The sequence below is a fragment of the Lactuca virosa genome, chromosome 5 (genome assembly GCF_052849685.1).
Source record: "Lactuca virosa cultivar CGN04683 chromosome 5, Lactuca_virosa_CGN04683_v6, whole genome shotgun sequence".
Taxonomy (NCBI): domain Eukaryota; kingdom Viridiplantae; phylum Streptophyta; class Magnoliopsida; order Asterales; family Asteraceae; genus Lactuca; species Lactuca virosa.
Window position 1 is genome coordinate 5,119,117 of NC_136430.1, and position 72,089 is coordinate 5,191,205.

Sequence of the window (72,089 nt, forward strand, 5' to 3'; positions counted from 1 at the left end):
TAAATCACAATAACCTTACTCTCAAAAGTCCATCCTATCAAATTGCACTGGTGAAGGCAACCCAATAGGACCATGCTACAATCGGGTCAAGTACATATTGGTTATAGTTATGGGCTTAGACACCAATTCCAACACCAACCCCGATGAATTAGGGTTTCCTCTCACAGCGCCAACTCGCCGAGTTGGTCTCTCCGACTCGTCGAGTTTTTCATAAAACCCACGTGGTCAATCCGCCTCTACTCGACGAGTTGGGGTATCCAACTCGTCGAGTTACTCAAACAACACATAAATAAATATATAAATATTATACATGGGAGTCAGGATGTGACAATTCTCCCCCACTAGAATCAGACTTCGCCCTCGAATTCATGCTCCGGAAACAACTCTGGGTATTGCTCGTGCATCTCGGATTTCGGCTCCCAAGTCCACTCGGATCTCGTGCGGTTCTCCCACTGCACCTTTACCAGTCGCACCTCCTTGTTCCTCAGGGTCTTAACTTTTCTATCCAAAATTGCTATCGGTCTCTCAATCTAATTCAGGCTAGCATCTACCTGAGTGTCCTCTAAGGGTACCACTGCTGTCTCATCGGCTACACACTTCCTTAACTGAGACACGTGGAAGGTGTTATGAATCTGGCTCAACTCTATAGGTAGCTCCAACTGATAAGCTACCTTCCCCACTCCGGCAGTCACTCTGAAAGGACTGATATAAGAGCTCAAAGGGAGGCATGCTATTACTGGAATGATGGTTGGTGTTATAAGAAAACTCATCCAAGGGAAAATAGGTGTCCCAACTTCCTCCGAAGTCCATAACACATGCCCGCAGCATGTCCTCAAGCGTCTGAATCGTCCGCTCACTCTGCCCGTCACTCTGTAGGTGGTATGCGGTACTGAAGTGCAATCGGGTACCCAACTCCTCATGAAACTTCTTCCAGAACCTGGAAGTAAAACGCACATCCAGATCTGACACTATCGATATCGGCACTCCATGTCGTGCCACCACCTCTCTCACATAAATCTCGGCCAATTTCTCTGCAGAAGAGATCTCACTGATAGCAAGGAAGTGAGCACTCTTCGTTAGCCGGTCCACAATCACCCATATCGTGTCGACACCTCGCGCAGTTCTCGATAATTTGGTGATAAAACCATGTGGACGTTGTTGCTCCACCTTAACCCGACAACAGGTTAAGCACCTCTCGACTACCCATGCCATATCCCTCTTCATACAGGGCCACCAGTATTTTCTCTTCAGATCCAAATACATCTTAGTGGCTCTTGGATGGATCAAGAATCTCGATCTATGTGCCTCCTCCATCAGTCTGCGCCGAGCTCCACCTGTATAGGGCACCCAAATCCGCCCACGGAAAGTCATAAGCCCCCGACTATCCGTCTCAAAATCGGAAACCTGTCTGATCACTCGCTCCCTCTTGAGGTTCTTTGGCCTCACAGCCTCCACCTGAGCCTCTCGGATGGTATCTAGGACTGGAGTCATCACCATCATCCTCATACACACGTCTCAGATCGGAGCACTCTCTGATCTACGGCTCAAGGCATCGGCTACCACATTAGTCTTGCTTGGGTGATATAAGATCTCGCAGTCGTAGTCTTTCACTACATCCAACCACCTCCTCTGTCTCATATTGAAGTTGGGCTGATCCATGAGGTATTTCAGGCTCTTATGGTTCGTGTATATGGTGCATCGGACTCCATATAGATAGTGGCGCCAGATCTTGAGGGCGAACACCACCGCCCCCAGCTCCAAATCATGGGTGGGATACCTCGTCTCATGAGGCTTCAACTGCCTCGATGCGTATGCTATCACATGCCCCCTCTGCATCAACACCACACCCAACCCTGATATATATGCGTCACAGTAGACTACAAAGTCCTCCACTCCCTCGGGAAGGGCTAACACCGGAGCTTCGCACAATCTCTAGCGAAGAGTCTCGAATGAGACCTACTGCTCGGGCCCCCATGAAAAAGTAACACCCTTCCAAGTCAATCTGGTAAGAGGAACAACAATCTTGGATAAATCTCTGATATATCTCCGATAGTAGCCGGCCAAACCCAGAAAACTCCTGATCTCGGACGGGGATCTCGGCACCTCCCACCTCATAATTGCCTCAATCTTGGCCGGGTCGACCAATATCCCATTCTGAATAACGAGATGTCCCAGGAACTGGACCTCTCGTAACCAGAAATCACACTTGGAGAATTTGGCATAAAGCCTATCAGCCCTCAATACTCCAAGAATCTCTCAAAGATGCTCCTCATGCTGCTCTCTGGAGCTCGAGTACACTAGAATATCGTCGACGAACACGATCACTGATCGATCCAACATGGTCATGCACACCCGGTTCATGAGATCCATAAACGTTGTCGGTGCGTTGGTGAGCCCGAAAGGTATCACCACAAACTCATAATGCCCATAATGAGTTCTGAAGGCCGTCTTCTGGATATCCTCCTCGCAAACTCTCATCTGTTGATATCCAGATCTCAAATCAATCTTGGAAAACCAAGATGCTCCTTGCAACTGATCGAATAAATCGTCGATCCTCGGAAGTGGATAACGGTTCTTGACCGTCAGCTTGTTCAACTCCCGGTAATCGATGCACATTCGGTGTAAACCATCCTTTTTCTTGACAAAAAGGATCGGTTCTCCCCACGGTGAGCTACTCGGTCTGATAAAGCCTTTCCCCAGCAGCTCCTAGAGCTGTGAGGATAACTCCTGCATCTCAGGCAGCGCAAGGCGATAAGGTGCCTTGGAAATGGGCACCGCAACCGGAACCAAATCAAACCGGAACTCCACCTGCCTCTCGGGAGGCACACCCGAAAACTCCTCGGGAAAAACATCCGGAAACTAACACACTATCGGAACCTCGGAGATAGAACTCAGCCTCTCTGTAGCAACCCGCGTATCCATCACGTACGCCAAAAAGCCCACACAACCCTGTTGTAGACTCTGTCTCGCCCTGGCAGCAGAGCAGAAAGTTGATCCAGGTCTGGTACCCTCGCCATACACTGGAAGCACTCCTCCACTAGGGTCTCGTATGGTCACCATCTGACGCTCACAGTCGATCACGGCTCCAAAATGACTCAACCAATCCATGCCCACTATGATACAGACATCACCCATCGTGATCGGTACCAGGTATATCGGGAACTCAACACCAAAAATATCTAGTACACATCCTCGGAATACATCAGTAGCGAAAACCGCATGCTCGTCGGCTATAGAAACCCTCAGAGGTCGACTCAACGCCTCACATTGTATACTGATGTGACGAATAAAAGCTAAAGACACGAAGGATCGACTCGCACCCGAGTCAAATAACACCAAAGCAGGTACAGAACTCACAAGAAAAGTACATATATACAGCACAAAATAAGCACAACAAATCTCAAAGCAATATAAATAAGTAAATACGTACCAGCCACGACATCAGGTGTTGCGCGGACCTCCTCCGCTGTCAGCTGAAAAGCTCTCCCACGAGCTCTCGGCGTCTCGGCCTTCACTGGCCGACTATTTGAAGCCCGCAAAGCAGCAGGTACAGAACCCTGGGCTGATCCCTGAACGAGCTAAGGGCACTCGGCCTTCCAATGGCCGGTCTGGTTGTAGTGAAAGAAAACTACAAACCCCTTGGGGAAATCCTTCGCCATGTGCCCCTCTTTGCCACATTTGTAGCAAATCCCTGCCCGACAAGATCACTTGCCACAAGTTCGGCCCTTCTGGCCCCCAGCTCTCACATCAGCGGGCTTTGCCTGCTTCGTCGCCGGCTGCGACTGTATCGGTCTCCGGTCCCTCCCCTGGGACTCTCCCTCCTCCCTGACCTGTTACTCTGACTTAATCTCCCTCCGTCGGGCATTGGTCTGCAACTCGGCCAATGTCCGGTAAGACGAGTTCGCCACGAACTCATGTATATCCCTCCTCAATATGCTTAGATATCGGCTTACACGTGCTCAGGGCAAAACAGCGCCCTCTCATGGAACATCCTCGAAATCTCGGTCACAGTTTCTGTCTTCTGCTGGAGAGACAGAAACTCCTGGGCTAACCGTTCCCTCTCCACCTGGGGAACATACTCGTCTTGGAACAACTGTGTAAATCTCTCCCATGTCACTGCACCATGATCTGCAGGAGTAAAGCTGGTTGTCACAAACTTCCACCAGTCCTTTGCTCCCAAGCGAAGTTGGTTCAGCGCAAATCGGACTCTCAAGTGCTCGGGGCATGAACACGTGTAAAAACATCCCTCGATGTCAGAGATCCATCTCATAGCAGTAATCGGATCCTGAGTCCCATCAAACTCTAGTGGCTTCGTGTTGCTAAACTCCCGTAACAACAACGAGTCACCTCCCTGTGGCCTAGCAGCGACAACAGCTGCGGTGGTTGCAGCAGCAACGGCCTCAGTAACAGCGGCATACCGCTCATCAAATGTCTCGATCATGGTGGTATTACTAGACCCAAACATCTCTGGTATCGCCTCTCGAATAGCTGTGACCACCTCCTCATGAATGATCCTGCGGATCTCCTCGTCACTGGCACTACTGCTCTCGGGGTTGTGGCGTGTACCCACCATGATGTCTCTGAAGCACAACACAAAAATCATCAGAGACTCACTCGAGCATACTCACACTCGATTTCCCGCCCCTAAATGCTCCTTAGTACCCTAAGGATTCTTACTTGGGCTGCATACAGATCCGGTGTTTTCAGTAGTACGGGCCCAATACTACCTTCCACACCAAGTTGTAGTCACCCCAAGTCCTCCTCCTAGGATCCCAATTCACGCGTACTCTATCTCTCACGAATAACAGATTACTCTCTCAGTAGACCCCTGATATGCTCATCTAGGTACCTCTCCTAGATTATCCCTCGACTCAGAACTCCTTCTAAGTGATTCCTGCTAGATACTCCTACTCAGTACATACTCAAGGCAAACAACAGATAGCAGCAACTCCTAGGCTAAGGCATCACAAATCAAGAAACACTAGCCCTAAATATGAAATACCTAGCCTATCCTCTAGCATGGATCCCTAACATCTCATAAATATCCCATAACATAAATAAGTAAGGGTATTTTGGGAAATCACCGTTCGGGCTCTGGCTCACACACTGCTCCACTCGTTTTTCTCATAAACTCTTTATCATTTTGGAAAAATCATTTCTTTTGAAATTTTTTCTCAAATCCTCAGTTTGATTCCAGACACACCCGAATGTACATTCGAATCCCTCAAACCAAGGCTCTGATAACAATTTGTAACACCGTAAATTTTCAAACAAATTTTTCGTTTTAAAAATCACATAATTCTCAAAAATATAGTTCACAAGTCTCCAAAATGATAATTTATCAAAAACACATGTTCATAAAATTGTTAAAACACAATCCAGGATCCTCAAAACATAACTCCACCTCGTGTGTACAATCAAGTCGGCGCCTTCCCGTGATCCTGAGAAGTACTTGAAACACATAACACATAACACAGTAAGCACGAAGCTTAGTGAGTTCCCTAAAATACCACACACATCTCATTAGCCTCTCATGGCTACACACGAATAAGACCCTCCGGTCAATGTGTCTCAGTGGAACCCTCCGGTCCCACAACTCGGGTGGACCCTCCGGTCCTAACTCAGTAAGCTTAGAATAATACACAGCATAAATCACAAAGACATAATGCAGGATATCACAATACTCAATATAAGCACATAAGACCTTCCGGTCACACAAAGATTACCATTCTAGGTAAGTATAGTGAGAAGACTCGCCTCGTAATCAAGCAGATAAATCTCGTACACGAATCACCGATCTAGCCTCCGCCTAACACATATGATAATTATCTTTAATTAACACTCCATTCACAACTCTTAAATAAACCAAAGCTACTCGCTCTCTCTCTCTCTCCCTCTCTCTCTGTAACTCTTGGAATGGGTAAAAGACCATTCTACCCCTCCATGGTCTCCAAACTCCCTGTCTTGACCAAACCCTAAAGTCAACTGAAGTCAACACTTGAGTCAACAGTCCATGTTGACCCGAATCGTCGAGTGCATCTATGTGACTCGTCGAGTCCCCTCGTTCCTTCAGAAAAGTCGTGAAAACCCAACCTAACTCGTCGAGTTGTCTCATCAACTCGCTGAGTTACTCATGTCTAGACTCATCGGGGAAAACCCTATCCGACTCGTCGAGTTGCCTCATCAACTCGGCGTGTCCCTTAAGTATCCTTTCTCATTTAGACGCTTTAAGGCAGATGTAACATCCCGATTTTAATGGAGTAATTAGATAATAAAGCAGGAGTCCCGGAAAGTAATTTTATTATTGTGGTATATTTTTTTATAGTCCAAAATCAATTAATAATTATTGGAATGTTAGTTTCGGGGGTTAAAGGATAATATTGGACTTAATTTGAAAGGATCTTAAATGATTGGGGTTTAAAGAGTAAATTCTGGACTTATATTGAAATAATTTTACGGAGGCAGGGGCTGAAGTGTAAATTTCGGACTTTATTTGAAAAGAATATGGAAGGAGGGGCCACTTCTGTAATTATGGGATAGATTTTAAGGGTCGGGGTATATAAGCCTAATATCACCGGCAAACCCTAACCCTACTTCCTTATGTCCAGCCGCCACCATCTTCTTCATGATTTCGCTGCTACCATCCTTCCGCCATAACGTGAGCTTTCACTGCCCCGGTTACCGGCGAACTCGAGGATGCAAACCACGACAGCCCATTGTCGCCATCGAAGACGCTAAGTCGCCTCCATTGCTGAGCAGTCGTCGACGAAGCTTGCTGCCGCTGCCTTCTCTTCTCCTTCTTCATTCGTCAGCGATGAAGAGTCTCACGGTGAGACTGAATCTGTGAGCCGCCGTCAGAGACAATTAGTCGTGAGGTTGAACCGGTTGCTGTGGGACTCAATGTCGCTGTCTCCGACGCATAACCGCTGCCGTCAGTCGTTAGCTGTCGCCATTAGTCACGATTGTGGCTATTAGGGCTGTTGCCGCCATTCCGTGTTGCTGCTGTCGTCGCCGCCCACCACAGGTGGGTGTTGGGTTTCTTTTCGGGCCAAGATTTGTGTGGTCTCTTGCTGTGTTCTCGTGATCGGTTTTGTGTTTGGCCGGAAACCATGGAAGACCACCATGGCTGCCAACCATGGTGGTTATTGCTACTTTTGCTGTTCTGCCACCACCAGCCGCCGCGTGGTGGTGGCTGTGTTTGTGATGTAGTGTGTGTTGTGTGTATCAGATATCAGGTGTAATTTTGTAACTTATCGGAATAGTAAGAAAACTCCAAACCACCACCGTAAGGTGGTGGTTGCCGCCTCCTGCCGCCACCGGCCGCCGTGTCTGGTGGCGGTGTGCTTTGACTGTGTTTGGACCTCGTTTGGGATGATTGGACAAGAATGGGCCCAATGAAACCCTAGTGGGTCCAATGAAACCCTAATGGGCCCAATAAGACCCAAAGTGACCTAAAAGCCCAACCAATGGACTAATGGGCCGGTATTGGGTTGGAAAACCTTAATTAGGGTTTGGAAAAAAAAACCCTAATGGCATAAGACCCTAATTTTGAGAATTATCGGGCCACACACGAGATTATTTAATAACTTGAAATATTAAACAATAACCATTGGCAAACTAACTTAAGGCAATAATGGACTTAATGGATTAAGTCCTTAATGGATTAAGTCCTTAATGGGTTAAGTAAGAAACACTTAACCCTAATCATCATTTCATGTGAAAGCCCTATTCTCACTCGGACTTTGATTTGGGCCTTTCCTATTGGGCTATTGATGGGACATATTTGGGCCATGGAAATTGGATTGGAATAATTGGGTGGGACTTAAGGAAATTGATGGGACAGCAGATTCATAACCCTAAACTCTAGATCTAGCCTCCCAAGGCTCATATACCACGTAAAGCTGCAAGCTTTACGTCCATGCATGGAACTTAGGGATTGAAATGTCAAAACAACTTCCATTTAGGGTCTTAATCATGAAAGCGCTTCTATTATCTGGATAGAGCTAGGACCTTTGGACTCTAGAGACCTCACAAGGTCCAGATCTGAAGTCTCAATCTCTTGGTATGCTCAACACACTCAAAGCCTCAAGGAAAGATGGAATAAGCCCTAAAACTCCATAAAGTGAGATCTAATCAAACTAATGAGCAAGGTGGAGACTTTTTACCTTCAACAGAAGCTCTAGATGAAATAACACCAGACCCAACAGTCTCTTCTCGTTCCTTGCTTTGATACTCCACTCTTCTCTTCAAAAAGTGTACTAAAATGCCCAAAGATTAGCTCTCTCTCTCTCTCAGCTCAATATAGGCGATTAGGGTTTCACACAGGGGAGTAAGGTGGCTGGTGAGTCGGAAATGAAGGCTTAAGGTCCTTTAAATAGGACCCAACCCCGGTGATTAGGGTTTCCTCTCACAGCGCCAACTCGCTAAGTTTGTCTCTCTGAATCGTCGAGTTGGTCATAAAACCCATGTGGTCAATACGCCTCTACTCGACGAGTTGAGGCATCCATCTCGTCGAGTTGCTCAAACAACTCATAAATAAATATATAAGTATTATACCTGGGAGTTGGGATGTTACACAAAATGTCCAAAATAGATTCATGGGGAGTACGCCCCGCTTACCGACTGACGAAGCACAATGTACAAGAAGCTGATGCACAAACCACGCATTACGCTGAGCGTACTCATATGTACGCCCAGAATACTCAGCAGAGAGCCAAAAATCCCACAAAAGCTCTTAATGTTTAAGAGAAGGACTTCCAAACTCAAATATGACCCTAAGGAGATGTCTTAACACGTAAAGTTGGCAACTTTACTCCTTTGCATGGCTTAATGGGACCAAATCCTCAATAAAATCCTTAATAAACACCCAAACTCATGCATGGTCCAAAATAACTCATCAAGATGACATTTTTATGAACAATGGACCTCATAAATGCCAAGATCCATCATTCAAAGCTCTTGGAGTAGCTCATACTCACATAGATGACTCTAAAGACCAAAATGCACCCAAAACATTCCTTAGACTAGATTTAACACCTAGAATTATCAAGTTAGAAACTTTATACCTCCGGAGGGTAGATCAAGATGTACAAAGCCTGGATCCAAAAGCTTGAAGCAATCCCACACTTCTCTAAGAATCTCCTTCTTCTTCAATGAGCACCAAAATGCATGAAATACCACCAAAATCTCAAGAACCACACCAATAGGGACCAGGGTTTCGTTTCTAGGGTTTAATAGGATGGAGGCTGAAGATAAGAGGGTTTGGTGTTGACTTAAGGAGCTTAAATAGGGTTCAAGACCCTAAATTAGGGTTTGGGTCTGACTGGAGTACGCCATGCATAATCCCAGTACACCCAGCGTACTCCAAAGGAGTCTTGGGACTACCTTGCCTAGTACGCCCAGTGTACCTCCATGTACGCCCTGTGTACTAGGCTCAACCCTAAATTCACCAAACTTCCGAAGGCCATAACTTCTTCATTCTAAGTTCATTATCGATGATCATTATATCCCCAGAAATGTAACGAGAAGCTCTACGCTTCTATCAACTCATCCTTGCCTTTAAATTTCCTGAATTAAAATCCAATATTCATAAAAGCCCGAACTGCCACTTTACGGTTATACCATTGGGCTTCAAATCACAAACCGAACCCCCGGATCATCTAAACTACATTACCTACACCCAAAAGGGTCTGAATCTCTCTTTCCTGAAGGCCCTAAGCCTTATGATATCCGATCCTCGGGTCACGACCCTGAATTAGAAAATGATTCGTAACAGAGTGTTACAATGTCATTTTGACCCCATCGACTTTGAACTTTGTAAAATATCATTTGCACCTTATTTTTTTTTAAAATTTCATGATTATCCCCATTATTATATATAATTTGATTTTCCTTAACAACTTTCGTTCGTTAACTTAAAAAAACTAATTTTTTATGTGCTTACTTTTAAGTATGTGTTGGAATAAATTCGAGGTAGTCAATCTTTCGACGTAAATTCAGAACTTTTATTCGTTAATTTTAAAAAAATATATATTTATATGTATGTGTCGTTATATATTCGACTTTATCTACATTTTGATGTATTTTTCTTACGTTTGCATGCTTATTTTTATGTATGCTTCCTACGTATGAGTCGGGTCACATATAATATGTTTTTGATTATTTGAACTTCTGTTCATTAACTTTAAAAAAATATTTACTTATTTTTATGTACGTTTCGGTATACATTTGAGTTTCTTTATATTTCAACGTAAATTTTGTGCATGTTTTTATATAAATTTCCTTCATATGACGTTGGTCGCATATAGTACATTGTTATACAACAGTATAAATTAGTAACTCAATGGTACTAACTTTGTATATTTATCTATCAACAAATCCATGACAGATCCAAGATTTCGATATGTCAGGGCACAAAAGTATCAATTAAAACTTTCGGGTTGGTTCAAAATGATTTTAAAACAATGTTTTCAAGATCGGGTTGTTTTCTTTGAACCGGAGAATTGATATTGAAATAAGCAGTTTTTGAAGCTTGTAAACCAGAAGCACAAAAACATTAATAGAAAGTTAGGTATTGTTTGGTAGTGCGGAATGAGATATGTTATGGAAAACATTATTTCATTACTATCAAAAAATGTTTGGTTGATAAACAGAAAAATAAAGAAACATTACAACTCGCATGTTATTCATTCCATAGTAGACCCCGTTTTTTTCATTCCATCTCTCCAAGTTCCCATTTTACGCTTTATAAATCCTCTTCAATCTACCAAAATCACATTCCAAATCAGGTGAATCATCTATTTAAAAAAAATTTGATAATCGATTCCAGTGACTAAAATGATTTCAAGAGCGAGAGAATTGATGATTCTTTTAGATGTAAGTCATACTTTTTGTGTAGTGTAGTGATTTCATAAAATAACCTCGGGTTTCCAATTGTTTAAGAGACTAAAGAGATTGAATGCTGATATAAAGGGTATATAACGAGATGTTTATGAAGGATTGCTTATCACACAGTTTGTTAATTTATTGTAACTATCTAACTATCTATACTCTTTGCTTGCATTCATCCTCTTAATAAAATCCCAAGTCTTCTCAAACCTAGTTCCTTCAACCATTCCCCAACATTACTACATCACGATTTCATAAAGAAAACCTCAATTGTATAAATTGAAATTATATCAAACATTTTTATGAAACCTCAATTGTATGACTAACCTGATCTGTCCAAGGTCGATTTTGAGTTGTAAGTCGAAGGGAGAAGGATTACCGATTACATTTCTAGGTTTTAAGTCTGGTTTGAAAAAATTAAAAAGGAACGGCAGTGAAGAACAAAAAGATGTTGCTAAACGCTGACCAATTAAAGCCAAGAGTGGGCTTAATTTGTTTCCATCCCAACTCTCAAAGTCCATCATCCTTACCCAATTTTTGTTGGGGCCTGATGTATTAAGAAGAACAAATCACCAGATTTTAAGAATACTTTAACATACAAATTTTTAAACCTTTGGGGGCACCTCCCTTTTCTCTTGGTACTACATCTGCAACAAAGCAACAATACCTAACTTTTATCAAGAAGATCTGTTAGGAATTGAGACAGGGTACACGCAGCGGAAACACTATCACACACTCACAAACGAAACGAGAAAATAAAGCAATAAAGAACACAAGGATTTTACGTGGTTCGGATTCGGTGTAAATCCTACGTCCACGGGCTGCAACTAGAGAATTTTATTAAAACTCACAAGATTACAATTGGCTTGACACTCTACACTTGATGTTCTCTCAAGTTTTTTGCACACAAAATATGCAAAACATACATGCATATATATAGGTATATTTGTGAGCCGCAATATGCACAAGATTGCCGCATAGTTTGAAAAACTAATTCTCATGCATGTGTTTGACAATTTTTTCCACCGTCCAATTATTTGCCGTCCAAAACTTTGACAGTCCAACAAATGAATTCAAAAGGTGTGCTCCATAATTGCATCGCTCCATTTCATATTCAATTGTTTAATATTTCCAAGTTTCATTTATGGCCCTTGAACTTTTAGGAACTTGTCAATTTGTTCAAGACTCCATAAATCTTAACAATCTCCCACTTGGAGACTTGAACAAATTAGTCTTTCTCCGCCATTCAACTCTCAATTACTCCAGTAATCTTAAAAAACAACCAAGTCCTTCAAGCTTCCAGTTTCAAAGAACAAGCTAAAACTTAGTCTGATTTCTCTAATTGCAGCCGCCCCTCATCTTCAAGTACTAGAAGGGTCACTTGAAGCTCCCACTAGCTCCAACTCAGTCGTGGCTAATCCCACCACCGACTCATCCTCTGTCTCAACCGGTTTGGACACTCTACCAGATCCAAAGATACACCGAGGACCACTAACACTCTCCAAACTTTGCAAACTTCCAACAAGAGAGAATTTTCCAGTCTTAGTCTTCAAAACCCAACGGCTCTTTGTAACTGTACCCGGGACACACCCCGTGCTCCCACTGTCACAGAATCCCCTGAATGGTTTAGAATTTCTGACTCGTTCAGCTAACATCCCCTTGGCTCCAGAATTCATGTTTGCAAAATGAACTCTCTTAGCAGTAGATTTAGCGAACCAGATTTTGTTTTGCTTAATCGGGATGGTCATACTTCCCTCAGCAGGTACCTCAACCATATACAATGACCCACGCTTCAAACCTTGAGCAATCACCGAATTACCATTGACCACCATCCATTTACCACCACCAAACCTTACTTCCAGTCCTTGTTTATCCAGCTGACCAACAGAAATCAATTTTTTCTTCAGCTCCGGAATAACCCTGACATTCTTCAGGCTCCATGTAGTTCCTAATGAAGTAACTAGATCAATATCTCCCATGCCCGTTACTTGAAGCATCTCGTCATTTGCCAATCGTACCTTCCCAAAATTTCCTTCTTTTAGATTCACCATCGTTTCCCCGTTGTCCATGGCGTGAAACGAAGCCCCTGAATCCATGACCCAAGAGTCCACAGAACTTTCCATACTGAGTAACAATGCATCATCCCCAGAAAAATTCTCAGCATCAGCAATGTTCAATTCTTTCTTTGGACATTGACTCTTAACATGTCCCACTTCTTGACAGTTCCAACATTTCACATTCTTCAAAGTTCTAGAAGAACTTTTTCCCCGACTCCCACTGCTCCCACTATTCCTGCTATTCCCTCTACCTCTTCCGACATTTAATAAATCAGAAGAGGAAGATCCACCTTGATTCTTGCGTCTGATATCCTCGCCTAGAACCAAATCTCTAACCCCTTCAAAAGTCATACCACTGGTCCCCACGGAACTTGTAACAGCAGTAACTGTTCCGGACCAGCTATCAGGTAGAGAAGCTAGTAGCAGCGAAGCTTGAGTCTCATTATCAAATTTAATTCCCACGGATGATAATCTGGACAGAATTGAATTTAGATTGTTAATGTGAACCGTAACTGAGCCTTCCTCATTCATCCTTGTAGTGAACAGCTCCTTCATCAAGAACACCTTGTTAGCCGCCGATGGTTTCTCATACATATTTGACAGAGCCTCCATCATACCACGCGCCGTGGTTTCATTCATGATGTTGAAAGCAACGCTCTTCGTCAACGACAATGTAATAACCGCCTTGGCTTTCTTGTCCTTTGAGTTCCACGCATCTTCAGCAGCTTTTTCCATTTTCTCCGGTTTGTCTCCGAGTACCACGTCCAAGTCTTTCTGACATAGCAATGCTTCTAATTGCATTTTCCACCAGCTAAAATCAGAACCATTGAACCTTTCGATTATAACCTTGTCTTCAGCCATTACGGCAAACAAAAAAAAACTAGGTACACTCGTGTGTGACAGAAAAAACGATCGTACCCTCCAAAACCTCGCTAACCAGGCTCTGATACCAATTGTTAGGAATTGAGACAGGGTACACGCAGCGGAAACACTATCACACACTCACAAACGAAACGAGAAAATAAAGCAATAAAGAACACAAGGATTTTACGTGGTTCGGATTCGGTGTAAATCCTACGTCCACGGGCTGCAACTAGAGAATTTTATTAAAACTCACAAGATTACAATTGGCTTGACACTCTACACTTGATGTTCTCTCAAGTTTTTTGCACACAAAATATGCAAAACATACATGCATATATATAGGTATATTTGTGAGCCGCAATATGCACAAGATTGCCGCATAGTTTGAAAAAATAATTCTCATGCATGTGTTTGACAATTTTTTCCACCGTCCAATTATTTGCCGTCCAAAACTTTGACAGTCCAACAAATGAATTCAAAAAGTGTGCTCCATAATTGGATCGCTCCATTTCATATTCAATTGTTTAATATTTTTAAGTTTCATTTATGGCCCTTGAACTTTTAGAAACTTGTCAATTTGTTCAAGACTCCATAAATCTTAACAAGATCGTCAAAATTCAACTTGCAAAACGGATAGGTGCCGCTAGAATATGCATTAGACAAGTTCCTTGTTCCTAAATTAAATGTTAAATAGTATATTTATGAAATATCTCCTTAATAAAAATTACAAATAAAATAAGCATAAGTCAAAGCATTATAGATTTTTGTACTTACAATAATTTGTTCAATTGATATTGAAGTGGGACATCTACATGAAAGAAGAACCAAGGACGAGGAAGGGAGAATTGCGGACGGAAATAGCAAACATGCACTCATGTAGTAGTTCGGAAATCCAACTGCTGACAATGATTGTTCAATGTTCAATTTTGGCTATATGATTTGAGGAAGAACCGTATATTGGTGAGGGTTTTTATTTTATGCTTATGCACTAGACATCCCGTTAGCATGCTTATGATTATTATTTATTTAGTTATTTTTTTTATATTGAGTTTGCATTAAGCACTTTCATACAAAGTAATTTCTAATGAGCATGGTGTTTTTTTGTGTGTTATTGATTTCATTTCTATTTCGTATATTCTGCATCATAGCTCAAACTAATTTTTAATTAGCATAATTTAAAATTTTACAGTGAAATTTGAAATAACAACTATCAATTATCATTATTGAAATGATGAAACATTACCAAGATAGATGTGAAAAACTTAAATCTCTCTAACATTTACTATTCAAATATTGATAAAACACATTTCCAAGCACCCACCTAATAAAAGGACAAATATTGAAAATGAAAACCTAACCCCACCTCCACCAGAACCACCAGCCTTTTCTTTTCTTGTATTTCAAAAACACCTCCGTGGCCCCACCAGCCACCACCCCACTCTCAATCTCAATCAACAAAAAAGATCCTACTTTCCCCTTTTGCTTTCCCTTGCTTAAACTCACCCCTATTTTAAAGCTGCAATGATTCATTTGGTTTCTCCTTCATTACTTCAATTTTATATTGGGTGTTGTTTGGCATTTGAAATTTTGAGATGTCGCACCTCCGACCTCCGCCATCACCGCCACCAGAACCGCCATCCGTGTACTGTACGCCTTCGCCACAATCGAAAGCCACCACCCCGTCTCCCATGTCACGTATTTTCATGTCACGACAGCAATCATCCGTGAAACCATCACCTCTAACCAAACTCGTAGCAACGCCAACCATGGGCATGGAGTTCCCTTATGAACACATCACATCAAAAGCACACGATAGGCTCTTGCTAAGAAGACACCGCCACACGAATCCAGCTATCTGGTGCAGCGCGATTATATGTTTGATCTTCAGCCTCCTTGTCATCTTCTTCGGAATCGCCACTTTGATCGTTTTCCTCGTGGTCAAGCCAAGAACGCCTGTTCTCGACACCAACCGTGCAAACCTCAGCGTCATCTACTTCGATGCACCTGGGAATTTCAATGGAGATTTCACTTTTATGGCAAACTTCTCAAACCCTAACAGGAAACTGGAAGTGAAGTTCGAGCAGTCTGTTATGGAATTGTTATTCGAAGACAGTGTGATAGCGACTCAATCAATCCGGCCATTCAGTCAAAGGCCAAAGGAGACAGGCGTGGTGGCAATTAACTTCGTATCGAGCTTGGTTACTCTGCCACCAAATTATGCAATGGAACTTCGAAAACAGGTATTGAACAACAAAGTTTTGTACAGTGTGCGAGGGACTTTCAAAGTGCGCGCAAGTTTGGGAGCGATTCACTTCTCTTATTGGTTGCACGGGCTTTGCGACCTGCAAATCACCAGTCCGCCGTCAGGTTCTCTCATGGCTCGAACCTGCAAGACCAAGAGATGAACATACATACATACATACATACATATATCAATTATTGAGATCTAAATTAACTCAATTTAATGATGATATGATATGATGCGCATCTTATAATTAGTTAGTTATTCAGGCAAAGTTAGAGGAGATCAAACCACAATTAACGGTTGAGCAGTATATATAAGATGGATGGATGCGTTTTATGTATAATCATTGTATTTTTTGTAGTTCCATCGGTTGCAAACTAACAATTACTGTATTGTTATTGTATAAAACACTAAATTGTGTCAAGGGAGGGCCATTCTTTGTTTCTAACAAACGTGTTTGATCTTTATTGCAAAATAACCATGCAAGTCGTTTAAAACAGCTCAAATAATTTTCTAACAAATGTATTTTATTTATTTACACTTCTGTAGCAAAGTGACAATTTTACTTGCTAAACTCCAAAAAACAAGAAAAACATGTCAAATAAAGCCAGCCACTCTAACCAATGTGTTTGTAGTTTCATTCCAGCCAAACATTCTAAAGGAGCCTTCATGGCTGAATCGTTAAAGCGAACGAAAAAGAATAATTGCTGGATATCATTTTTTTATGTTAATACTAGGTACGTTTCAGGGCCGTGCTTAGCACGACGCATGGTTGGTCCAAATATTCATTTTGGTCATGGGTTAGTAATTGTTTCCGTAAATCGTTTGTTGGTTAGTTTTTAACGAAAAATGTCATAATTAGAAAAAACGAAAGTACAATGTTATGAAAATAAAAATAATAGAAAAAGAAACTAAATTTTTAGAATTTCATGGTTTTATTACTAAGAATCACATCGGTCATTTATGTCCAACCACATCATACTCAGAGCATCGGGAATGTTGATGTAGTCTTCAACGGAGAGAAAGTGGCAGCGATGGTGGAATCACTGTCCTAAAACATGGTGGAGAAGGCAGATGCAGAAGCTTTGACATATGTTCTCCTAAAAGATGGCCTGCAAAAACTAAAAAAATATAATCAATTAAGAAGAAATAAATATCAACTTTGTTGACAATTATATGGCCTCTCACACATATTTTCTAGTAATAATAAAGGAACACAAATGTGTTAAAGAGTAACAAAATATTCTCCAAAAACACAACACCGAAAAAAGGGTAAATTACAGAAAATAACCCATACTTAATTTTTTGACGGTAATAACAACAATGAACTTGATTTTTTACCTATAAAAGTAATGTACTTATAGGTTACCACTAATATGGGAATCATACGTCTATATCTAACTTGATTAAAAAGTTGACGAAATGATTAAATTTGAAATATTAACTGACAAATCAAATAAGGATCGACCATATACATGGTCAATATGTACCTAAAATATCCAAATGCATGGAATAGGAAAATATAACCACTTGCTCTTAAAGATTTCAAGAAATAAATATCAGATATATTTTGAGGTACGATCTAGTTTAATCGAGACATTAATTTTTTTTTTTTTTACCAAAATAGAAAGATTGAAGAAGTAGCATTTTTTTCTACATCGCCATCATCACCCCTGCCGCCTCCAGCTGATGCTTTAATGGATGTTTTAGAGTCATGGACAAAGTTGTTGGTGTCTCCGTTGGTGGTGTACAAACTAAATACGCAACAGTATTTCCTACCACTCTAGGAGAGGCTCGAGGTGATATCCATGTGGCCGAGTTTGAGGTATGGCCAATTGGTTCATCCATATTATCGAATCGAACGTATTGGGATCAATCAAAGCACTTCATTCTTTAAAGAAAAAAAGCCTGTGGAGGCTTGGATATAAGTTGCTTAACGTTTCACTGAATTCTTCTAATGTTTAGCTTCACTTAAAAAAGGAGCAAATAAAAGTTAACAGGATAAAAAAACAGGGCCTTACAGTGGAATTTCTGGAGTCTTTGTATACACTTGTTCACGGGTGTCTTACTATCTTTAGATGACTTAATTTATCTTCATCCAAAAAGATACTCATCCATCTATACAAAGAAACAAAACCATCGTTCAAAATATTATATGAAATAAAAAACATATTTGCTGACAACAATCTTACAAAAATAACTAATAAAAATAAAATCAACTAAACTTAGCAATTTTTATCTTCTCTATTTTTTCTTACTAAACATAGTCCAAAAGTTTTAACATTACCAAAAACTTTGTTTCTCTAAGACTACTGACACCATCAAAATCTTAACATAAAGAAACTTGACAACAACAATATAAATACCTCAGCAACATCAAGAACATGCTTATTTACCAAAGTATGAATATATAGGGCGAGCATTTCAAATTACCAAATAATAGCATAAAAAACTTGACAACATCAAACGTTTTTTATAGCAGAAAGAATTGCAAATTACTAAAGAATCTAAATCTAATACTTCTTAGTACCACCCTCACCAATTCAACACCAAACTAAATCCATTGCAAGAAATGACAATTTGAAATTATTTACCAGTGAAATACATGTATGGTCATTTGGTGGGCAGGTTTTACTTATAATTTTAAATTAACAACAAAGAGAAACCTGACCAACACAATCGATCCATACATTTGAAAATAATTCTAAATGAAAAAAATGTGTCACAACTCATGAGGAAAGAGCAATGAAATCTCAATGAAACATATAAATTGTGAGCATTCATTATATATACGAAGATAATGTTTAGAAGATTCATGTTGAGAAGTTCCAAGATCATTTAATTATAGATACTAAGATACAATTGTGATCATTCATAATTTTAGACACTTCCCAACGTGGATAATTAAACAGAAAAGTTTGAAAGAACATAAGAATTGTGTGGAAAACAAAGGAAAAGAGGAAATAAAGAATATACCAGGCATTTTATCACAAAGGCAAAGGGAAACAATGAGTTTATGCCAAGTTAGAGCAAATAACAAACCTTCAATACAAATCAAGATCCTCATTCTTCACAAAATGAGCCTTTTTCTGTATATTTAGTTATTTCCACACATACTTTATTGCACGATGTCAACTCTCGAAATCAGGAACCTGAGAATTCAAACATCAGTTGCATAATTAATAATTTCTTTGTTTACATATTGAAAATAAAAATATAAAAATCAAACCTGGAACAAATTCTTCATAAGGTTTCTTGAAAATCCAGCAAATGTATCTTGAATCTGAACTTACAGAGCCCTAATCTCCTAAACCATCACAACAAAAGCAAATAAGTACTGAAATTGAGATTGGTACGTACACCTTTTGCACCGAAAACTGAAATTGAAAAGTTGTTTTGTCGTGGGTTAAACCAGCACTACCAATCTTCGTCCCACAATCACTCTCTTGACCTCCATCTCCTCTCACTGCCTCTTTACCGATTTCAACATTGAATCAAACTCATAATCTTCATCTTGTGTGAGAAAGGTTGAAGAAAAAATAGAAGAAAAGTTAGGGTTAAGGGTAAACTGACCTTGAATGCAAGAGACTGTTGAAGAAGATGAAATTGATCTTGTTGTTTCAATCTGAACATCCTGCAATGTTAGAGAGGAACCATAAACTACGACTCATCGACTTCATCTACACCATCACTTTCAATTTCATCACCAAATTTCCAAATACCGGTTAAATGAAGAAGGAAAGAAGAAAAGAATAAAACAGGACACTGAAATGCCTTCGAATTGCAACTGAAACGGTAAGAATCGTAGTGTGTGAACTTGATTCGTTTGAAGAAGGCGGATAGCGGTGCAACTGAAATCGTGAGGATGGCTCGGAAGGTGGTCATCTGAACTGTATAAATGTGATGCACACAATAGGAGAAAAAAAGTGGTGGACGCTTCAAACATAGTTTGAAACGGAAGAGGAGACGAAAAGAGAAAAAAAAACGTCATGCGATTAAGACCCGTGTGGGCAACGAGATGTAACACCAAAATGGTCACATCGTCAATGGTGTTATAACACCAAATAGGGAAATGGGCAACATGTTAGTGTGGGCAACGAGATGTAACACCAAAATGGTGCCACATCACATCGTCAATGGTGTTATAACACCAAGTAGGGAAATGGGCAACATGTTAGTATCTTGGTATGACATCAATTTTCTTTCCATTTTATAATTTATTTTTTATTTATTTCGATTTTTTTTTAAATTTAGACAAATATTTTTTAAATATAACATAATAAATAAAACATAATGTTTAAAAATTATAAATAACAATTAAAAAATTTTAAAGATTAAAATTAACATAAAGACTAAATTACACATAATATCCAAAAACAAAAAAAGAAATAACATCCAAATTCAAAAAAAAAAAAAATACAACGCTATTCGTTATCGTTATTGCCACTTCGCCTTCAGCACTCCAAAAGCACGTTCCACATCCTTACGTGCTCCTTCTTGTCTTCTCTTAAAAAATTTGTCTCGTTCTTCAACCGGGTGGCGGAATGCCTTCACGAATGTGGAATACTGAGGATATATTCCATCTGTAAGGTAATACCCATATTTGTATTCTTTTCCATTCACCATCAAAGGAGCATCCGGGGCTTTTCCATTCAAAAGATCGTCGAATATTGGCGACTGATCAATAACGTTGACGTCGTTGTTGGAACCCGCAACCCCAAAAAATGCATGCCAAATCCATAAATCTTGAGAAGCGACAGCCTCTAACACCAACGAAGGTGATCCGTGATGACCACTTGTGTATTGCCCTTTCCATGCTACCGGACAATTTTTCCATTTCCAGTGTGTGCAATCAATGCTTCCGATCATTCCGGGAAACCCATGGCGTTCTTCATGCGCCGCATACAATTCTTGCAAATCATGCAACGAAGGTTTTCGCAAATACACGTCTCCAAAAGTTTCAACAACACCCCTTGACAATGTATACAAACTCTCTCTTGCGGTTCTTTCGGACATTCTCATATAGTCGTCCATGGTGTCGGGTGACTCCCCCATAGCCATCAAACGAATGGCCGCAGCACATTTCTGCAACGTTGTAAACCCTCGTCTACCTCTAGCATCATATCTTAATTGAAAAAATTCGTACCTAAATATAAATTAACTACAGTTTAAAAATATATCGCATATGTTGTAAAATTAAAGAAACATGTAGTACATTTTTATTTATTTTGTATAAAAGTATAGTAAACAAACGATACCAGCTTTCCAAGGCGTTGGTGATTCGTAAGAACACATCCCTACTCAAACGAAATCTTCTTTTGAAGTCCTTCGCCCCGTATACACAATTATCCGCAAAGTAATCGCGATATAGATGTTCGTGTCCTTCCTCGCGATTTCTGTTTAACATCGCACGTCTTGTTAGTAGCGGGGCTGGGTCTGGTTGTAGCAGGTCGGTAGTGTAATAATGATACATCATCCTAAAGAAAATATCGTCATCTGAATCATCGGACGAGTCGAAAGGATCCATATTTTTTTTGAAGATAATTGAAAGTATGTAGAGAGGAGAAGAGAAAGTGTGTGAAATTTTTTATAAAATGGTAGGTATTTATAGGGTAAATTGTTTGTTTTTTAATAGTTAAATTTTTTTTTAAAACCGTTGCAATTAAAACGTTTGCAAACGGTCAAATTTCCTTCGTTTCATCCAGTCGTGACGCCAACGAGATCCAATCTCGACGAGTTGCAACGAGCAGGGGGGGCGGTGTTCCCCCCGTTAAGACGTCGTCGCCATGCGCCACGTCACCGGCGTTACATCTCGTTTGGCCCATACCGATTGCTCTAAGAAGACGATAACAATATCAGGTGATCGTGTCCAATGAGAACACGTCGTTTCGTCTCACCTGCTCTTAATCAATTTGCAACAACAATTTATTCTTCAGAGAAACCAATTGTGTGTCATCTTCATCTTCTAACAAAATCGAAAGCAAATAAAATGAGTAACTTACAATGCAATTATACAAATCCTTATGCAGAATATTTTGCATCTATTACATACTCAAATAAGGGCTTACAATAATCTGCAAAGAACAAGAAGAAAGAAGGGGAATCATGTATAGATTAAAGATTGTATGAATCGTAAGCACCTATAGAGGATAGAGACGAACAAATAATCGATGACATGTCATCCCAAGCCGATAGATTTTAACGACTGCCAATGCATGAGTTGGCATTCAGTTCTCTCTGTTCATACAAAAAATTTAAAGAACGCTTGAAGGTCGTATGGTTTTCCTTGAGAGAGAGAGAGAGAGAAGTGAATAGAGGTGTCTAAGGCTGGAGGGTGTGGGGTGCGGTTTCAGCTGATGTGGCACTGAAACACGGCCCCCTCTGTGCGGTTTTGGAAGTGCAGTTTGAGAGTGTGGCAAAAATTGGGAGCGTTCCCTTTCTCTCTCTCTCTTCCTCTATCTCTCTATCTCTCTCTTCTTTCTCTCTCTCTCTCTCTTCCCTAACTCTCCACCCCTTGGGTGTTGTACAAAAATGCGGTAAAAGGAGGGAGTGTGGCACCACTCCCTCCAGTCTAATCGACCTAATCTTCTAGAGTGAAGATAGAAGCGGTGGTGGATTACAGGTAGAGAAAAAAGTCATAAAACATTGGTGAAGTAGGTGGTGCAACATAAGGTAAAGGGTTGAATCTGCATAAGGTAAGTTGCATCGTATGAAGGATGGGTTACGTGGAGTATTAGAGGCGTGTGGATATTTTCTGCTCGAACAAAAAGAAACAAAACTGAAATCTCTTTCTACAAAGAGAAATAGGAATAAAAGAAGTGGAAAGTTGTTATTTTCCGATTGCAAGCGCTCCACAAAAGAAATCGGGATGAAGAAAGAAAAGAGACAACATGGGATGGGGTGATAGTGGTTTAATCAGAAATTTGTGGCGGAGATAGGATAATGGAGCAGACAAATTGAGATAAAGCGGTGATGGAGATATGGAAACCCCGATTTTTTACAGAATTTACTAAAAAAGGATTTGAAGTAACACATGTAGTGGATTACAACTGTATATTGGGAAACCGTGAAATGAAACCAGGTGTCCCAAACGTGTCTTAAGAAGGTTGAGGCAGAAATGACTCAGATTAAAGAAGAGGAACCAAGAGTTCGCCATCTTCTCTTCTTTACCAAAAATCCCCAAAATTCAAACTACAATCCTCAAAAATCAAGGAAAAATCCACAAAATTCCTCCTATCCCACTTTGCTTAATTATTAAAGCACAAGGCTAACTTTTATATATATACTAGGGAAATCTGCAGACCGTGCTAAGCACGACCCAGTGTCATCTTTTATTATGTAAAAGATTTATTATGGTATTTGTTTACATTTTAAGTCGAGAATAGTAAGAGTAGTATTAACATGTTGATTTGGTAAAGTTTTGTGCCATGTGTTTTCTATTTAGTCAGGCATAGATTAAAAAAAGGGGGAAAATACAAGGGGGATTACATGTTGTTTCGGCACATTAAGACGACAAAGACTGGTTGAGGTAGCATGATTGGTTTTCCTGTTTTATATAATCAACATGAGGTAAGATCATAGAGGGTAACATTGGCAATTACACGAACAATAGTAACCCTTGTTGAGAAAATGATATGATTTTCATATTAACATCCTGAAATGACCAAAAAAGATATGCATATATTTAGAGAAGAATCATATGTGTACACAATGTTTATTAATTCTATTCTTATTTTATAAATGGCAATGTAGGTTTCTTATTATTGTATTACTGTTTCTTTGGCTTGTTGATGATCTTACACAGGCACATCCGAAATTAGCGGCTGTTTTAATATGTTTATGGTCATGCTGTAAAAAAAGTGAAGTTAAAAACGACTTCAAATATCAATATAAAACTTTATTTGTCTAGTTGTGAAGTTGTCACTACTCGATGTTGTGATAAAAAAAATTACAACCTTTGAAAGCAAACCGCAAAATCTTGCAAATAAATATTTAGTGTGTAAATTAATGCAGTTCTTTTTCAGAAAAAATAATACCAAATATATAACAAAAAGGTATTTGCCAAAACAATAAGGTATTTGCCCTGATCCCAACTGTCCATAAAAATCTTGTGATTTCCCCATATCCTTTCTATCTGATGTCTGTCTACAAGTTATGAGCTCGATCATCATTAACAGAATCATCATGCATCATGAGTCGGTGTTTATGAATTGTTGCAAAGGGTGATCTGCAGTATGGTTGCATAAACAGAGTTAAGGTGACCAGTTTCTTTGCAGATGCAACAAACATGCACTAAGAAACTTATATGTAAGGAAATTCTTACTCTTTTGCTCTGCTAAGCATAATTGTTAATAAGTTAAGCTTTTTATAAGTTCTTGTAATGACTTTTTTTTCTTTATAGTGTAATGTTATAAACAATTAAAATATGAAAAAGATAAGTAAATGTTCATTTCAACCGTTTCCAATCAAATGGAAATTAAAAAATTAAAGGAACTTTAATGTAAGCACCATCCTCGATCTATAACAAAACTAAATAAATCAAATAGCTTCGAAAAATTTAAAAAAAATATATTGGAAAACTCATGCAGGACATTAAAGTTATAATTTTATGCCGAAATCTTCAAAACCCTGATGCAAATAGAAAAAGATTATGAGACTTCAAAATTTAAACATGAAATATATAAAGAAAACATCAAAACTTAATTGTTCCAAAAACCATGATTTTGTTCAACAAAAGCATTGGGATTATTTGCATTCACATCGTTTCTGATTCCACCACCACCCATACATGAGAGCATTTGAACCAAATTTAGACACCTTGTTGAGGGCTTCAACAAATCAGGACTCCAAAAGTAAAAACTCTATCCAAAAATTTGAATTCAGATTTTCTAATTTACGCCTCATGATCTTTTGTAGGAGTGGTTGCTCAACCTTTCCACATATAATTGCATGTGGATAGAAAAACATATAAATTAAATACAATAATAATATATTCCCTAAATCATTATAGAAAACAATTTTGAGTTATATGACATCAAATAAGAGTATGTAAGAGCACTGTAACAGTCTAGGTCTGATTTAGCATAGAATGCAATGGAATTGAGGAGAGAATGGAATGGAATTACTTGTAACTGAATGATTACAAAGGAACCCTAGCATTCTCAATAAGAACATAGTTCTAACAATCAAACAATTGATACCTAACCAACTTCCAATACCTCTTATTTATACTAACCTAATAACTAAAATAACAAGAGAAAAGGCCTACAGAACCCTTAACCCAAGCGTTGACATGTTTACTCTCCTATTATTTCCATATCTAATCCATATCTGAGGTACACCAAGCACACAAGAAGTTGATTTTCTCATAGTTACGACACCTTCATGAAGAGGTAATTGAGAAAACAAGAAAGAAAGATAAGATAACAAAATTTAATTTCTAAATAAATATGAAGCTCACGAAAGATAGTCCTCCATGACAAGATCTTGAAAAGGTAATGCAAAAAAAAATCCCAGGTTCCTAATAGATGCATAAAAAAGAAGAAGGTTAAGTTGAAAGATCAATCCCTTAATCTTAAACTAAATCGGCTTAATTTCTGTAAGTAATAATACAATATTGTTACCTCATCTCATTATGCAATGATGGAACATGTTTGATTAATACATCCAACGTCCCTGACATTCCCATCGTCTATAACAGAAAAAACATACATAAATTTCTATTAGGATGATAATAAATTAAGAATATTGATAAAAATCGAAAAAAAAACTGGCAAAGGACCAAAGCTTACTACACTATCCTATAACCCATATTCAGAGGTATTTAGAGATGGCAAAGCAAAAAAATAGATTTAAAATTTTTATTTACAGTTAAGTATTGACTTGGTATTCTTATCAAACAACTGGTGTGCATTGTTGCCCAGTGTCTAGTGTCTACGACCTAACTTCCAGTTAGGAAACATCCATAAAATGCTCTATCAAGTTTTTTAAATCATATATGTTGCTCATTTTGATGTGATTATGAGAAAAAAGACAACAACCTCCAAGCTTTCTATCCCTTCTTTGTTCAACAAATCACACATAGATTCATGCATCCCAAATACAAAAAACTTTGCCCTTCTAAGTTTTGAGATGAATCTTAGTAGAGTCTTTATGAATAACCTCGATAGCGAAGGCTTGGAGTGACTTTCCAAGTGTGTGTTCTATATAGTATAGATGAAACCGACTCAGATAAATTGAAGAGGCTCATGAACGAGTCGCTTGCTTCTTGATTAAGTGTCACCGTGCAGAAATGAAGAAAATAAAACATAACAAGATAACCGTACCTGCACCAAGATTAGAAAGAAACCCAAAATTAGGCTTTGATGTGGCCAATTCTTTAAGCGTTAAGAGAAAACACAAAAAATTGAAGAAATCAACAACGAGAAACTTTAAACCAGATGGAAATCAAGATACAAAAAAGTATAAACTACTGACCTGTGGAGGAGAGCAAATCGATTTGGAATCGGAGAAGGTAGATGTAGATGTTGGAGCGATTAGTGGTAATGAAGAAAAGGAGAGATGATTGATAAACGAAGAACGGGGGTGGAAGACAGAAGTTATTTTATGATTTCGTTTATTATTTTCGATATCAATTTAAAACAGATGATAGATAAAACAGTGTGCATTGGTAATGAAGAAACGCATATGATAGTGGAGACCAGATGTCATTCTCTCCCTACCTCTTCGTAGAGGGACAAATATATGACAATACTTGTAGCATAATCCAATAAAAAAAATGGACCATTCGACCAGAGAAAATCCGACCCAACATAAGAAAACGGATTCACTTTTGTCTTTTGACTTTAAAAAAATCCCAACAAATCATCAAAATTCTACTAAGCATATGGCTTTATATATATATATATATATATATATATATATATATATATATATATATATATATATATATATATAAAGATGTAACTATTATTAATGACAAAATTATAATAACATAAATATTTAATGTTCTGCTTCCATACTTATTTCGAAAAGTTTTCAACATTTAAATACTTGAAAAAACAAATTACACTGATTAATCATTTGAGATATGAGGTGTCTATACCCATTACCTAATAAACAAGGAGTTAATGACCTAGGAGGGTAACACACTTTGGTCTTTGTATCACATTTAGTTAATCATGTTTTTTTCGTACACATTTGACATGTTCAAAATAAGATAATATGACTAATAATTACCGATATTATTACCTTATTATGAACACGTCAAACAAGTTTAATGTTCAAATGTGTACGAAAAAAAAAGCAGGGTTACCTAAATATTGACAAAAACCAAAGTTCATTACCCGTTTTGGTAATATTGGGTTCTTTATGCTAAGTGTAAGTGGTCATAAGACGCACTGACAGTGGCAGATCTAGGATTTATATAGGTTGGCGGCACAAAAATATATTCAAATACCAAACTTTTTCGGGTCGGGTCAAATGGTTGATGACATATTAATCATTGACTACTAATTACAAATTCTAGAAAAATATATAAAAGTCCTTTTAATTGAGTTGGGGTAATAGCCAAATAGAAATCAAAGTTAGGGATGATTTTGGGTAATTTACAAGAAATGGACTAAAGTTGCAATTATGAGCAAATATAAGGACAATATTTGTTGTTTTCTCTATTATTTATTGTTTTGCAATGATGATTTTGCGTAATTGTGTCTGCTTCCATACTAAAACGATAGAAGGCTTCAATTTGTATAACCCGATAGAAACAATTGGGGCCTAATCAATAAAATTACTTTTTTTATCCAATCTCAATTATCACGTGTAGAAATTTCCCTACCATGGGGGGTATCTGCCCCCACTCATCTCTACCTGTGTTCTCCCCTGCATACTGATGTGATATAGAATCGGCTATCAGTTCTTTATGTGAGATCTGGAGTAGGTGTCGTTAGTAGGTTTGTCACACCCTGTCCGAGGCGGCGGAACATGTCGGGTTGTGCAACTTAGTTTATGGATCACATGCAATTGAATATATAGCACAAGTACAACAATAACAAAACAATGGTTGTATTTCACCTTGAAGTTTCAATACAAGGTTCTTACAGATAATAATAGAGTACATGAATTGCCTTAAACAGACATGAAAATATAACAAAAACTAGAAAACTAGGTCGCCTGAAATCCATGACTATTCTGTCGTCTGAAATGCTTGTTTAGTGATTTCCTGAGAACACATGTAGTTTTAAGGGTCAACACAAGGTTGGTGAGAGTTACAGGTTTTATGCTACAGCAGTAGTGTTACTTTTAAAACGTTCAAAAAGTATTTTCTTTGTAAGTAAAACCATACTTATAAAAGAGTTTGTAAAGAGTCTTTAGAAAAATTTAATAACCAAAGGTGTTTTTCCATATGTAAAACCATACTTAAAATTTTTTGTAAGCAGAGAAACCGAACCATGATTTCTATGGAGAGAGAGAGAGAGAGAGAGAGAGAGAGATCCAGTTAATGTTTATAGTGAGTCCTATAACCGAGCTATGTGACCGAAGTATCCCCCTACAACACTTCATTGGACGTTGTAGTAATGACTGTAGATATATATCACCTGCTTCGATTGATCGGTCGAGGTTGTAGCAAGCAACCGCAGGTGGGGATGTCAACCCCGTATAGATCTATATATACATATCTCGCTCTGAGGATTAACGGTTATAGTAGTATGGGTATGCTATGTTTTTAGAGTTAGGTAATGAAGAGAGTCTCACTATAAAGCCCTTAACTAATGTATACGAATAACCCGACTTATTTTTTACGTGGATTAGCACTCGGGATGTAAGGATCAAGAGTGAAAATCCCTAACTTATACGAGGATAAGTAACTAGGCGAAATGTTTTACGATGAATAGAGTTTATAAAAGCCGAGTATGTTTGATAAGTATGTGTAAAGTTATATGATACTCGCTTAAATAAATGGTAAATCTCATAGTAGTAAACACAAGTACATGTATAAATTCGAAGTTATATTGTTTATAACTTATATATATATATATATATATATATATATATATATATATATATATATATATATATATATATATATATATATATAAGATATGATCTTTGAAATACTATAATGGTGGTAATGTCACATATCATATATCTATGTATTTGAAAGACAAAACAGGAAAATTACTAGAATGACGATTTTGTCCCTATTTTAGAAACATTCTAGAAAAATCATCGGGGGTCAGAATTAGGATCCGTAAACTCTCAAGGCTTAGAAATTGAGTCTACTTTGTCCCTACGTTTTTCCGTGACCTGATACGTGATGGAAAACGTAGGTAAAAAAAATCTATGCACTAAGCGGAAAAACATTTAACAATTAAATGATTAGGGCACATGTAACCTATTGAGGATCTATGTCTTTCACATATAGGCAACATACTATAAACTATCATCATATTAAACTTTCCTATGAAAAACGAATTCCTAAGAACAAGAAGCTTACCTTAAAGATTGTTATTGCAAACAACCTTGAATCCTTCTTCAAATATTTTGGCAGCTAGCACTACAAGCGTCGTGCCTCTGATGGTTCACATCCAAGACTAGAAACTAAGGATTATGGAGAGAGGAGGGGAATTTCGGTCAGATCTTTCTTTAGGAAAGGAGTGCTGAATTTGTAAAGGGTATGGCCCTTTATATGGTTGAGATAGTTTGGTGCCAAAGCTAGGGTGTAAGGAGGAAAGCAGAAATTCCTTTGCTTGGGGACTAAACAGTCCATTCCCCTCATTGAAGGGCTTGCCCAAGTGGTTTTCATCCACCTCATCTGATGAGGTGTAACGTCCCAATAATATGATCCAAAAATTTAATTTTTAATTTTAGGAAAAAACAGTATTCCAACATTATCCATACATCCCGAATAAAATAAGTGTATCAAACATCATGAAAATCAGAGTGAAATCTCAAATGTGGAATCCATATGGTATGTGCGATGTAGTCAACCCAAGCTCTTCCCTTTGGAACCGGAAGTACCTGAAACATAAATCACATATTATGCACAAAGCTTAGTGAGTTCCACAAACCACCCCATGTCATACGTAATAAATCACATATTGGGCCCCTGCCCTACTTCGGGCCCCACCCCGCTCGGCATCGAGCCCCGCTCGGTATACAAATCTGTTAATCTTAAGCCCCACCTGACATCGGACCCCGCCCACTATACACATACAATACATATCACATAAGCATACTAACACGTATAATGGTCATAACAATAGCATACGATTCAATCATCGGGCCTCGCCTGACATCAAGCCCCGCTTGGTATACGTAGCAGCATATAACACATGCAGGGGTCACGAAGACTCCTAACTTCCTAACATAACAACAAGGGTCGGCATGGATGCCTTGGACCTACTAAACTGTCGCACCCCCAAACCAGAACGGCGGAAACGTTCGGGGGAGGAGGACGTCATGTACAGTATCATATCAATGCATAATAGAAAACAAGAAACAACATCATCCATTGCATTAATAGTATAATTTAATACAAGTGTGTTCTGTGTATAGTTTGAAAGACACCAAAATATGAATCAAAATAAAAGACGAGTCTCGGATGTGCTCCGTCTTCTCAAAACTTGGTCCAGTATACCTGTCTACTGGTGACCTGAGAATACAAGTTATTTTGAAAGAGTAGATCAGCATTTAAGCTGGTGAGTTCATAAGTATTTTAGTGTCAAATGTTTGTATAAGTTTGATGAAAGTGTTTGTAAATGTTTGATGTAAATGTTTATAAGTGTTTGTTGTAAATGTTTGTATCTCCTAGAAAATCCTATATTTTCTACTTATAATGAAATGTAGTATTCTACCAAGACCTGACTGTTCTGAATGTTTGTTCTTTTGTAAAAGTGAGTGTTTTTCCCAAGTATGACTATCATTACCAAAAATATAGTTTACATTACCGTTTATGTGAGAAGATCACAATGTGAATGTAATGGGAAAATAAAGATGTACTGTAGTATTGTATATAGTAACTACCATTATACTAACTACCTTAAACCAATTTTTTAATTAAGGTAAAATGTGATGAGATTATAACCATGTTTGATTGACTAGTAAAACATGACGTTCGAAGACGTTGAAATGGTATGACATTCGTCACCCGTAGACCTGCAGGTCCCACTGTAGCTAGCAGCAAGGTGTAGGATGGTCAATCCTGTATAGATCTATACAACAATTCACGCTCTCCCTCCAGGAGACTCTGGTTACAAAACGTGACACAACAGTATATTGTCATGCCATGAAGTAGTGGCTCACATTAATGTTACAGTATTCTTGTATTTGTATAGTATGTTCTCTCTGTTCTAATGTATTGTATGTTCTCTTTGTTCTAGTGTATAGTATGTTCCTCCCTGTTTCTCATTATAGTATGTTCTTTCTATTTCTCGTTATAGTATGTTTGAACTGACTCATGTATGAACTGAATCTTGTATGTTTCATTATACTAGAAATAGTGAGTAGTAATCCTCTAAGCTATACCTATTATAGTTTACTAGTAAATTTGTTTGAATGACTGTTCGTGTTTGTACACCTTTGCTACCCAAAGGTATTGAACTGATGTAAGAACTTTTATATCTATACACATATACATAATATATAACTAAGATCCAAACGACACTCGGACAAACAACCGATACCCTAAGTCCACAACCAAACAAGGAACAGGAAATAAAGCGAGTTATCAGTCATAAGCCCTTTCAACCTTATTTATATAACTATATCTATATAGACATGATTTTGACAATATATAAGTTTAAAAGAGTTTGATAAAGAGTTTAGCATATAAAAGACTTTTAACCATTTGAATGGTTATAGATGACTTGATGTCAGCTTATAAAATGTTTTGAAATAGTTTGTTTGATAACATAGTTTTGAAGTATAAGAAATCCACTTGTTTGATAGTTATTAATCACATGTGATTGATACAATAACCATAATGTTTTCTACTTGTATTCCCCCCGCCCCCTCCCCATAAAAGCATTTAAAATCATTTAAAAGATAAGTTAGGGGTATGAAGTCACCTGTAGTGAGTGATTCGAATGTAAGATCGATATAGGATGCTAAGTGTCAAGTGAAGTCTCGAGCACAAACGGATCCTATTAAGCATATAATGACACATATATGTATATAATTAGTGTATATAACAACTAATCATGATAGGGAACAACCTTAGGGACTAGGAAACACTTGGAATGAAGTGTTACAATCATATATAATTATTCTAAAGGTGTTCACGGCTACACAAGAGTGTGTTTATGGCCTATATGTGTTCACGTTCATGGTGTTTACGGCCTAGATGTGTTCACGGCCATGTGTTTACGGCTAACACATGAAATGGCTTGAGTTTACGGCCAAGACTTGAAGAAGTTCATGACCATACAAGGGTTTACGGCCATGCAAGGGTGTACGGCCGTAAACTCTTGATGTTCTTGCTAAAATGGTTGTTTCTAGGATGTTAATCAAGAGCTTCTAATGAATATCAAGTATATGGAAAGGATACTTACGATTTTGAAGCTAAAAGGGGTGATTACGGCCCAAAGAACTAGTGTGTGTTCTTGGTGTTCTTGGTGTTCTTGGAGATCTAACCCCAAAAAGAGATGAATTCACGGATGAAATCATGGGGTTTTACTAGATTAAGACTGATATCAACTAATATAGAAAGAATCACTTACAAATTGTCAAGAAAAGGAAGTGTTCTTGATGATACTTGAGAGAGAAATGAGTGTTCTTGACTTGGAAGTGTGAGAAGTGAAGAAAAATGAAGGAATATCATACTTATGGAGCTAGTTTACGGCCAAACAAGAGCTTAAGGCCGTAAGCTCTAGTTTACGGCCGTAAACTCCAAGTGATGGAGTTTTCCGGCTTGAATCCTAACACCCAATCCTTGAATGTACTAGGCTTAGAACACTCAAACAGACCCTTAACAATGCTAAAAGTGTTGGATAAGGTGTCTAAGTCCGTAACTATATTTGGTATAAACTTGACCCGACCCGGCATGGTCCATTTGGGTTACACTTCACCTAACAATTTGTATGGATCTACTTTTGCGAATAAGATGTTTATGATCCATTAATATATTATATGTTATAATATATTAATATTATTTAATTAGTATTGATCAAGAATTGATTTTGGAAATAATTTAATGATCAAAAGAGGCTAATTAAATATGGAGTCTTACATATATATGGATTGTGTGACACCCAAAAATTCAAGCCAATTTAAACTTTTAAAAACATTTTAATCCATTAAGTCATTACATAGTTTGTTTTCAAAATACAGTTATCAGAGTATCCCAGTATCAAATCATAAAAGTCATAACAGCGAGAGGAGCGGTACGATCATGCCTTCGTCTTCCCGCGGTCACCAGAGGTACCTGAAACAACAACTGAAACTGTAAGCCTGAAAGCTTAGTGAGCTATCCCCCAAAATACCAACCACATAACCATGCCATATAAACATATAACCAAACAGCAAGCATAATGAGCCTTCAGCCTGACTGGACCGCCTCGCAGGCCTTCAGTCTATCTGGACTGCTCTCCGAGCCTTCGGCACGTCTGGACCGCCTCGCGGGGCCTTCAGCCTATCCGGACCGCTCGTCGGGCCTTCGGTCTGACTATCATACCCTCTTGGGTTTTGTAGTCTATCCGGACCGCCCTGGGTATGTTGGCCTTCAGCACAAAGCAGGACCGCCTCAACCCAACACCCAAATCAAACAACATGTGCATATACATTCATAGGCTATCATAATAACAAACAAACCGATCTAACAGATCAAATAGCATAGCAACGTCCTAAACCAGGACACCGACCTACCCATGTCATATCATAGCATAATCTTGTAACTAGGATATCGACCGAACCTGATCACTATGCATAAGCATATCACCATCCTAACTAACAGGATGCGAACAATGCACATATTATGTAATAATCAAAATACAAATCCATAAGGGCCGGCCTTGGTGCCTTAGACCCTATTGATATAGTGAGGATAACTCACCTTGCAACTGACGTCTGAAACTAGAAAGCTCAACTCCCGGATCACCAACACGAACTCCACCACCTATAGTTACCATAAAACCCTTTTTCATAAATCTCCGAATTACCAGAATACCCTCAGAAGTCAACTGGTCAACCCTTGGTCCATGTCAAAGTCAACAGTCCATGTTGACTAGACTCGTCGAGTGCAGTTCACCGACTCGTCGAGTGCAGTTCACCGACTCGTAGAGTCCTTCCTGAACTCGAGAAGTCGTGAAATCCTTGATTGGCTCGTCGAGTTCCCCTTTAACTCGCCGAGTTCATACGTGTCCAAGAATTGGGAGAAACCCTAGCCGACTCGCCGAGTCTTCGAACGACTCGTCGAGTTCAAGGCAATCTTCAACGGACTCGCCGAGTTGGTCATCAAAATCGTCGAGTTTATGACCATGTTCAACGGGCTCGCCGAGTTGTTCATCCAACTCGCAGAGTCCTTGCAGACCTTTATCCATGCAGACGCTTTTTAAGCCATGGCAAGGTTCCAGATTACAGATCCAAGCTTCTAAGGCACGTTTATCACGTAAAGTTGCAAACTTTACGTATATGCAAGGCTCTAAAGGCCCTAAATGACCAATCTAAGCTTCCAATGGAGCTTTACACCTTGGGAGAGTCTCATCCTTGCACAAGCTGGAAACTTTATGGACTAAGAAGCCCAAGGGAGCTCAGTTCTGAAGTTACAACTTCAGATCTTAGCTTGCACACAAGAATAGCTTCCAATTATACCATGAAAACCCTAGGATTTGTCCAAAGAGGGGATCTAGAATGAAATGAGGTCAGGGTAACGATTTATACCTTCCAGAAGATGCCCAATAAGGTAGATTTCAGATCCCACAAGCTTCTTGCTTCTGAATACTTGCTCTCCAAGCTCCCTTCTCCACAAAATCCTCTTCCAAGCTCAAAAATACACAAATGGAACACACACACACTCGATTAGGGTTTGAGAGGGACAAGAAGCAGTAAAAGGGGAGGCTGGGGGAGGCCAATGATCCTTTAAATATGGTACAAAACCCCGAGATTTAGGGTTTCATCTGCCAGCTCCTACTCGTCGAGTCCCTTCTTGGACTCGGCGAGTAGGTCATTAAAATACGTGGACCAACCCGCTGCTACTCGACGAGTAGGGCAAACAACTCGTCGAGTAGCCCTTTAAATCAAGAAACTCACACATTAAATCAATACCTGAAAATCTGGGCGTTACAATTCTCCCCCACTTGTACTAGACTTCGTCCTCGAAGTCTGCTACAACGAATAACTCCGGGTAATGCTCCCGCATTTCAGCCTCCGTCTCTCACGTCCACTCGGACCCCCTCCGATGCTCCCACTGTACCTTCACCAAAGGTATCTCCTTATTCCTCAGAATCTTCATCTTTTTCTCCAATATGGCCACAGGCCTCTCTACGTAATTCAGGCGTTCATCAACTTGAATATCATCCAGCGGCACCAACTCCTCTTGATCCATAATGCACTTTCGCAGCTGCGAAACGTGGAAAGTGCTGTGTATCCGACTAAGCTCCTCCGGCAGCTCTAGCCTGTCAACTACCTTGCCAACCCTGGCAATGATCCTGAACGGCCCAATATAACAGGGACCCAATTTTACCCTCTTCCTGAAGCGGATCACACCCTTCCAGGGCGAGACCTTCAGGAGTACCATGTCACCGACCTGAAACTCTAACTCGGAGCGGCGCCGGTCGGCGTAACTCTTCTGCCGACTCTGAGCGGTCTGCAGTTGCTGCCTAATCTGCTGAATCTTCTCGGTAGTCTGCAAGACCACCTCCGTCCGACCCATCACCCTGTGACCAACCTCACCCCAACAAACCGGGGTGCGACACCTCCGCCCGTACAACAGCTCGAATGGCGGGGCACCAAGGCTAGAATGATAGCTGTTGTTGTAGGAGAACTCCACAAGCGGTAGGTGAGAATCCCAACTCCCACCGAAATCAATGACACACGCCCTCAACATGTCCTTGAGGGTCTGAATAGTCCACTCGCTCTGGCCGTCTCTCTGCGGGTGGAATGCTATGCTGAAGTGCAACCGCGTGCCCAGCTCCTCGTGAAACTTTTGCCAGAAGCGGGAGGTAATCCTGACATCCCGATTAGAGACAATGGAAACGGGAACCCCATGGCGAGACACGATCTCGCGAACGTACACTTCGGCCAATTTCTCGGCCGATGAGCTCTCCTGTATGGCCAAGAAATGGGCACTCTTGGTCAATCGATCCACGATGACCCATATAGCATCAAACCCCTTCGCCGTCCTTGGCAACTTGGTAATAAAATCCATCGTGATCTGTTCCCATTTCCACACGGGTATCTCCAGGGGCTGCAGCTTGCCATGCGGCTTCTGATGCTCGGCCTTGACCATCCTACAGGTCAAGCACCTCTCGACGTACCAAGCGATTTCTCGCTTCATGCACGGCCACCAATAGCTCAAACTAAAATCCCGGTACATCTTGGTGGGCCCTGGGTGAATAGAGAAATGAGACTTATGAGCCTCCTCCATAACCGTCTGCCTAACCCCACCCGACATTGGAACCCAAACCCGACCGCATCGGGTCAATAGTCCCCGACTATCCTGCACAAACCGGGTATTCTCGCCCTTGATCCTCTCCAGCTTCCAATTTTCCGGTCGTATGCCCTCAACCTGGGCATCCCTGATCAAACTCACAAGCGGAGAATCCGCCACTATCCTCATACATACCGCTGGGGTGGAAGACCCAACTGACTTGCGGCTCAAAGCATCCGCAACTACATTCGCTTTACCAGGATGGTAAAGGATCTCGCAATCGTAGTCCTTGACTACATCCAGCCACCTGCGCTGCCTCATGTTCAGGTTTAGCTGATCCATGATATGTTTCAAGCTCTTGTGATCCGTGTAAATGGTACAGTGGACCCCATAGAGGTAATGTCTCCATATCTTGAGGGCGAACACCACCGCCCCCAGCTCCAAGTCATGCGTAGGGTATCTCGTCTCATGCGGATTCAGCTGCCGCGATGCATAGGCTATCACTCGTCCTCTCTGCATGAGGACCGCCCCTAAACCTGTGATGGATGCATCACAGAACACCACAAAATCCTTAACTCCCTCCGGGAGTGTCAAGACTGGTGCTTCACACAAACGCTGACGGAGGGTCTCAAACGCCCTCTGCTGCTCGGGGCCCCACCGGAAATCCACCCCCTTCCTTGTCAGACGAGTGAGGGGTACTGCAATCTTGGAGAAATCCCGTATGAACCTCCGGTAGTACCATGCCAATCCCAGAAAGCTCCTAATATCTGAGGGAGATTTCGGAATCTCCCACTGCATAACCGCCTCGATTTTGGCCGGATCGACCAAAATCCCCTCGTGGTTAACGAGATGTCCGAGGAACTGGACCTCTCGTAACCAAAACTCACACTTCGAGAACTTGGGGTACAATCGTTCTTGTCTCAGAACTCCCAACAGCTCTTGCAGATGCTCCTCATGTTGCTCTCGGGTCTTGGAATACACCAAGATATCATCTATAAACACTATGACCGAGCGATCAAGCATCGGTCTGCAGACCCGGTTCATCAGGTCCATGAACACTGCTGGCACGTTGGTGAGCCCAAACGGCATCACCACGAACTCGTAATGTCCATAACGATTTCGAAACACGGTCTTTTCAACGTCCTCCTCTCTGACCCTGACCTGATGATACCCAGACCTCAAGTCTATCTTGGAAAACCAATATGCGCCCTGTAACTGATCGAAGAGATCGTCTATCCTCGGGAGTGGGTAACGGTTCTTCACCGTTAACTTATTCAACTCCCGGTAATCAATGCACATCCGGTGTGAACCGTCCTTCTTCCGGACAAAAAGAATCGGCGCTCCCCATGGAGAACTGCTAGGTCAAATGAACTGCTTGCCCATCAGTTCCTGTAGCTGCGATGACAACACCTGCATCTCTGGTGGTGCCAATCGGTACGGCGCCTTAGCGATAAGGGCCACACCTGGCACCAGGTCGATCCTGAACTCGACCTGCCTCTCCGGAGGTATCCCTGGCAACTCCTCCGGAAACACATCTGCAAACTCCATGACCACCGATACATCGGAAACCAAAATCTGATCGTTGACTCGCGTATCTACCACATACGCTAGATAACCCGCACACCCGTTCTGAATGTACTGCCGAGCCCTGGCAGCTGAACAAAACCCTGATCCCACTCTGGTGCTCTCGCCATATACAATCAGTTCTCCCCCACTTGGGGTTCGAACTACCACTCGCTGGCCCTCGCAATCAATCATAGCACCAAACCGACTGAGCCAATCCATGCCTACAATCACACACACCTCCCCCATGGGGATCGGAATCAAATCTATAGGAAAGGACACCCCGAAAATCTCCAAGTCACACCCTCGATAAACTGAAGAAGCAGAAACCCCGTGTTTGTTGGCGATAGACACTCGCAACGGACACTCTAACTCGCCCACTGGCGCACTGAACTCCCTACTAAATGATTGAGATACGAAGGACCGACTCGCCCCCGAGTCAAATAAGACCAAAGCAGGCAAAGAGTTCACTAAAAACGTACCTAATCACAGGTACAATAGATAAGCATACAGCAGATATAGTAAATGAGATAAAGGACATAAACATACCAGCAACCACGTCTGGTGCTGCCTTGGCCTCCTCGGCCGTAAGCTGAAAGGCGCGCCCCTGAGCCTTCAGGGGCTCTACCCTACCCTGTCTCCCATCGGTAATCCTCAGTGTAGCTGGCGCTGGAGCCTGCGCCGGCTTGGCCGCCAGCTGTGGACAGTTGGTCTTCACGTGACCAACCTGATGACAATGATAGCATATCCTCATATCCGAGGCAGGGGAAGACTGACGGCAGTCCCTAGCAAAATGCCCCTCCTTGCCACACCTGTGGCAACCGCTACTAGATCGACAAGCTCTAGTATGACCCTTTCCGCACTTTCCACAAGTGCGGCCCTGCTGACCCCCGGTCCTAGAATCAGCGGTATTAGACCGCTTCGGCGCCGACTGCTACTGCACCGGGGCCGGCCGCTGCTCCCTCAACTATAGCTTGATCTCCAACTCACGCCGCCTAGCGGCCTCCTGTAACTCCAATAGAGTATCACATCGCTGTGTGGCAACAAACTGTCGAATATCAGTCGTGAGCATGCTCAGATAACGTGTCATCTGGGCCTACTCAGACGCGAACTCAGGACAGAACATCGCCCTCTCAGTGAACATGCGGGTGATCTCCGTCACCGTCTCTCTATCCTGTCTCAGACTCAAAAACTCATGTGCCAAACGTTCCCGCTTGACCCGTAGAATGTAACGGGTGCGTAACATGTCCCAGAACTGCTCCTAAGTAACCACAGCTCTCTGCTCATCCGTGTATGACCCTGTCGTCAGTCTCCACCAGTCCTTGGCCCCGAGCCTCAGCATGTTCAGGGCGCACCTGACCTTCTGGTCAGTAGGACATGAACACGTGAAGAAACAACCCTCCACGTCGGATAACCACCTCATGGCTCGAATAGGGTCCTGTGTACCGTCGAATGTCGGGGGCTTCGTGTTATCGAAGTCCCAGTACTGGAAACCCCTATTGACTCCTCCCCCTGCCGCTGATACAGCTGATGCAGCTGCTGCGACGGCTGTCTCTACAAGGGTTGCATAACGCTCATCAAAGTACTCCACCATGGCGGTCTTAATCGACCTAAACATCTCTGGTAACTGTGCCCGGAATGAAGCAGCAACCTCATCCTGTAGGATCTCCCGAATCCTGGCATCCAACTCGTCCGTACCCATCTGTACCACCGGCTCAAGTGCTGTTGGCCCCTCCTGGCCTCCGTCCCCTGATCCCGATCCCGAACCGGATCCAGCCACAAAGCGCCTCGTCATCACCATTCTGAAACATAGCACAAGATATCAGATAATCCATATAAATAACTGGGAGTCAACTCCCTACTAATCCCTAGGGATTGTGACTTACTTGACAAGCGTATGGGTCATGTGCTTTCAGTAGTACAGGCCCATACTACCTTCCACACCTACCCATATTTGCCTCAAGCATCACCACAATGCCCTAACTGAATACTCAACATGGCAAGCGCTCAATCCTCACTCTTAGAGGAAAATCTAAATATCTCATAACTGGCCTCCCGGCCTCACACAACCCACCTGTCCATGGAACTTCCACCAACCCTGTAGCACTAGTGTATGCTAGTCATACATAACGTTGGACCCTATAGACTTTCGAATATCCAATCCTACCCTAAGCTCCCAATCAAACAAGAATAGAACATAAGGCCAAATCAAACATTCTCAAGCTATAAGATCTTAGTTATGTATAGCCGTGATTCATACACTAAGCAACTACAGTAATGATGTCAATCCCATATAAAGATAACCCTAGGCTAGCATGCATCATGTAATCAGGCAATTCTATCATGCAATTCCTAAAGATCCCTAGCCTAGTACTAACATGCTGTTTTAACATATCACATAATCAAATAACTGTATGGTATTTTGGGGATACTTACTGGCTCCGGCTGATCGTACATCCTGCATCCTCATTCGCTTATTTTGAAAATCGTTTAGAAATCATTTTGAAAACCTTTCCTTGATTTGAGACTGGATTCACACGCATGTTCCTCCAATTCACTCAAACCAAGGCTCTGATACCAACTTGTGACACCCAAAATTCAAGCCAATTTAAACTTTTAAAAACATTTTAATCCATTAAGTCATTACATAGTTTGTTTTCAAAATACAGTTATAAGAGTATCCCAGTATCAAATCATAAAAGTCATAACAGCGAGAGGAGCGGTACGATCATGCCTTCGCCTTCCCGCGATCACCAGAGGTACTTGAAACAACAACTGAAACTGTAAGCCTGAAAGCTTAGTGAGCTATCCCCCAAAATACCAACCACATAACCATGCCATATAAACATATAACCAAACAGTAAGCATAATGAGCCTTCAACCTGACTAGACCGCCTCGCAGGCCTTCAGTCTATCTGGACCGCTCTCCGAGCCTTCGGCACGCTTGGACCCCCTCGTGGGGCCTTCAGCCTATCTGGACCACTCGCCGGGCCTTCGGTCTGACTATCATACCTGTTGGATAAGGTGTCTAAGTCCATAACTATTTCTGGTATGTACTTGACCCGACCCGGCATGGTCCATTTGGGTTGCATGGCACCATGCAATTGGATAAACTAAAATGAGAGAAATAACACTTATGGTTTATTAATATATTATAAGTTCTAATATATTAATAATATTATTTAATTAGTTTGATCAAGAATTAATTTAGAATTAATGAAGTGATCAAAAGATAACTAATTAAATATATGGGTAGATTATGTAAATCTTCCATATCTTATATAGTGGGCTAAGAGGCTCCATGGATTATCAAGTTGGGTTCCACCCATAGGATGCTCCATGGATGCTCCATGGGAGTTACAAACCCATGAGTCATGGAAATGAAGAGTCATGACACATTAGGGTTTACATGGTGTAACCCTAGATGTGTCAACACTATATAAGAAACCCATTCTCCACCAAAATTGGCTACACATAAGAAACAAGAGGGCTAGAGCCGATTTTGCAAGTGTAAGATTCTCTCAAAGTTTACTCCTTTGCATTTGGTGTTGTGTGAAGCATTTGAGGCATCACACTTGGGGTGCTAGGCTCACAAGGTTTCAAGGATCATAATCAACAACAAGGTAAGTTATTCTATCTTTCATTCAAGTTAAAAATGTTCCCCATGTATGCTAGATAGGAATATAACCTTGGAATTCAACTTTGCATGATTATTAGACAAACATAGATCCAAGGTTATTAGGGTTGCATGTACACTTAGGAAGTGTTAGAATGCTCAAAACCCATCAGTGGTGTCAGAGCCTAGGTTTGTTTGTTGTTTTTTTTTGTGTGCAAACAGCTTGAAAAAAAAATCGTTTTTCTGTTTTCTGCTCGTATGAAAGTTTGCACATTTGTTGCTGGAAATGGACTAGAAACATTACCCTAAACTGTTTTGATGTTTTAAAGCTTGTTTTAGATGGTGTAATGTTTATGCTAATCCATTTACAATGGCAATTATTAAAATTACAAGTTTTTTTTAAGTGTAATTTTTTATTCTTGAAAGTGTTCATATTCATGTTCTTGAACTTATGAAGATTAGATGATCATAGGAATTGTTTGTAACCTTCATGGTAGTTTAATTCATGATCATAATGTGTTTTAATGGAGTCCATAACTTGTCCTCAAGTTATGGAAAATCAAAAGTCTCACTTTTATTAAAGCCATTAAAAGAACAAAAGAGTTATAAAAATGAAGAGTCTTCATTTTTATTACTCAATTAATTCATAAGTTATAAGAAATGAAAAGTTTTGGAAGTTTACAAAACTTGCCCTTAAGTTTTGGAACATGTAAAGTCTTGATTAAAACTTTAGTTCCAACCCTTAGAATTTTAAAAGTTAAAATTCAACCCTTATACTTTATAATATTATAAGTTACTAATATATATATGTATAACAACAAGTCGTCTTACCGCTAGTACGCCTCATTCACGAAGCCGGTCTATAAGGGGGGTATAAAGTTGTTGCCTATAAAATGGTACCTTAATGGGTGTCCACTCTCACCCACCGCTTCCTTGATCGGTGGAGGGTCGTTAGCCGAACGGGTAAGACAAGGACTTATAAATTCTCATTAAAAGTATGATGAATATTATAAAGTAACTAAATGCTTTTATTAAATTCCCAATCTTAGTTACTTTAGGAAAATGTGAATAAGGTGCTAATCCATGAAATTACACTTTACACTTTGTTTAAGTCGTTGGTGGAGCGTGTGTGGTTAACTGGCACACTAACTTGGACTTAACAAGGTAGGTAAAGGGTGACTTAAGGTTTACCATAGCATCGGTGGAGCGTGTGTGGTTTACCGTCACATCGATTGAGTGATAAACCTTGAGGGTACCAAGTGATTTGCATGGTTACTTCACACCTCGTTTTGTGATCCTCGGTATCCCAGTCACAAAACTTGGAGGGCACACTCGAGATTGAAACATGCCTTTGAAAAGTTCATTGAATCTCAAAAGAATCTAGGAATTTCTAAGAACCAATTAAAAACCTAATATTTATATTTCGTTTTTCATGGTGGAAATTGGTGAATCGTCATTCACCTACCTTTCAAATATGTTATAGCTTGGATTACGGCATACCTCTTCTAAGTTATAATATATTGTGATTGGATCCTAGCCTTAATATTACATTTGGGTGTTTTATTAAGGACTCTCTTAATATCTAAACTAATCTTGTTCTCTTCTTTCAGATGTCTTCAAACAATGCTGCTTCTGGCTCTAATCCTAATGGCTCCTTTACCCTTATGAACTTGTGTGGAAAAGTCACTTTTGATGGATCCAACTTCAATGAATGGATCAGAAACATCAGGATGATTACCCGCTACGAGGACAAAGAATATGTCCTTGACAAGGAGCTTAAGGAGATTGATGAGACCACTGCAACTCCCCAGGAGATCGCTGACTTTCGGGCACATGAAAGGGATGCTACAAAAGTGGCATGCATCATGTTGGCCACCATGACAGCGGAACTCCAAAAGTCCTATGAGGACTTCTACCCTTTTGAAATGCACCAAGATCTGATGGAAAGATACCATCAAAGTGCACGACAAGAGAGGTATGAAATCATATGCTCTATCATAACAACCATGATGAAGGACGGGGAATCCGTCACGAGCCACATGCAGAAAATGCAAAGGTATGTAGATCGATTGCTGAAGCTTAATGTGAACTTCCCTGAGGAACTTGCAATAGATATCATTTTGCACTCCTTACCATCGTGCTATGATCAATTCCGCATGACATATCACATGAATAAGGAAGAGGTCACACTCAGCAAACTTCAGGGACTCCTCAAGACCACAGAAACAGGTCTTAAGGGTAAGTCGGTTGTTAACACTCCTACTCCAAACTCCGCCCCGGTTTTGGCAATCGGGAAAGGTAGAGGGAAGAAGAGGAAGAGCTCTTCGAAGAGTACCAAGGCTAGGACCCTTGATGGCTCTTCTTCAAGTGGAACCAAGAAAGGTTTTGTCACTCCTTCTTCTGACCCAAAAGAGGTTGAATGCTTCTATTGCCATGAAAAGTCACATTGGAAGCGGAACTGCCCAAAGTACCAGCAAAATGTGAAGGATGGGAAAGTTAAACCCAACCATGCAGGTATTTACACTATCTTATCTAATAACTCACCCCATTCTAACTCTTGGGTCCTTGATACCGGTTGTGGTATTCATATCTGTTCTGATTTGCAGGGACTAAGAAGAAGTGAGAATGTGGCGCATGGAAGAATAAACTTAATCATGGGGAATAGGAAAGCTTTACCTGTCACCAAGATTGGAGTTTATACTTTATCGCTAAGTAGTGGGTTTAGTTTAGATTTGAATAAATGTTGTTATTCGCCAGAAATGGAAAGAAATATTATTTCCTTTCATGCATTGTATAAACAAGGTTTCACCTTTTCATTTGATAATGAAGTTGGTTCGATTAATGCTTTCTTTAATAATGTTCTTTATTTTAAAGCATTACCTTGTGATGGTGTGTATGAAACTGTATCTGTGGTTGATAACTTAGGAAATAATGTATTGTGTATTGATTCTGTTAATGATAATAACTTGGATAAAGCATCATTATGGCATTGTCGTCTTGGACATATAAGCAAGAAACGCATAGGCCAACTCCAAAAGGATGGAGTGTTGGAGTCATTTGACCTAAAGTCAGATGATAGTTGCGAATCATGCTTACTTGAAAAAATGACAAAGTCACCCTTCACAGGCTCTTGTGAGAGGGGTGAAGGTTTGTTGGATCTTATACACACGGATGTGTGTGGGCCCTTCAAACATGCCACAAGGGATGCTAATCGTTATTATTTGACTTTTACTGATGATTACAGTAGATATGGATATGTCTACTTAATCAAGCATAAGTCAGAGACTTTTGAGAGGTTTAAAGAGTTTAAACAGGAAGTCGAGAATCAATTGGACAGGAACATTAAGATGCTTCGATCCGATCGAGGTGGTGAGTATCTTAGTTCAGAGTTCCTCGACTATCTTAGGGAATGTGGGATTGTCTCACAATTGACACCTCCCAGGACACCGCAGTTGAATGGTGTAGCTGAGAGGCGTAATCGAACCTTGTTGGATATGGTTCGTTCCATGATGAGTCGAGCTTCGCTACCAATCTCATTTTGGGGGTATGCCTTAGAGACTGCCGCCCATATCCTTAATCTAGTTCCCACAAAGAAAGTTACCAAAACTCCTCATGAGATGTGGATTGGTAAAGTACCCAAACTAGACCACATTAAGATTTGGGGTTGCGAGGCTTTCGTGAGACGCGAGACTCATGATAAGCTCGAACCTCGAAGTGAGAGGTGTATTTTCATCGGCTACCCACATAAATCCTTTGGTTACCTCTTCTACAGACCTAGTGAGAATGTGGTCTTTGTAGCTAGGAGGGCTTTCTTTCGAGAGAGAGAGAGTTCATAAGCCAAGGAGACAGTGGGAGGCAAGTTGACCTTGAAGAAATTCAAGAGTCAAGTGGTGAAGGAACTTCAAACCCTAGCACTCAACTTGAGGAGAAAACTTCTGTTGAGCCAATTGACAAGTCTGTACCTATGAGGCGTTACACAAGGGTTAGGAATGCACCTGAGCATTACTATGGATTCCATATTACTGCGGAAGGTGATACACTTATCAGTGATGAGACACTGATAGGTCTGGATGAACCTAACAGTTACGCGGAAGCCATGGCAGGCCCTGAGTCAGCCAAGTGGAAAGAGGCAATGGACAGCGAGATACAGTCCATGTATAACAATCAAGTTTGGAACTTGGTTGAGAATGTACCAGGTCGTAAGACTGTAGGGTGCAAATGGATCTTCAAGAAGAAGACCGACATGGATGGTAATGTACACACTTATAAGGCACGACTGGTTGCAAAGGGTTTCTCACAAACTCTGGGAGTTGATTATGATGAGACCTTTTCTCCAGTGGCCAAGATTAAGTCTATTAGGGTTTTGTTAGCCATAGCCGCATTTCATGACTATGAAATATGGCAAATGGATGTCAAAACCGCTTTCCTTAATGGAAAGTTGGCTGAGGATGTTTACATGAGTCAGCCAGAGGGTTTTGTCAACACAGAGTACCCTAATAGAGTGTGTAAGCTTGAGAAATCCATTTATGGGTTAAAGCAAGCACCTCGCAGATGGAATCTTTGCTTTGATGAGAAAGTCAAGGAATTTGGCTTTTCTAGGAGTGAAGATGAATCTTGTGTATATGTCAAGGCTAGTGGGAGTATAGTTAGCTTTTTGGTATGGATGACATACTACTCATAGGAAATGACATCCCAACTCTGCAGGAAGTTAAGTCCTGGCTTGGGAAGTGTTTCTCTATGAAGGACCTAGGAGAAGCTGCCTATATTCTAGGGATAAGGATCTTGAGAGACCGGAGTAAAAGACTAATTGGACTTAGTCAGAGTACATACGTGGATAAGGTGTTGAAGAGATTCGGCATGCAGGACTCCAAGAAAGGAGAGTTACCCATCCAGAGTAATGCCAGATTGAGTAAGACACAAAGCCATAGTATTGAGGCTGAGATAGCAGAAATGAGTCGAATACCTTATGCTTCGGCTGTAGGATCGATCATGTATGCTATGACATGTACTCGACCTGATGTAGCCTTTGCTTTGAGCATGGTTAGCAGGTATCAGGGGAACCCTGGCAAGGCACACTGGACTGCGGTAAAGAATATCCTCAAGTACCTACGGAGGACTAAGGACTGGGTCCTTACCCTCGGTGGGAGTGAAGACTTGAGAGTTGTAGGGTATAGTGATGCTAGCTTTCAGATTGATAGGGATAATTTCCGCTCTCAGTCAGGCTGGGTCTTTACCTTGAACGGAGGAGCAATTTCTTGGAAGAGTTCCAAGCAAGAGACAGTGGCTGATTCAACTTGCGAATCAGAGTATATAGCAGCTAGCGAGGCAGCAAAGGAGGCGATATGGCTGAAGAACTTCATTGGAGACCTTGGAGTTGTACCAGCTATTAAAGAGCCAATGGAAATTTTCTGTGATAGTGAAAGTGCAGTTGCCTTAGCCAAGGAACCAAGGGATCATGGGAGATCCAGACACATCGACAGAAAATACCATTTCATTAGACATCGAATAGAAGAAGGACTCCTCGTGGCAAAGAGGGTATCATCGGATGAGAATCCAGCAGATCCCCTCATGAAAGGACTGACTCGGGTTAAGCATCTCCAGCATGCTCGGAGCATAGGGCTGAAGGATGATATTAGATTTAGTAGTTAGATAACCTTGAAATTTGTAAAGTGTAATTGACATTAGATGATGAATAAAAGGTGTTTTATTTATGAGTAAAGTGTTGCTATCTCTTGTCGATCGTTTACTATATTTCTTATGCATGTTTTGACTTCCAGAATAATTATGTTTGGTATATCATATTATTCGAACCTCCACAGTCGGTCATGTGTCGGAAGTAGGTATGAATCAAGACTGTCATGATTGGTTGCAGAGGTCTAAGTTGTTGGACATGGCTACAATACTCATGAGTGCTCATAAGTTCTGAGCATTGGACTCAACCCATGCTCGCTGGAATCACTTCATGGAATTTATCTCGAGTGATCGTGAGACGGTAATATCATATAAGTCTTCAAACCTAGATATATGATTTGTTACTTATGAGTTGGTTATGCATTAATTGTACGAAAACGCATTGGTAACTCGATGTTATAAAACGTGCGCTTGTGTATAATTCAATGAGTAGTAGAACAAACATATGAGTCGAAGTTTATCTGTTCCTTCTTGGATTAGAAGCTGATATCTGGGCCCCTCGATGATTTTGTTTTGACCTATGTACCGGGCCCGGTCAGAACTAAGTTGATGTGTTCAATTGAGTTCTATGTCAAACAAATCGGAAATCGGGAAACAAACTTCTGGACACAAAGTAAGACATTGTTCCATGTATTTGTCCGGCTGATATCTAGAACAGAGGATTATATGATCACTTATCTTAAATGGCGTATCATCATCTTCTCAGTTCCGAGAGACCTTGAAAGAGCTACGATTGCCGATCGGTTCCTGAAGTATTGCAGTTATAGTTATTAGACTTATCCAAGTGGGAGACTGTTGGATAAGGTGTCTAAGTCCATAACTATTTCTGGTATGTACTTGACCCGACCCGGCATGGTCCATTTGGGTTGCATGACACCATGCAATTGGATAAACTAAAATGAGAGAAATAACACTTATGGTTTATTAATATATTATAAGTTCTAATATATTAATAATATTATTTAATTAGTTTGATCAAGAATTAATTTAGAATTAATTAAGTGATCAAAAGATAACTAATTAAATATATGGGTAGATTATGTAAATCTTCCATATCTTATATAGTGGGCTAAGAGGCTCCATGGATTATCAAGTTGGGTTCCACCCATAGGATGCTCCATGGATGCTCCATGGGAGTTACAAACCCATGGGTCATGGAAATGAAGAGTCATGACACATTAGGGTTTACATGGTGTAACCCTAGATGTGTCAACACTATATAAGAAGCCCATTCTCCACCAAAATTGGCTACACATAAGAAACAAGAGGGCTAGAGCCGATTTTGCAAGTGTAAGATTCTCTCAAAGTTTACTCCTTTGCATTTGGTGTTGTGTGAAGCATTTGAGGCATCACACTTGGGGTGCTAGGCTCACAAGGTTTCAAGGATCATAATCAACAACAAGGTAAGTTATTCTATCTTTCATTCAAGTTAAAAATGTTCCCCATGTATGCTAGATAGGAATATAACCTTGGAATTCAACTTTGCATGATTATTAGACAAACATAGATCCAAGGTTATTAGGGTTGCATGTACACTTAGGAAGTGTTAGAATGCTCAAAACCCATCAATACCCTCTTGGGTTTTGTAGTCTATCCGGACCGCCCTGGGTATGTTGGCCTTCAGCACAAAGCAGGACCGCCTCAACCCAACACCCAAATCAAACAACATGTGCATATACATTCATAGGCTATCATAATAACAGACAAACCGATCTAACAGATCAAATAGCATAGCAACGTCCTAAACCAGGACACGACCTACCCAGGTCATATCATAACATGTTGGGTCAAAAATATGGTTTATACTTTGCTTTTCTAGGAAAATGTAATTTTATGTCTGGAACCCTAAACTGCTCGGTGTTTACGGCCGTAAACAGGTTTACGGCCGTAAACCCTGTTTACGGTCCAATGGGTGTTTACGGTTGTGTTTATGGCCGTAAACAGGTTTACGGTCGTAAACCCATTTACGGCCCATGTTCACCAAGCCCATGTTTCTTATGTATAAATATAAGTGTAAGGGGTGAGGAGTAGATTGATGAACACTAGAGGAGCTTAAGTGTGTGAAACTCAAGGTGTTCTAGAGAGAGAAAGAGAGAGAAAAGAGAGTGTATGTTAGTGTGTGTGAATCTTGTATACGGATCTTCATTCATAATCAATACATACAAGATTCATCATATTCTTCTTCTCCTTCTCTTCTATTTGATCTGACATCATCCGTTTGATTGGGATTCCGCACCATCAAACGGATCTGATTAATACACAAGCAGTTTAAGGACTTAGAATTGGTATCAGAGCTTGGATTGTATCACTCATTTTTGTCAGATCTGGAGCTTATTTGATCTTATTTTTGAAGGATTCTTGCGTTTTTGGATAGATCGTGGCAAAATAAGGGGGGTTTCTTCTTTGCGTTTTTCCTAAAAACGAGTTTTTGATCGAGTTTTGGAGCAAAAAGGGGCAAAAACGCTGTTTTTCGTCAAGAACAGCGACTTCCGAGGTGTTTACGGTCGGCGGCGGCGTTTACGGCTAGGGTTTCCGAGCTTACGGTCCGAGCTTACGGTCCGGAGTTTACGGTCGTAAACGGTTTACGGTCCGAGGCCTCGGAGTTTACGGCTCGCGTTTACGGTCAGCAGCGTTTACGGTCTCGCACCTCGCACCAGGTCCTCGCCTTCGCGCCTCGGATCCTCGGCCTTGCTTCATCCTCGCCTCGCAGCCTCGTCCTCGCTTCGCATCCGGTTCGTTCAGCAGCTTCAAATAAAAAAAAGGGGGACGCGAAGTTGGGGGTGCCGGGGATCGAACCCGGGACCTCTAGTATCAAGTCAGCGCACTTAACCAACTCAGCAAGCCAATCCCTTGTGACTTCTCTTCGAAATTTTAAACTTAACCACTTCCTGTCGCAGCCACTTTCGCATTTTTTACACTTTTAGCCCAAAATTGATTTTCCTTTAATTTTAAATTCCTTTTTCAACCCAAAAAAAATTTTAGTTTTTATTTTTGATTTTATTTTTAACTTTTGACTTTTATTTTTAACTTTTGACTTTTATTTTTGACTTTTTACTTTTAAAGTTTGACCTTTGACTTTCTCGTTTGACTTTTAAATTTTCAAATTTAGCTTTTCGGGTTGACTTTTAAGTTTGACTTTTCAAGTTTGACTTTTGATTTTGACTTTTTAAATTTGACTTTTAAGGTTTACTTTTGAGGTTTATAGTCAAAGGACATTTTTAAATTTAAGTTTGACTTTAATGGTTTTTGAGGTCTACGAGGGAGTTGAAAACATGAAAGAAAGTCGTCACGATATGTTAAGACAAAATTTCAATATTTTCGATTATATCCCTGGAGAAACTCTGGAAGCTCAGTTGCAGCGATTTACCACACTCACTACGGAGATGAATATAGCTGGGATCTTCTTGACCAAATCTGAGATAAACAAAAACCTGCTTAATGCACTTCCGAAATCGTGGGATATGAACGTGGTTGTCATCAAGAAGACAAAAGATCTCAATCGTCTTAGTCTTGCTGATATAATTGAAGAACTTGACGCTTTGAAGTGTGGAAAAACAATGAGTTCCGCAAACCTTCTGGTCAATGAAGTTTCATGTGAAGTTTCATGTACACTATCTAGTGAAGATACAATTAAATTTCTTCGGGAACAAATTGAGTTATTAAAAAGAGAAGTTGAGGACCTGAGATATGAAGGATATCAACTCAGGAAAGGACAGAAACCCCTGAAGGCTGAATTAGAAACAAAAATAAAGGACTTTAGAAGAATTCAGGCAGAATACAGTGAGAAATGTGAATTGTACAATTATGTTAAAATACAAAATGATGATCTGATTTCCGAGCTTGATACATTAAAGAAAAGGTTTGATTATGCAAACTTTGCTTTTCAAAAATTTGATGGATCAAGCGAGGTAGTTGCCAACATGATCGATCATTGCATGGATTTTAAACGTAATCAATCTAAGGGTTTAGGATATGATAGTGTACCTCCTCCATATAATAATACCTATCAGTATCAACCCCTATCCAAGGATGAGATTGCCAATGAATCTTTCATGGTTTATGGCAAGCCATCTGGTTTCGTCTCAGGAGGATTTATTAATGTTGAAAGTACTGACGTTTCTACTTCCTCTGCAGATCAATCCTTAGATCAGTCAAGGCACAAAGTTGAAGGTAAAGTAGCAGAGGATGAGAACAAGGAGAAAACCACTGAACAAACCAACATCTCCTTGAGCCCTGAATCTGTTGCTTCGAACTCAGTTGCTTCTGATCAACCTGCTGTTGAGAAATACAGGCCTCCAATTCCAGTGAAACAGAGTGCCTGTTGTAACTGTGCGAAAAACAAGAGACAAGGCAAGGATATGCCACCAGGGGCAGGAAGAAACAACTTCACAGTGAAGAAAAAGACTTGTTTTCACTGTGGAACACCTGGACACATTGCCAGAAATTGTCCTAATCGCGCATATGTTCCCTACTATGCACAAGGCTGACAAAACGCGCCAAGAGGGAGATACTCCAAAAGAAACCCCTCAAGGTCACGTTCAGACCATGATGACTGGAACGCGCAGAAGGCCAAGAATCAAACCCACAAGGCCAAGAATCCGAATCCCAAGGGCAAGAAGGGAATGCCGGCCAAGAAGTCCAATCCAAGAGATGCTCCACTGAAACAAAGACCGGTTAGGTCAAAGTCATCTCAACGGCCGACATCAAGATCCAAAGCAAGTACTGAGTCACCCATCCGATCGAAAAAGAAATGGGTTAAACCCAACTACAGATGGGTTCCGAAGGTTCACTCTCCCAAATCTCCTAATGCTTCTAATGTTTCTACATCTTCTGTTTGTGATAAGCAGGATATGTCATGGGAGAGAGTATCGTGCAAGGATGACAAAGGTCGACCCAGTTTCAAAATGTAATGGGTTCCAAAGACCAACTGATCCCGCTCTATGTCGGAGCAGCTATGGAGGCATATCATCAGACTTCGGTTTGTTGGTAGTGGCTGTTCCTGGCACATGATAGGAGACATCTTTCAACTGTACAACACTTAGAACATTGTTTGGGAGTATGTGTCCTTTGCGGGAAAGGAAGAAAGGAAGAGATCATAAACGGGGTTAGTGCTTAATGACATGAAGAATTTTCGGATCTGTTCTGAGATTACGCGTGCAGTTCTCAGACCTTCTGGATGTAAATTCAATCGATGACTTACGGTTTGAGTTTTCTTCTCTATACTCCTGAGTTTTTCTTAAGTTGATTCACTTTAAAGACTAATTTTTGTTTTAGGATAGTTTAAATTTGTGCATTTACTTTCGTTTCTCTCCTATGCACAAATTTAGGGGGAGAAATAAAAACAAAACAAAAATTAGAAAATTTTTAAAAAAAATCCAAAAACATTAGAAAATCATAAAATCCAAAAATATGTTGGTTATGGAATGTGCTTGAGGGAGATGATTTGGGAAGTGATATTATCAAGTGATAACAGGCAATCTGAGTCTGCGTAACGTACCCAAAGTTGAAGGGTCTATGCTCTGGGTTTGATATGCTGGTAGGCACGAAAGATTCTAAGGGGACTTGACTAGGCATAGTTGAACTTAAGAAATTCTTAGACTTGACAAATCTTGACCTAGTTAGATCCGTTTAGTCTGACAGTACGACACTCGGATAGGTTGAGCAGGGAGATATATATGGGAATCTACTCGTTACATTAAATGAACCCGTACTTGGAACCGTGGATTAACTTTTCCTCGATGTGCGGATTTTGTCCTTAATTCCGGTATTGATGGGGCGACTGGTAAATTCCGATGAGTTAGGTCTGTAGAAAATTGTTTTCTTTCTCTTCTTATCTGTCAGTCATATGTTGCCTCCTTTACGTGATTGGAAGAGATCCGACCTGGACTGCAACATATGCAAATCTATTTCTTTGCAAATTATATCTATGAAATTCCTCCTATCTGTTAGCCATATGCTGTCTCCTTTGCGTGACTCACAATCCGACCTGGTATACAGCATATGCAACCTTCTACTTCTCAATCCCTCTAAAATTATAATTAACAATAATCTGAATCTATCTTCTCTCTTAATGATTGTCTGCTCACCCGATGTAAGGAGTACTCTGGAAGTCCTTGATTACTGGGGCATATCAGGAAGCGGGAAACATGTTCCAGTACAATTAACAATTGAACACTCACAGATTGTCTATAGATCTCGCTGCTCAATTTTGATGGACAACAATATCCCTGGTCGTCGTCAGCTGAATGGTCCTTAAGATATAGTATCTAGGAACTTAGGATCACCTTGTCTTGTAACTAATAGTATGTCCTAAATCTGTCATAATTTTTCGTGTTTAAGTGGACCACAATACCGGCGATCGACCAGACAAAGACTTGAAGATAGAAGGTACCGACAAGTGGATTAAGGCTGTCTAAAAACTTTGATCCCAAATCACTCTTAAAGTTAGATATCATTTTATTTTTGTTAAATTTGTTCATAGTTTTCTTCTAATTTAAATATTAGGGGAGAATTAAAAATTTTAAAAAAAAACCAAACAAAAATCAGAAAATAAAATATATCCAAAAAAATAGTGTTATTTATGTTTTATTTATTGTTCAGAAAATATGAAAAACCTAAAAATATTGTGTGCTAAAGTTTCTTTTAGTTTTGTTTTGTCTTGAAAAGTGATTTCAGGTATAGATAAGACTCGTGGAGTTTGTGTTGAAAATTTCTGAGCCAAAGCCTCGTCCGTTAGCATCGAAGAATTCTCATTCGAAGGAGCAAGAAATGAAGATTATTCTTTCAACATTCAATTTTTCAACTCCAGAAGCAAGGTGAAGCTGCACTTGAAGATTATATGTCGGATTGCATTGAAGCCTCCTCAATCAGACTGCTGCTATCTATGAACCTGCTGAAGTGATCCAGAAGATTTGTTCTCTCTGATGTTCTCTCTAAAGATTCTCAAGCTGAAAGCACTATCTTTCAAGAATCAGTATGTCAAGCCTCCTCACCCAATGTGCGTTCAATGCCAAATTCTGAAGAAATGCCTAACTGCTCAAGATGAAGTCAATTATTGAAGATTCATTATGTTCATCTTGAAGCTGTGAAGAATTCGAAGATTAAAGCTGAAGCCAAAGCTCCCAATGAAGATTATCAAGAAAGCCAGCTACTTTTTAGGGGGAGCTTGTTGGGTCAATTAAGAAAAGAAAAGAAAGCTATAAACCAAGGGGGAGATTGTTGGGTCAAAAATATGGTTTATACTTTGCTTTTCTAGGAAAATGTAATTTTATGTCTGGAACCGTAAACTGCTCGGTGTTTACGGCCGTAAACAGGTTTACGGCCGTAAACCCTGTTTACGGTCCAATGGGTGTTTACGGTTGTGTTTACGGCCGTAAACAGGTTTACGGTCGTAAACCCATTTACGGCCCATGTTCACCAAGCCCATGTTTCTTATGTATAAATATAAGTGTAAGGGGTGCGGAGTAGATTGATGAACACTAGAGGAGCTTAAGTGTGTGAAACTCAAGGTGTTCTAGAGAGAGAAAAGAGAGTGTATGTTAGTGTGTGTGAATCTTGTATACGGATCTTCATTCATAATCAATACATACAAGATTCATCATATTCTTCTTCTCCTTCTCTTCTATTTGATCTGACATCATCCGTTTGATTGGGATTCCGCACCATCAAACGGATCTGATTGATACACAAGCAGATTAGGGACTTACATAGCATAATCCTGTAACTAGGATATCGACCGAACCCGATCACTATGCATAAGCATATCACCATCCTAACTAACAGGATGCGAACAATGCACATATTATGTAATAATCAAAATACAAATCCATAAGGGCCGGCCTTGGTGCCTTAGACCCTGTTGATATAGTGAGGATAACTCACCTTGCAACTGACGTCTGAAACTAGAAAGCTCAACTCCCGGATCACCAACACGAACTCCACCACCTATAGTTACCATAAAACCCTTTTTCATAAATCTCCGAATTACCAGAATACCCTCAGAAGTCAACTGGTCAACCCTTGGTCCAAGTCAAAGTCCACAGTCAAAGTCAACAGTCCATGTTGACTCGACTCGTCGAGTGCAGTTCACCGACTCGTCGAGTCCTTCCTGAACTCGAGAAGTCGTGAAATCCTTGATTGGTTCGTCGAGTTCCCCTTTAACTCGCCGAGTTCATACGTGTCCAAGAATTGGGAGAAACCCTAGCCGACTCGCCGAGTCTTCGAACGACTCGCTGAGTTCAAGGCAATCTTCAACGGACTCTCCGACTTATTCATCCAAATCGTCGAGTTTATGACCATCTTCAACGGGCTCGCCGCGTTGTTCATCCAACTCGCCGAGTCCTTGCAGACCTTTATCCATGCAGACGCTTTTGAAGCCATGGCAAGGTTCCAGATTACAGATCCAAGCTTCTGAGGCACGTTTATCACGTAAAGTTGCAAACTTTACACACATGCAAGGCTCTAAAGGCCCTAAATGACCAATCTAAGCTTCCAATGGAGCTTTACACCTTGGGAGAGTCTCATCCTTGCACAAGCTGGAAACTTTATGGACTAAGAAGCCCAAGGGAGCTCAGTTCTGAAGTTACAACTTCAGATCTTAGCTTGCACACAAGAATAGCTTCCAATCATACCATGAAAACCCTAGGATTTGTCCAAAGAGGGGATCTAGAATGAAATGAGGTCAGGGTAACGATTTATACCTTCCAGAAGATGCCCAATAAGGTAGATTCCAGATCCCACAAGCTCCTTGCTTCTGAATACTTGCTCTCCAAGCTCCCTTCTCCACAAAATCCTCTTCCAAGCTCAAAAATACACAAATGGAACACACACACTCGATTAGGGTTTGAGAGGGACAAGAAGTAGTAAAAGGGGAGGCTGGGGGAGGCCAATGATCCTTTAAATAGGGTGCAAAACCTCGAGATTTAGGGTTTCATCTGCCAGCTCCTACTCGTCGAGTCCCTTCTTGGACTCGGCGAGTAGGTCATTAAAATATGTGGACCAACCCGCTGCTACTCGACGAGTAGGGCAAACAACTCGTCGAGTAGCCCTTGAAATCAAGAAACTCACACATTAAATCAATACCTGAGAATCGGGGCGTTACAGATTGGGCTAACATTTATTTAGGATGGGCTAAGAGTATATGAAAGTCCATGGATAGTCCATGGAGCTTTTGACCCATGGATCCTAGGTAAATGAAGAGTCATGGGCATTAGGGTGTAACCCTAATCCTCCATACTATATAAAGAGGTCATTGGTTCTAGAATTGGCACTAGTGTGTGTGAGAAACAAGAGTGGGCCGATTTTAGTGAGCATCATATTCTTTCAAGTATTTCCAAGTTGTTTTGGGTGATTTGTGACACCACTTGAGGCATCCACACTATTGGTGCTAGGCTCTAAAACTCCAAGCAATCAACCACAAAAGAAAGGTATGTTATTCTACTTAAAGTTTTATATTACAAGTACCCCATAACATGCTAGTTAGGTTGTAAACCTTGGAAATCAAATTTGCATGTATTTTTAGAGAAAACATAGATCCAAGGTTTCTAGGGTTGCATGTACACCATAGGAGTGTTAGAATGCTCAAAACCCAACAGTGGTATCAGAGCCAGGTTTGTTTTCTTGATACTTGATGCAAACTTGTTAAAAAAGCTCAAAAATCTGCTATCTGCTGCATGAACTCGCCGAGTCCATGTGATAATTCATCCTACTCATCAAGTAGGTTCTTGCACTCGACAATTAGGAGCCCCTGAATGCAGATTTTCGAGTTTTGCTGCTGGAAATGGACTAGAAACATTACCCTAAATTGTTTTGGTGTTTTAAAACTTGTTTTAGTTGGTGTAATGCTTATGCTAATCCATTTACAATGGCTAATATCAAAATTCCATGTTTTATATGTGTTAATATGATTGTTGAAATTTTGATATGAATGTTCATGTTCTTATGAGTTATGGTTAGATCATAGGAATTATTTACTGAATTGTTTAATGATTGATTCTTGATCTTAATGCCTAATGATGGAGTCCATAACTTGTCCTCAAGTTATGGATAACCAAAAGTCACTTCTTTAAAATTGTCATTAAAGAATAAGAGGTTACATAAAGTGAAAAGTTTTCACTTTAATGGACCATTAAACTCATAAGTTATGAAATGAAAAGTCTTGAATAGTTTCAATACTTGCCCTCAAGTTTAGAATTTGTAAAGTCTCACACATTAATACTTTAAATTCCAAATTGAACCTTAGTTTTTTAAAAGTTTAAAATTCAACCCTTATACTTCTATAATATTAAAAGTTTAATTATATATATATATATATATATATGTATATATATATATATATATATATATATATATATATATATATATATATATATATATGTATGTATAAGAATAAGTCGGTCTTACCGTTAGTAGGCCTCATTCACGAAGCTGGTCTATAAGGGGGGTATAGTGGCAGCTTAATGGGTGTCCACTCTCACTCACCGCTTCCTTGACCGGTGGAGGGTCGTTAGCCGAACGGGTAGGATAGGACTTTAATCCTAATTAAAAGTATAATGAAATTATAAAGTAACTCAACCTTTATTAATTTCCAATCTTAGTTACTTTAGGAAAATGTGAAATAGGTGCTAACCCATGAAATTACACTTTGTATCTTACCAAGTTGTTAGTGGAGCGTGTGTGGTTAATCGACACACTAACAAGGACTAGTAAGAGTGGCAAAGGGTAACTTGATTTTATCATAGATCGGTGGAGCGTGTGTGGTTAACCGGCACATCGATTAGGTGATACAGTTAAGGGTACCAAGTCAATTTGCATGGTTATTCACACCTTGTTTGTGATCCTCGGCATCCCAGTCACAAACTTGAGAGGGCACAATCGAGATTCAAACATGCCATTGAAAGTTCAATGTATCTCAAAAGATCTAGGAGTTTCAAATCCAATCAAAAACTTAATAATCTTTTTCGTTTTTTTATGGTGGAAAATTGGTAAATCGTCATTTACATACCTTCAACTATTTTATAACTTGGATTACGGCATCCCTCTTCCAGTTATAAATAGGTTGTTGGGTCCTAGCCTTAATATTTCATTTGGGTGAGTTATTAATGACTCTTTATCTAATAAAAACTTGTCTTTCTTTCTTTCAGATGTCTTCGAATACTGCTACTGGCTCAAACCCTACAGGCTCCTTTTCCCCAATAAACTTGTGTGGGAAAGTCACTTTTGATGGTTACAATTTCAATGAATGGATTAGGAACATCAGAATGATTAGTCGTTATGAAGGGAAGGAGTATGTCCTTGACAGAGAACTGAAGGTTGTTGATGATTCGACTGCTACTCCTGAGGAGGTTGCTGAGTACACTGCCCATGAGAAAGATGCTACTAAGGTGTCTTGTATCATGTGTGGCCACAATGACAGCAGAACTCCAGAAATCCTATGAAGATTTCTACCCTTTTGAGATGCACCAGGATCTGATGGATAGGTACCATCAGAGTGCTCGTCAAGAGAGGTATGAAGTTATTTCCTCCATGATAACAGCTAGGATGAAGGATGGTGAACCCATCACCGGCCACTTGCAGAAAATGCAGAGGTTCGTGGACCGGTTATTAAAGCTTAATGTGGACTTCCCTGAGGACATGGCGATTGACATCATTCTCTATTCCTTACCTCCAAGTTATGATCAGTTTCACATGACTTATCATATGAATAAGGAGGAAGTCACACTCAGCAAGCTTCAAGGACATTTAAGGACCGCTGAAAGGGGCCTTAAAGGTACATCAGCTGTTACTCCTACTCCTACTACTACCCCTGTTCTGGCAATTGGGCAAGGAAAGGGGAAGAAGAGGAAGACCCCTTTGAAGGGTACCAAGGGAAAGTCCCTTGATGGCTCCTCTTCAAGTGGAACCAAGAAAGGTTCCATTCCTCCTTCTTCAAACCCTAAAGAAGCACAATGCTTCAACTTCCAGGAAAAGGGGCACTGGAAGCGAAGCTGCCCCAAATACTTGCAGGATGGGAAAGTTAAACCCACCCATGCAGGTATTTATACTATATTATCTAATAACTCATTGCGTTCTAACTCTTGGGTACTTGATACAGGTTGTGGTATTCACATTTGTACTGATAAGTAGGGCCTAAGAAGAAGTGAAGAAGTGGAGAACGGGAAGATAAACTTAATCATGGGCAATAGGAAAGCATCACCTGTGACCAAGATTGGAGTTTATTCTTTATTGCTTAATAATGGGTTAACTTTAGATTTGAATAAATGTTGTTACTTATCAGAAATGGCGAGAAATATTATTTCCTTTCATAGTTTGTACAAGCAAGGATTCACATTTTCATTTGATAATAAAATTGGTGCTATTGATGCTTTTTATAATGATGTGTTCTATTTTAAAGCATTACCTTGTGATGGTGTATATGAAGCTGTGAATGTTGTAGATAATCTAGGAAATAATTTATTGTGTATTGATTCTTCAAATAATCTAGATAAAGCATCCTTGTGGCATTGTCGTCTTGGACATGTTAACAAGAAGCGCATAGGCCAACTCCAAAAGGCTGGAGTTTTGGAATCATTTGACCTAAAATCAGATGATAGTTGCGAGTCTTGTTTACATGGAAAAATGACAAAGTCACCCTTCACTGGTTCTTGTGAGAGGGGTGAAGGTTTGTTGGACCTCATACACACAGATGTGTGTGGACCCTTCTAAACCGCCATTAGGGATGCTAATCGCTACTATGTGACTTTTACTAATGATTACAGTAGATATGGATATATCTACTTAATCAAGCATAAGTCAGAAACCTTTGAAAAGTTCAAAGAGTTCAAGAAGGAAGTAGAGAATCAACTGGGAAGGAACATCAAGATGCTCCGATCCGATCGGGGAGGAGAGTATCTTAGTATTGAGTTCCTTGACTATCTTAAGGAATGTGGGATTGTCTCACAATTGACACCTCCTAGGACACCACAACTGAATGGTGTGGCTGAGAGGTGCAATCGAACCTTGTTGGACATGGTTCGTTCCGTGATGAGTCGAGCTTCGTTACCAATCTCATTCTGGGGGTATGCCTTAGAGACTGCCGCCCATATCCTTAATCTAGTCCCTACCAAAAAGGTTGCTAAAACACCTCATGAGATGTGGACTGGGAAAGTTCCTAACTTAGACCACATCAAGATTTGGGGTTGCGAGGCTTTCGTGAGGCGTGAGTCTCACGACAAGTTCAAACCTCGAAGTGAGAGGTGTATTTTCATCGGCTACCCACAGAAATCCTTTGGTTATCGCTTCTACAGACCCAGTAAGAATGTGGTCTTTGTAGCTAGAAGAGGAGTCTTTCGTGAAAGAGAGTTTATAAGCCAAGGAAACAGTGGGAGGCAAATTGGCCTTGAAGAAATTCAAGAGTCAAGTGGTGAAGGAACCTCAAACCCTAGTAATAAACCTGAGGAGGAAACTCCTGTTGATCCAACTGACGAGCCCATACCTCTGAGGCGTTCCACGAGGGTTAGGAATGCACCTGAGCATTACTATGGTTTCCATATTACTGCGAAAGGTGATACGCTTATCAGTGATTGTACACTGGTAAGTCTGGATGAACCTAACAGCTACACGGAAGCCAAGGCAGGTCCTGAGGCTGCTAAATGGAAAGAGGCTATGGACAGCGAGATATAGTCCATGTATGACAATCAAGTTTGGAACTTGGTTGACAATGTACTAGGTCGTAAGACAGTCGGGTGCAAATGGATCTTCAAGAAGAAGATCGACATGGATGGGAATGTACACACGTATAAAGCGTGACTGGTTGCAAAGGGCTTTTCTCAAACTCCGGGAGTTGATTATGATGAGACCTTTTCACCAGTAGCAAAGATTAATTCTATTAGGGTTATGCTACCCGTTGCTGCATTTCATGATTATGAAATATGGCAAATGGATGTCAAAACCGCTTTCCTTAATGGAAAGTTGGCTGAGGATGTTTACATGAATCAGCCAGAGGGTTTTGTCGATGCTAAATACCCTAATAGGGTGTGTAAGCTTGAGAAATCCATCTATGGATTGAAACAAACACCTCGCAGATGGAATCTTTGCTTTGATGAGAAAGTCAAAGAGTTTGGGTTTTCAAGGAGTGAGGATGAGTCCTGTGTATATGTAAGGGCTGGTGGGAGTATAGTTAGTTTTCTGGTACTGTATGTGGATGACATACTACTCATAGGAAATGACATCTCAACTTTGCAGGAGGTTAAGTCCTGGCTTGGGAAGTGTTTCGCTATGAAGGACCTTGGAGAAGCTGCCTATATCCTAGGGATAAGGATACTGAGAGACAGGAGTAAAAGACTAATTAGACTTAGTCAGAGTACCTACTTGGATAAAGTGTTGAAGAGGTTCAACATGGAGAATTCCAAGAAAGGGGACTTACCGATCCAGCACAATTCCAGACTGAGTAAAACTCAGAGTCCGAGTACAGAGGCTGAGATAGCTGAGATGAGTCGATTACCATATGCTTCCGCTGTTGGCTCGATCAAGTATGCTATGACTTGTACTCGTCCTGATGTGGCCTTTGCTTTGAGCATGGTCAACAGATATCAGGGAAACCCTGGCAAGGCTCACTGGACTGTGGTAAAGAATATTCTCAAGTACCTACGGAGGACTAAGGACTGGGTCCTTACCCTTGGTGGGAATGATGACTTGAGAGTGGTTGGGTATAGTGATGCTAGTTTTCAGACTGACAGGGATAATTTCCGCTCTCAGTTAGGATGGGTCTTTACCCTAAATGGAGGAGCAATTACTTGGAAAAGTTCCAAGCAGGAGACAGTAGCTGATTCTACTTGTGAATCAGAGTACATAGCAACAAGCGAAGCGGCAAAGGAGGCGATATGGCTGAAGAACTTCATTGGAGACCTTGGAGTTATACCAGCTATACAGGAGCCTATGGAGATTTTCTATGACAACAATAGTGTGGTTGCCTTAGGCAAGGAACCAAGAGATCATGGCAGATCCAGACACATTGACAGAAAATATCACTTCATAAGACACAAGATAGAAGAAGGACTCCTCGTGGCAAAGAGGGTGTCGTCAGAAGAGAATCCTGCAGATCCCCTCACGAAGGGACTGACTAGGGTTAGGCATTTGCAGCATGCAAGAAGCATCGGGCTGAGGGACGATATTAGTTTTAATAATTAGATAGTTTTGAAACTTGTAAAATGTAATTGACATTTGATGATTAAATAAAAGTTGTTATTTATTTATGAGTAAAGTGTTACTATCCTATGTTGATCGTTTACTATTGTTTCAATTTTGCATGTTTTGATTTCCAGGATAATTATTTTATTCAAAACTCTCCACAGTCAGTCATACGTTGGAAGGAGGTATTGAATTAAGACTGTCATGAATCTGGCTTGTATGATTTGTCTAAGGTGCATTAGACATTGCAATGGTTGCTACAACATTCATGAGTACTCATAAGGTCTGAGTATTGGATTAAACCCACGCTCACTTGTATCACTTCATGGAATTTATCTCGAGTGATTGTGAGACGGTAATATCATATATATCTTCACACATAGAGATATGAGTTGTTGACTATCAGTTGGTTGTCCATTGATTGCATGAAAACGCATCAGTAACATGAGGTCATAAAACGTGAATTTGTGCATAATTCAACTAGTAGTTAGTACAAGCATATGAGTCAAAGTTTATCTGTTCCTTCTAGCAATAGAAGCGATATATAAGCCCCTCGATGATTTGGTTTTGACTTATGTGTCGGGCCCGGTCAGAACCTAATTGATGTGTTCAATTTAGTTCTCTGTCAAACAAATCAGAGATCGAGAAACAACTGCTGTACAATAAGTATGACATTGTTCCATGTGCTTGTCCGGCTGGTATCTTGAGAACAGAGGATTATATGATCACTTATCTAAAATGGCGCTTCATAGTTCAACAGAGTTTTAAAGAGCTACGATTGCTGGTTGGTTCCTGAAGTTATACTTGTAACTATAGTTATCAGACTTATCCAAGTGGGAGACTGTTGGATAAGGTGTCTAAGTCCGTAACTATATTTGGTATAAACTTGACCCGAACCGGCATGGTCCATTTGGGTTGCACTTCACCTAACAATTTGTATGGATATACTTTTGAGAATAAGATGTTTATGATCCATTAATATATTATAAGTTATAATATATTAATATTATTTAATTAGGATTGATCAAGATTTGATTTTGTAATTAATTTAATGATCAAAAGAGGCTAATTAAATATGGAATCTTACATATATATGGATTGGGGTAAGATTTATTTAGGATGGGCTAAGAGTATATGGAAGTCCATGGATAGTCCATGGAGCTTTTAACCCATGGATCCTAGGTAAATGAAGAGTCATGGGTATTAGGGTGTAACCCTAATCCTCCATACTATATAAAGAGGTCATTGGTTCTAGAATTGGCACTAGTGTGTGTGAGAAACAAGAGTGAGCCGATTTTAGTGAGCATCATATTCTTTCAAGTATTTCCAAGTTGTTTTGGGTGATTTGTGACACCACTTGAGGCATCCACACTATTGGTGCTAGGCTCTAAAACTCTAAGCAATAAACCATAAAAGAAAGGTATGTTATTCTACTTAAAGTTTTATATTACAAGTACCCCATAACATGCTAGTTAGGTTGTAAACCTTGGAAATCAAATTTGCATGTATTTTTAGAGAAAACATAGATCCAAGGTTTCTAGGGTTGCATGTACACCATAGGAGTGTTAGAATGCTGAAAACCCAACAAAAAGATAGCAGAAACAAGTCTAACTTTTGATTGAATTGAATGGCTTTACAAGATAGAAATTTTGGATTGTCACATCATCCCCCCATTAGAGAGAATTTCATCCTGAAATTAGAGTTTAAGAAATTACAAATAACTAAGTAAAAAGATGAGGATATTTCAGTTGCATTTGATCCTCGTGCTCCCAAGTGAATTCAGGTCCCCGTTTGGCATTCCAGCGAACCTTCACTATCGGGATACGGCTTTGCTTCGTTTGCTTGACCTCTCGGTCCATGATCTCTACTGGTTCTTCCACGAAGTTTAGGCTCTCGTTCATATCGATCTCATCGAGTGGGATTACAAGAGTCTCGTCGGACAGACACTTTTTCAAGTTCGAAACGTGGAAAGTAGGGTGTATATTACTAAGTTCGTGAGGTAGTTTGAGTTTGTAAGCTACAGGGCTGATTCTAGCGATAATCTCGAAAGGCCCTACGTATCTTGGATTTAGCTTTCCACGCTTTCCAAAGTGTATCAAGCCCTTACATGGTGAGACCTTCAAAAGAACTCGATCACCAACCTAGAATTCCAAAGGTTTCCTTCTCTTGTCTGCGTAGCTTTTTCGTCGGTCTCTAGAGGCTTTCAATCATTGACGAATCTGAACGATCTTCTCTGTCGTTTCCCGAATGATTTCTGGACCTGTGAGAGTGCTGTCAGGAACTCGTCCTCTAGCTAACTGAGTTTCACCCACCTCAGCCCAGCACAGAGGGGATCTGCACTTTCGGCCATAGAGGGCTTCAAATGGAGCAGCCTTTATGCTCGTGTGATAACTGTTATTATAGGAGAACTCGACAAGGGGTAGATGTGTATCCCATGCCTTCCCAAAGTCTATCACACAGGCTCGCAACATATCTTCCAAGGTTTGAATAGTCTTATCACTTTGTCCGTCGGTTTGCGGATGGTAGGCTGTACTCATGTCCAGCCTAGTTCCTAGGGTACCTTGTAGCGACTGCCAGAACCTTGAAGTGAATCTACTATCTCTATCAGAGATAATGGATATGGGAACACCATGCAGTCGTACGATCTCCCTAATGTAAGTTCTCATTAGTTTCTCCATCTTGTCAGTTTCTTTGATAGGTAGGAACTGTGCGGACTTTGTTAACCTGTCTACGATCACCCAAATGGTATCGAGACCACCCGTTGTGTTGGGCAACTTGGTTATGAAGTCCATTATGATCCGCTCCCACTTCCATTCTGGTATCTCCGGTTGTTGTAGTAAACCTAAGGGTTTCTGGTATTCGACCTTAACCTTGGCACAAGTAAGACACTTACTCACGAAGGTAGCAATCTCTGCTTTCATGTTAGGCCACCGATATAGCTTTTTGAGATCCAGATACATCTTATCTGAACCTGGGTGGACGGAATATCGAGTGTTGTGTGCTTTGGTCATGACCAAGTCTCTGAAACCACCATGCCTCAGTGTCCAGATCTAATCCATGAGATATAAGGCTCCGCTACCCTTGACTTCCAAGTTTTTATCCATCCCTCTCAGGGATTCACCCGCCACATTTTCAGGTTTCAAGGCTTCAAGTTGAGCCTCCTTAATTTGTGTGGACAGATGTGAATGGATAGTCATATTCAATGATTTGACTCTACGACCAAAGTATTCTTTCCGACTTAGGGCGTCAGCTACTATGTTGGCTTTACCGGGATGATAACGAATTTCGAATTCGTAGTCATTGAGTAGCTCGACCCACCGTCGTTGTCTCATATTAAGCTCCTTCTGGTCGAATATATGTTGAAGGCTCTTGTGGTCTGTAAAGATAGTGCTCTTTGTACTATACAGGTAGTGTCTCCAGATCTTCAGAGCAAATACCACTACTCCTAACTCAAGATCATGTGTGGTGTAGTTAACTTCGTGTGTCTTTAGCTGTCTTGTGGCATAGGAAATGACCTTACCTAGTTGCATAAGAACACAGCCAAGCCCTTGGTTGGATGCATCGCAATAAACCACGAAATCTTCTATCCCTTCTGGGAGGGATAGTATCGGTGCGCTGCATATCGCTTTAGCGTTTGAAACGCTTTTTCTTGTTTCTCTTCCCAGTTAAAGGCCACACCTTTCTGGGTCAATGTAGTAAGCGGTTTCGCGATCCTAGAGAAGTTCTGAATGAACCTGCGATAGTAGCCAGCGAGGCATAGAAATTGACGAATTTCTGTAGGCGTCTTCGGTGATGACCAGTTCTTAATGGCCTTTATTTTAGAAGGGTCCACGTGAATTCCCTCTTCACTAACAACGTGACCTAAGAATTCGACTCTTCGAATCCAAAATTCGCACTTAGAGAACTTCGTGTAGAGGTTCTCCGATCGTAATGTTTCTAAGACTTGACGTAGATGTTGACTATGCTCCTCCTTACTTTGATAGTAGATAAGTATGTCATCGATGAATTGTAACATCCCAAGAATACGGTCCCAAAAATTTCATTTTTAAATCATTAATCAAGTCATAATTATAATTCATCCATCCAAAACATTAGTCATTAGTACAAATCCGAGTTTCATTTCCAAAACACTTGTTCAATTATCAGAGTAAACATCCCAGGCTAACTTATCATGGTGTGTGCACTGTAACCCTCCCGAGCTCCTCTTTTGAAAACTGAGTACCTGAAACCAAAACTGAAAACCGTAAGCACGAAGCTTAGTGAGTTCCCCAACCTACCACATACCACATACTGGGCCTTGCCCACTGCATCGGGCCCTGCCCGACATCGGACTGAAGTCCGAACTAACTTGGGCCCCGCCTAGCATCGAGCCCCGCTCGATATACATATCTGTTCTCTTAGGCCCCGCCTGTCTCTGGACCTCGCCCGTGACTAACAAATACAAGCATATAACATAACACATCTCATAAAGCTAAACATACTCTACTGTACTACTGATCTAGGGCCTCGCCTATCTTGGGCCCCGCGCCTGTCCTGCTACTGGTGAGTCATGGAACCCCGTCCACGCTCCTGCTGATAGTGAGATACGGGCCCCCGCCCACACTCACCTCCCTCCTAACTCGGGCCTCGCCCCTGCTCTGCTATTAATGAGATACGGAACCCTGTCCATACTCGGCTAGTGATGAGATACGAGACCTCGCCCGACTCACCTCCCTACCAGGCACATACAAGTATCACAAAGACAACAAGTATAACTACACCTACACTACTGCCTCGGGTACCACCCGACATCGGACCGAAATCCGAAACATATAAACTGCATCGGTCTAACCCCGGTAACGGATCTAAATCCGAACAAATCACAATAAGTGCCTAGGGCTAATGTAACGCTCGGGTTTCAGGGCTAAGCATTTTTAGACGATGTAATAATCTAGGTCAACTATTGTAACTCTTTTTGATGTAATAAATATTAAATATTTGAGTACTATGTGAATTATGTGTATTTGTGTGCTTATTATTTAATTATAAAGATATAATTAATAAAGAATAAAAATAAGCGTCAAAATTAAAGTGTGATATAAACCCGATATCTTTACATAGAGTTGTAGTGGTCGAAACAAGGATTCCGGATATATAAAGAACGCCGAAATCCGAGCTATAACGAAGAAGTTATGACCTGTCGAAGTTTCGCGACAGAACCGGCACGACACCGGGAGACGTAAAAAGTGAGTTTACGATAGAAGACTTTTTGGCCTTAGTAATCTAAACCAAAGTCGTAGAATATGTTAAACTGAGAACATCCAAAAAAAGAACGCCCAAATCTGACTTCGTATGAGGAAGTTATGAATTTTCTAAGATTTGGCTTAGCAGTGCACGGCCCGAAACTCGAATTTTAGTTCGAGTGGTTTTTGGCCTACGCGACCTAAATGAGAGTTGAAGATCTCATTAATAGGAACTCAACGGTAAAAAGACAGACAAAGACGGAGTTCGTATGAAGGAGTTACGAATTCTTCGCGGTCATTTAGCAGTCTAATCTCCTCGTATTGTTAAATTTAAGATCGGTCGAGAATTAGTCAACAGAGTCTAAACGAAAGTTGTAGATATTGTTTTTACCTACGCGTGGAAAAAAAGAATGTCGAAAACGGAGCTCGTATGTAAAAGTTATGAATTTTTGAAAATCGGCTGATTTCCACCCTGTGTGCGATGCCACGTGTCAGCACCAGGCTGCGCCTGGCTGTAGCCAGCCTGGCTCACGACGTGAATATCAAAAATTCACGAAGTGAACCTTCCTCCAGCCTCCTATAAATAAGAGGTGAAGCCCTCTTCATTCCTCACACCTCCCCTCACTTCCCTCTCTCTCTAGAACTTCTCTAGAGCCCCCGAAACCCCCCCCCCCCCCCCCCCCGAAAAGCCTAGGGAACCTCCCTAGCACGAGGCGGAAGCCCCGGAGTGCCCGACGGCTCCGAGAAGAAGAGCCTTTCGGCTCGGGAACGCTGCTCCAGCGGCGCCCGGTTTTGAGAAAAACCCGTTGTAAGTGAGCTACGCCTACGCTATTTTTAATATAGCTTTTATTTAATTATAGTAACGTTATTAGGAACTTATAATAAATACTTGGGCTATTATTATGGGTTATATAAGTATTGTTTAACGCTTATATAATAGTAATAATAGCTAGACTATTAATTAGTCTCGGTGAATATTAAACTAAACTCTAGTGGTAATGATACTAGGTTTTGTCGAGGGAAATTGTTTTAAGAGTAACGAAGCGCTGTCTGAATTCAGAGTCACCACCTTATCAAGTGAGTGCATAGTTACTTTCATCTTACACATAGATATGAAGTATTTTATATAAACTACGTGCTATGTGTGTATATTGTCTGAATACTTGCTGTTTGTGCTGGGTGAAAGATTTTCATATATGTTTTAAATTATTTAAACTGTATATGTATTTTATATCTACAAAATGTGTTGGGTAAAACATGGGTAGATGTAATAGTTGCTGTGTGACAAAATAAAATAATGAGAGGCCTCGTTATAAATGTTATTGATGATCCAGTCATCTAGCGGAGTATAGATGACGACCACGGACTATTCTAGACAGTCCAGTGGAACGCTAGCAGGCTTGCAACCTGTAGGTGTTTATTTGAACTGTGTGTTTATTTGAACTGTGTGCTCACCGGGTGTACTCCATCCCCCTCACGGTTGCCTTAAGGACATTTATTGCTGAGGAATCCCCTTAGCATTAGTGTCCATCCCGATGTTGACCCTTAGTCTAGGTCCCTTATGATAGGTGTTTTAGGGACGTAATGTGAGGATAACGGGAACGGGTAATCGGGTTATTGTTGGTTGATGAAATTAATAAACTTATTTATTGTGGGTTGAAAACCCTATGTGCTCACCAGGCTCCCAAGCCTGGCCCACTCAGTTTCTTGTATTACAGGTAGTGGCGCATGAGCATAGATGTGATGTCTTGGGATGAGAGATTAAGAGATTTTAGGCCTATAAATACGGAATAATGTAGTAAGGCCTATGTTGTATTGTTTATGCTTATGATCTGTATCGAACATGACATCCCGAGTCTTTTTAATGAAATACATTTCTACGGGAATGCTTTTGATAAATCTTTATCATATTTTGTTTTGGGACAATTTCCGCAACACTTTTATTTAAAATGTTACTCTGATTTTCAAACAAAGCATAAACAAAATCGGTCTTTTCTGGCCGTGAAAATGGGGATGTCACAGTTGGTATCAGAGCATTAGTTTAAGCGAACTAGGAATTTGTAGGATTTCTAGACTTAAACTTAGAATGCTAAGCGATGATTGTGAGGTGTGAGCACTAGCTTATTTTAAGAATTATGCCTAAAATTCTTTTATGTGCTAAATGTTTTGTGCCTGATATGCTGTTATTTGTTCGGATCTATGGTCTGTTGCCGACCGGATCTGGAAACCTTATGTGTTTAGGATTCTAAACGTACGACTACGATATTAGAACTAACATGTAAACGTTTCTGAGTGATAAGGATGATTTAAACGACTATCCTAAATAAAGATCTAAATTCACCTTATTCGGTGTATAGATCAAGATGGCAAGAACCCGCAGTGGAGCCGGGAATGCAAATGGGAACAGAAACCAACCCCCAGTGATTGAGCAAATACCGATTGTGGTAGCCGCTGCTGAGCCAATAACAATGGCCGGAGTGCAAGCGATGATCCAGGCGATGTTGGATCGTCAAATGGAGGAAACCAGACGTTTGCTCCAACAAAATCGAGAGGAAGCTACCATACAGATCGAACAGCCCGAGTTGAACAAAGGGCAGACTGAGGAGGGGAACTACAGTGGAACCGTTGGTCAAGTCAACCCACCGATAGTTCGACAAAACAACCAGGATGACGGAGTCAAGAGGAATAGATGCAAGTACAAGGATTTTCTGACTTGCAAGCCATCGACCTTCACTGGAAAGGAAGATCCGATCGGGGTCATGGATTGGATCTCGGAGATGGAGTTAGCTTTTATGACGTGTGGTTGCAGAGGCACACTACATACCACGTTTGCAGTGCGTCAGTTCCAAGGAGGCGCTGTGCGTTGGTGGAACACCCTGGGGAAGACCTTGAGCCCCAATGAGCCCCTGCAGCTGACATGGGCGGAGTTTTTAGTACAATTCAAGCGCAAGTACTCCTCAGCCCAAAACCTACTCGAGCTAGAAAACCAGTTCCTAACCCTGAAGAAAGGAAGCATGTCCATTGATGATTACACTAACAACTTCACAGAGAAAATGGAGTTTGCCTTGCGTCTTGTCCCAGATGAGCTGACAAAGATCGACAAGTACGCTAAGAGACTCCCATGGGAGTATGCGGTACCGGTACGTCAGGCACATACTCTGGAGGCGGCTATCTGGGCTGCCAAGTCTGTGGAGGAAATAATCAAGGAAAGAGCTGCCAGCAAGGTTGAGGTTGGCGAGAAGAGAAAATTTGAAGGGTCTGCTAAACCCAACAATAAGAAGAGCAAGTTCGGTTCGAAGAAGTTCGGGGGAGGAAATGAATCAAAATGGTGCGAGAAGTGCAAGAAGAAGCACTCGGGAAAATGTAGCGAGGAAGTGCCCTTTTACAAATATGGGAAAACGGGGCACTATGAAAATGAGTGCACCATCAACAAAAGGGTGTGCTACGAGTGTCGTGAAGAAGGGCACATTGCTAAGGATTGCCCAAAGAAGAAAGATGCGGCAAGGCCCAACATTCCACCAAAGCCGAAGGCGAGAGCCTTCCAGATGACGCTCGAGGCTGCGAAGGAGGCAGCAGACGTCGCTTCAGGTACCTTTCTTGTAAATGGTTTGCCTGCGAATATACTATTTGATTCCGGAGCCAACTACTCCTTTGTGTCACATAAATTTGGTGGGAAATTAGCATTGCCTATAGAAAAACTTGATAATGCCCTAATTGTGGAAGTTTCCAGTGGCAAATTCGTACCTGTTAGTAATCGTATTAAGAACGTCGTCATCGACTTAAACGGAAACGAATTCCACGAAGAGTTATTGCCTATAGAGTTGAACGGTTTTGACATCGTTTTGGGAATGGATTGGCTTAGCGCCAACGATGCTAAGATTCAATGCCGAAAGAAGATAGTAAGGGTAAACCCACCCGGAAAAGAGTCATTTATGGTGTACGGAGACAAACGCAGAGTGAATTTTGGAATCATCTCCCTGATGAAAGCCAGAAAATGTTTATCCAAAGGATGTGCATCATATTTGGCATTCGTTATCGATGCTAAGAAAGAAAAGAAGGAGGTGCAGAGTATACCAGTCGTGTGTGATTATCCGGAAGTCTTTCCCGAAGATCTTCCCGGATTACCACTTGATAGACAAGTGGAGTTTCGTATAGACTTGTTACCAGGAACGACACCGATAACAAAGGCACCTTA

The 72,089-nt window shown here is 40.6% G+C and overlaps 2 protein-coding genes and 1 long non-coding RNA gene across 8 annotated transcripts; 1 reads left to right on the top strand and 2 right to left on the bottom strand.

Moving 5' to 3' along the window:
- The first annotated feature begins 15,288 nt into the window (after positions 1-15,288).
- LOC145115333 (uncharacterized) lies at positions 15,289-16,477 on the top strand. Its single transcript, XM_079051607.1, has one exon. The coding sequence runs from the start codon at positions 15,401-15,403 to the stop codon at positions 16,211-16,213; it is 813 nt and encodes a 270-aa protein (XP_078907733.1). The 5' UTR covers positions 15,289-15,400; the 3' UTR covers positions 16,214-16,477.
- Positions 16,478-16,885: 408 nt separating this feature from the next.
- LOC145115334 (uncharacterized) lies at positions 16,886-20,020 on the bottom strand. 6 transcript variants are annotated; one of them, XR_013711506.1, is made up of 6 exons: positions 19,627-20,020; positions 19,283-19,525; positions 19,096-19,205; positions 18,075-18,171; positions 17,673-17,961; positions 16,886-17,165 (listed from the first exon to the last, which is right to left on the bottom strand). It is a non-coding gene; the product is annotated as an uncharacterized LOC145115334 (long non-coding RNA). The 6 variants fall into 6 exon arrangements; XR_013711505.1 differs by having other exon boundaries at positions 16,886-17,174; XR_013711507.1 differs by lacking the exon at positions 17,673-17,961 and having other exon boundaries at positions 16,886-17,174; positions 19,627-19,687; positions 19,776-20,017.
- Positions 20,021-20,490: 470 nt separating this feature from the next.
- Positions 20,491-25,741, bottom strand: LOC145117083 (uncharacterized). The gene is made up of 2 exons (XM_079053388.1): positions 25,677-25,741; positions 20,491-21,199 (listed from the first exon to the last, which is right to left on the bottom strand). Exons 1-2 carry the CDS (start codon positions 25,739-25,741, stop codon positions 20,491-20,493), a joined length of 774 nt encoding a protein of 257 aa, XP_078909514.1.
- Between the last annotated feature and the right edge of the window lie 46,348 nt (positions 25,742-72,089).

Excerpts from the sequence above, each read along its gene's own strand:
- LOC145115333 (XM_079051607.1), top strand. The coding sequence starts at position 15,401 with ATGTCGCACCTCCGACCTCCGCCATCACCGCCACCAGAACCGCCATCC.
- LOC145117083 (XM_079053388.1), bottom strand. The coding sequence starts at position 25,741 with ATGGGAATGTCAGGGACGTTGGATGTATTAATCAAACATGTTCCATCA. Across the intron at positions 21,200-25,676 it reads TCATTGCATAATGAGATGAG|GTACGAATTTTTTCAATTAA; the intron begins GTAACAATATTG and ends ATTTATATTTAG.